A 72089-nucleotide genomic window follows, 5' to 3' on the forward strand; every position below is an offset into this window, starting at 1 on the left:
AATTCGAAATTTAAAACAATCGTTAATTTCAATAGTTGAAATTCAATTTCCTGGATTAGATTATCGGCATATAGCATTTCATTCACTAAAATAACGATTTCAGCATTCAATTTTATAATTCACATTGCTTGTCTCATTCCACATTCAATAATAACATTCAACAACACATATTAGATGATAACAATTGATTTGCAACATTCAATAGTCGTTTTAAAAATGCAAGTAATGATTTTCATCACCTAAATTCGATATTTTAGTTATCATTGGTTTCTCAACATGTGACATTTCATTTAAGCTTCCTTAGTTTTAACCAGATGAGCATTTTGTGCCATTGAAATTTTTGTATCTGTAAAGAAATTTAGGACTGTTGCTTGTCTCTTCGTCTTTAGTCAATGCATGCTGTTATTTGCCTTTTTTAACTAATGGTTTTCGTAGCTGCTAAAGATTACTTGAACGTATCTATCCAAACGAATTTGAAATAAAGGATACAATAGATACAGTTAAGTCTTGCTCATATCTTGACTTTAATCTAGAAGTTGACAATGAGCGTCAATTGAGGACAAACTTTACGACTGAAGAGATGAATTTAGCTTCCCAATTGTGAATTTTCCTTTTCTATGTAGCAACATTTCAGCAGCGCCTGCATATGGAGTATATATTTACCCACCCGTTGATACGATATTCCTGGGCTTGCATTTCCTTTCTTGCTTTCCTTGAAAGAGGGTTAAGTTTTTACGGACGCCATCACGAGTAGGTTGACCGTTATGGAATATCTGACAGATGATGACAGCTACGTTAACATAATCCCTTCCTCCTTTCCTCTGATTGTGACCTATTAAACTAGACTTTTCACCGAGTTTGTACTTAAATGAGAAACACGACGGGTGCCACACTTGGAGCAGTATCTGCCTGCCCTTCCAGGGGGGTTATTTATATCACCCGATGTTTTGGTGTGGTTCGTTTTCCTCAGTTTTTAGTTTTCAATGTTATTGTTTGTGTGCTGTCGTTTGTCTTCTGGTCTTCTAGATCCACAGTTCAGCAATAACTTAATTTCTGTGATTTTAATAAGACATTTTTTATTTCTATATCAATTTATGATAATTCATGTAACTCATTCGGATAACAAGTACATATATAGGATAACTAGTACGGGTATTCAGTTATATATATACAATGGATAAGCGTGGATTCTTGAAAAAGAAACCCTGAGCCCGGAGGGCGAATTGTTTGTTTTTCATGAATCTACGCTTATCCATTGTATCTATAACTTAAACTATTGTGTTAATTTCTTTTCAAAATTAAAGCCTTTTCTTAATTAAAAGGTATTGTAAGTGTCCAACGATACATTGATAATTCTCAGATCACAATTAATTGGTTAACAAAATACAAATATAACACTTCTACCTTTAAAGATCTTTATATTATCAGACATCTGAATATTATCTGTTTTTACAAAATAAGACATATTCGAACTTATTTCTAATAAAATTGAGAATGGAAATGGGGAATGTGTCAAAGAGACAACAACCCGACCAAAGAGCATATATAAAGTATATATAATAAGTATGTTACCGAAATTTCTAGCACTCTAGACACATCACGATTTTCTAGCATAGGAATTTGCGAACAAATATTTGTAAAATAATGTAGTAAAACAGATGAAATCATACTATATTTATACAACAAAAATTGACAAATAGAAAGTAATCATTTTTGTTTCAAACATGTGAAATAGCAAATAATAATCAAAAAAATAAACGGTGAAACACGCTATTATTAGAAAAAATATCCACTATAACATGCAACATTAGAAAAAAAAACCAGAATTGGGACAACAGAGATAATACAGCGATTCGAACCTAAACCGACAAATTCCTATCTTTTAACTCGTTGATTTTAAGCATGCTAACCTCGCAGCTACCAACTTATACTATACGATTGCCTATTGTGTATATATAAAGGTACAACCCCTGTGTGTCCGATGTTCATTTATATATATATAAAATAGACATCTAAGTTCTAACCCATTGGTAGCCGAGATGTTTCGTCGATGTGTTGATGTCAGTCATTCATAACAGATTTCAAGGAAGGGTTCGATTCCCAGTGAAGGCATATACAAATTACAAAAAATTAATGGTAAGTTTTTAAATTAATTCTATTAGTGTACAGAAATCAGTAAATTAGCCAATTCAAACTTAATGAAATTAGACACACAAAGGAAACAATTGAATATAATTTGGTGAGTCCATTTCAGCGGCAGATTTAGGACGCGTTGATTCTAGAAAAAGAATCCACGGTAAATGAATAGGCTGACGTCACCACAATGGTTTAACTGGTTACACTTTATATCAAGTTAAGTTTTATCAGGAATTTGACGGAGTTACGATTTAAACCATGATTTATGAGAGAAATAAATACGCCAATAGAAGGAATCTGTTATCCTAATCGATTTCATGAGTATGTTTTCACCAAAAACGAATATTGATACTATTAATCTAAATTGATGCTTAGTCAATTTCTCTGCGTGCACAATAAGTTTATTTATGTTTGTTAAATACTGTTACAAGAACAAATGAATAAACCACGACAAATATTGTAAAAGCTAACCTTTTCTTTTCGAAGAAGAAAAAAGGATCACCTTAGACTTCTAAGAAATTTTTAAAACATACATTTTACCTCTTCTTTCAATAAAGGTCAACTTCAATATTTCTGAGCAGTAATATTACACTCCCATGCCTTACGTTTACATATCTCAATGTATACGTTACTCTCGGATCTTTTGACACTTTACACTCTTCATCATCAATGATGTGTTCCTTACACAACAACTGTTCTAACAGAGTAGTAACAAATCAGTAAGAAAGAATGACTGAAAGTTTTACGCTCCCATTACGATTTGTCTGACAGAATCGATATGTCTGTATCACAACTCATTATCGACAGTCTTAGATATGTCGATACCAGAAAATTCGTCTTATCTGTAAGTCTACAGATTCTGATCTGTAAGTCTACAGATTTTGTCCTATTCCCGATTGTGACCTTTTGACTTAATATGGATTTGCCTTGCGGGTGATGCATGCATATCAGGAGACGATTAACCTGTCGACGCACTCGTTCCCGCTCTTTTTGAGTGCATGTGATTCTCTCAGTATTTGTTTGTTACCTTGATTTGTCTCCTTAATCCATATTTTGGGATTTGAATATCAGGAAACTACTGTTGCCTTAATTTACATAATTCTTGTCATAGTAGTTGATAAAGAGTGTCTTTATTGTTGTAAATCCTCAAGTCAGAAGAAAAATTGAAATATTCATAGCTGACTATTTTGTTTGGGGCAACACGTATAAAAATAAGGAGATGAGGTATGATTGCCAATGAGACAATTATCCACCAAAGTTCAAATAAAGTGGATGTAAGCAACCGTACGGCCTTCGACAATGAGAAAAACTCATACCGTAAAGTCGGCTATAAAAGGTCCCGACATGAAAATTATGAAACAATTCAATTGGGAAAACTAACGGCCTAATTTAGAACTAAGCAATTAACTAAAAACAAATATGACAGACATGAACCAACGACAGACTCCAGACTTGGGACATGCACATAAAGAATGTGGCAGGGTTAAGCATGTTTTTGAGCTCTCAACCCTCCCTGATACTGTATCACACTTGTTTTAAATATTATGTAATTACTAATTGGGATTTGACCCAGTTTACATAATAATTGATTTCTACCATTGTTTTTAAATAAAAATAAAAAATCATCACGTGTTAAATTAGAACGATGTTTATTTCGTTGATTGCAGTTAATGCATTTGCCATGAGACCTATGATTGCGTTGTCTTTTGTCAATAACAGTCATGATATCAATAAAGGAATTTTTAGATATGTTCCCATTGCCCATGATATTGTCATTTAGACCTAGCGGATACGCTGTCTACGGTCTTTTAATCCAAGACAGTTCGCAAAGTTTACGGGAATCTTCAAACTATTTGTGTGACTGTCCTGGTTGTTTCTTGACGGTTTGAAGTGGTTGGAATTTTATAAATTTAATATTGTGTTTTTGTTTTTCTAAGTGTTGGTAAATTAAACTTTTGAATTTCTTAGGTCTGCGGAAGCGGTATAGATGTTCTTGTGTTCGTTTGAAAATTTCACGTCAAGTTTGCCCTACGTATTGAATACTATATTTCGATTTTGTTCATGTTACAAGATATATAATCTGTTCTTTTTTATAAAATGTAAATAAAGGCAACAGTAGTATACCGCTGTTCAATAGTCATAAATCGATTAAGCAAAAACAAATCCGGGTCACATACCAAAACCGAGGGAAACACATGAACTATAAGAGGAAAACAACGGAACAACAAAAACACTGAACTGCAACAAAAACAAACACCAACATACATAAAAACTGAATATTTGAGAACAACTGCCGTATTCCTGAGCTGGTACAGGACATTTTAAGAAAAAATGGTGCATTGAACCTGGTTTTATGGCTAGCCACACCTCCCGCTTAAATGACAATTTTAAAAATACCGCTAAAATGACAACATCACGTAACAGGAATACAGTACAAATAAACGCAAGCACACTCAGGACAGACAAACACATAAATATATAATATAATAGTACATTACAACATGTAAACCAAAGAAGCATCACTGTGACAAATGATATTCGTCGAACTAGATATTATAGTGTATAAAGGTTTTTGTGTAAGCTTATATTGATTAAAGGGTAATGTTTATTCAATTAATTAGGAAAACGAAATTGATCTATCTCTCTGAACTCATTTAAAATGTGCTGAATTATTAACAAGGAAAAACTTAGTTTAAAGTCAGTTCAAAATCCCATTAAAAATTATCGTTTAAAGGAGCACGTTCGAAAAAGAGCAGGATAGTAATTTGATACATTCTACTGAACAGATATGAAAGAATATATTATATTGATAATTTTTCAGTACCTTGAAGGTAAGTTACAATTATTTTTATTAAAACGCTTAAAGACAACACTTATCTGATGAACTTAATGTATACTTATAGTTTATATACAATATATGTGTTGATCTGTGTAAGATACATAGGCATCACAACAAAATATGACTTATCCCTAACCAGCACACATGGCGTTTAACGATATTTGACTACCAAAACGTAACTAAAAATATACTTAGTGAGGCATTCCATAAAAAAGACGCTAATCGAAACCTGTTTATATATCATACAACAATTTACAATAATCATATTCATGCAAACATATACCTGTAATGCCTGTACCAAGTCAGGAATATGACAGTTGTTTTCCATTCGTTAGATTTCTTTGAGCTTTTGATTTTGCCATTTTATAAAGGACTTTTCGTAATGAATTTCCCTTGGAGTTCGGTATTTTTGTTATTTTACTTTATTCATAATCCCGTTTTTACTAAATATGTGATATTACTCTCTTAAAGTATTTTTTCATGTTTTTGTTGTAACTTTTCCTTATTCTAAAATATAGTTGGCTTAATCAGTCAGTACAATGATTTATTGGCAAATCCAGTATTTTCTAAATATAGTACATACGTCTCAAATACATTTCTGATAGAGTACGGTCACATTTCTATTATTAGATGATAAAATCAAATCAGCGTTAAGACGGATAAATCGGCATGACTTGTGCAATACTGATAACGTCAGCCAGTTTATATTTCTCATGGGTGAATACAGTTTGTAAACTCAGAACAATACAGAAAAAATACTGTATTGACAAAATGGCTAAACAGGATTTTTATTTCCGATGTAGAATTATGTACAACATGTTGGACATTAATTGATGCATAAGATATGATTTTTTATTAAGAATGGAGTTTTAATTATCCTCCGTTTATTTGTTACGATTCGAATCGGAAAAACATCATCAGCTTTTCCGAGTAAATTTATTTTCAATTAACATAAAAAACAAACGTTAATGCAGACTTAAGGAATGGGAATAGTTAACTGTTCTCATTTTTTCTTCCTGGATATTTAATATTTTCTTAATAAAATGAACACTGTTACAAAATATTAAATGCTTCGACTGAAAAATTAAAAAAAAAACACCATCAATATTGACAAAAACTTGACAGTAAGATGTGAAAAGATAAGTTTCTTATCTAACTCGAAGAGTAAGGTCCTTTAATAAAAGTGTTATAAAATGGCTGTTTCTGTTGGCCCTGATATAGCTTTTCGATGACCTTGAATACAATACAGCTATGGTAAAATATATACAAGGGGCAATACAGAAACAGCCAGTTGATACAGTCTATGATTTGTTCGACATTTTGCCTGCAGTGTGATATCTATATCGTCTTTCCATATTTTGATTAGAAGAATTCTATTTTTTTTTTCAAACGATTTTATCTTTAAATTAAACACAAAGGCTTATCACCCTTTTAAATAATTATCATATCCTATTTCATTGGATTTAATTTTGCGAAAGAAATTATTATTGAAAAGTTTTTATTTTATCATTTGAGTTGCGAAGATCCTGAATTCTTCTTAACATAAGTTGATATGTTCAGAAATTTCAACTAATTTTACTCTAAATAATGTCATATGTAATAACATATTTGTATCTATGAAGTTAGCCTGACTTTAAAGGAACTACAAGCATACTGTTATATGCTATACGTTTAAATCATTCAAAATATGTCTCATTTTCGTTTTCTACGGACGCACTAAATTCATGAAGTGTTTTATGTTTTATTTTCATAACTGTTTTCGTTCTTTGAAATAATCATTGTCCTTTACCAAAAGTCAGGAATAAAATTGATATCTTTGGTTTTCTATATTAAGTCGTATTTGTTTAACCCATTTACATCATTGGAATATTCGAAGTCCTTGTATCATGTAGTTTGCAATACGTCATAATGACCCCATTTGTACGGTGGCATTTATAGGTACGAATGTATTTGATCACATGATTTTGGTAAGTTGAAGGATCCTCGTTTACTGTACATGTTCTTACATTTATGATTGATATGATTAAGGAGATAGTCGATATAACGTTGATGAGTGCTTATATCAAAATACGCGTACATGAAAAAAAAATCACTATATATTACTATATATTCTTCCATTATATAGCCTTTCAAACGATAATCTATTAGGTGATATTGATAGATTATGAATATATTAATTGAAAGAAAATCTAATTCTTGCATCTGTTATATAGATATATCTGCAGCTTCAGTGAGTGAAGTATGGGTTCATACACTGAATACAGGGAATGGTGTGTATTGGGTTCCAAATGCTCCTGAACTCAGTCATTCTTTAAACCAGTACGGATATAATGCCTCACAAAACTATTCAATAAACTTTGACCTCAAAGTTTGCAGCGATGCATTTGTATATTTATCCGCCTCTCCAATGATGGATAAACATGCAGCATTGTATGAAATTTGTATAGGAGGAGATGGAGGGAAAAGGGTTTTGCTGCGCCGACAGGACGCTACATTTGAAGATGTTGTCAGTAACGAACTCGGAGACGGAAGCACACAATGTGGATCATTTCAACCATTTTGGATTTCATGGCAAAATGGAAATATCAAGATAGGTAAAGGGTTGTCTGTAGACAACCAAGTAATAGTTGATTGGAGTGATCCCAATCCCTTCATTATCCATGGTGTAGGTGTAAGAACAGGCGTTGGACAATCAGGACAATGGACTATTTATATGGAAGGTAAATATGCATAAATGATAAAATATGAATAAGTTACTTTGGTCGGAATCTATGGTAACATTTTGATATCATTCGTACATTGTTTTTTTATGTTTATATTATAGTGTTAATATATGGGTGTTTTCATAATAGTCCTGTATTATGTCCAAGTTCACTCGTATTGATTCGAGGGTTAGTTATAAGCGCGAGGTGTACCACGTTAAGAGATTGTTATATCATTTGTTTTTACTTATAACAAAGCAAACAGCAATAGTGAAATGGTTGTTATCGCATGAACTCTGAACCAAAATCTATGCCGAACTACTGGGAAACTAAAAAAAGTGCAAGTCCATAAAAAATGACAACATCTAACGTTATCAACAAATGGAACGAGTGAAAAAAAACAACTTTCATATTCCTGACTTGGTACAGGCATTGTCCAAAGAAAATTGTGGGTTTTAATCTGGTTGTATAGCTAGCTAATCCTCCCACTTGTATGATAGTTGTTGATAGTTCCAATATATTAACGAAATTGGATAAGCAACCTAAACAGACAGAATATATTAAGAGGCAATAATAGGGATCAAGTAGCCTAAACTGTGTGAATATACATCACGGACATACAACACAACTAGCAGAAAAGTTCAGAAAACAAATGAATAAATCTAACAACGACGCAAACCAAAACGTTGCTGTAGTTTATAGTAAATGTAAAAAAGATGCAAACAAAAACGTTTTTGTAAATAATGGTACATTAAAAAAGACGCAGATAAAAAGTTTTTGCAGTTTATAGTTCCTACCGTATATAGTATAAACTTTCCTGATAAAGTACAAATTAATAAAATATTAATACAATGTAAACAACGGGTTGCATAAATATCGAGTCATATCAAAAGTCATACGACAAAACAAAAACGATAATAGGAGAAAATTGTATAGTAAATAAAAAGAGACACAACTTCAACACATATAATCTTAAAGTCGGGACCATCTTGTATTATTATTAGACACTGAAATTTTGTCTACATGGTCTCGTCATTTTCCAAAGAACTTTTTTGAGAAAAAAAGACGAGACGTTCTTTGACAAACCTTGTTTCGTTAATCTTTGTTCAGACACCGATAACGTTTTACAAAATCTGATAAGCAGCTGCAAGCTCTTGAAGCTCTTGTCACGAAACGGATCTACAAAAGAACTGAGAGTATGCTATGGGACGAATAGAATAGTTTAACATTGATAGCATTTATATGTGCTATAGCTAAGTATTTTTAAGAATTGGCTATTGTATTATTCTGATTGAAACATTTCTAATTATGAGATTAATATTAAACGTGATTTATGAATATCATATATAAAAATTGAAATATTTACACCCTATTTTTTTCCTATTTAATGTTTATGACCCCTTCTGTAGCATTGTGTAGTACGAAATTTTCAAAATGTACTGATATCAAAACACAAAAACGATGAATAAAAGTAACAAAGCAGGTGGTACATATACCGAAGGGAAATCTCGTTCACAGAAATGATGTTTATTGTCTTCTTGCATTTAGTAGAAAAATGTGATTGTGTGTCAACTAACGTTAAATGTTTTAAAGAAAATCCACAAACTTTTAACAGAGACTTTCGTTATAATATTAAAACATATTAGATTACTCACTAGTTTATCCATGGTGTGCTAGCTTTCATGTTTACAAAAGTCCTAAGAGACCTGTAAAATTTAAAAGAAAACCTCGTGCTACGTCATTAAAGTCGAGCGCACCCTAGAACGTGTACTTGAATTTGTCCATATTTGTATTGTTTTAACTGATATCTTTAAACTTGTGTTAGTAAAATCAATGCGAGCACTGCATACATTAATTTTTCTCTATTGGTACATACTTGTCAAATTGAATTAAAGCGTACACGTGAAAAGACTGTGAATTCATGGAATTGTTTATGTTGTTTTTATAAATTTCCATATGTTTAGTATTGAAACAACAAAAGGGTACATAATTGATAAGTATGGTCATAATATACAGCTTGAAAAAAGAAATTTGTCGATTTACGTAGATTTACTATTCAAGAACATCTGCTAGTTCTGGTAACTCATTTTGTAGTACTAATCATGGAAGAGTGTATGAAGATGCTTTCCTCTCAGTCAAAAGAGATAGATTACAACGTGTCAAACATGTCAAAAGTTTAATTTCCTTTTTTCATATTTAATAAGCATCAAGTAAAACCTTTCAGGAAAATCTTTTAAGAAATTTGTCTTACTGTTCAATAAAGGAAATTAATAAGTACCACTTGCAAAACTAAAAACATTAAAAAGTAATAGAATAACGAAATATGCATATTTTGCAACTGCCGTCATCATTGTCATGATCATGGTTATACTTTCATGTCCATATGTTTTTTCACATGTTTTTAAACTCCGTTTTACATCGACGTGTCTCACTATTTACTTTTTGCATACACATCATGCACATATAGTGTTACATATTTTAACTGGATCAATAACCATAACTAAAGACTTCATTGATGAGTTTAACCCAAAACACATGTTAGTAGATGGATTGGTCTTTGATAAAAGAACCTGTTAAACCCCGCCCAGTCAAGTGAAATAACTCAAGTAACACGATGGAACTAGTTCACGTTAGCGACGGAATATAGTTGTCCTCATATGTGCCATGGAATCCAACACTGCGTTGAATTCAATTTTAACTTACATACAAGTGTATTTGGATTAATATCGACTGAAGAACCAATTCTAACAGTAATGGACTCAGGTTAGACATTTGGTACAAAATGTTTCCAGGGAAATGTTTTGCTTGTATGTAGTACAATACTGAAGACGTATTTCGTTATGTATAATTTATTGGTGTTATTACAACATATCTTTTATTATGCAGAATTGTAGTACATGCTATGTATTGGGTAACGAATGTACCCGGTTAGTTACAAATCTTTTCATAACAAGTATACAAATTATCAATTTCATTGTAAAGAAATCCGTCTTGTGAAGATAACTTGTTTATGATTATCACTATATACAATTGCTTACGATTGACTATCTGCCTACTTTACCAAGGACTGAATCTATTTTCATATATGACAGATTGCCATTGTATCAACTTGATATGTTCACATTTCTATTAAACATGGTAAAGGATCAAAAGCATTTATTTAATTAAAGAACTGTCAATGAATCAAATTCTCACACAATAACCTCACCAACGCAAACAAAGTATAATTATCTGTTTTAACAAAAGAAGAGGTAACCATACAATTTATGTGTTTTTACAGATTTAATGCTTGCAGTTAATGATATGAAAACATTTCCAAACCTATAATCAATTTCAGCTAATTATGATACTATCTTTGATTTTAATAATGTGTCTTTTTCGGATGATTTCTAAACAATTTATCAATATTTGTTTAAATTTATAGTGCATGATCAAAATTTATTAGGGATTTTGACGTTTTTTACCCCACGGTCACCTTTGTATGACAATACCACTAATGTTATCGGAATGATTATTTTGCTGTGTATTCGTTTATTATTTGTCTACAGGTTATAGTTTAAATACGGTGTTTTTGCTATATTAAAATCAATATAATTTTAACTTTTTAAATACAAATTTTTTACTGCATTAAATACGCAAATTAGAAACTAGAAAACAAAGCTAAGACATTTAGATTTTGTCTTAATACTGGCAAACAGTTTGGTTGATAATTATTCTAACAGTAACAAGAAGAATTCCTCGAAAATCTGCAATTTTGCTCTTCCTTATTTATCTTTTACACTTATTCTGATATAGACTGGCTATTTTTATAGAAATGTGCACCAATTCAAATATAATTGCTTCTCTTCGTTGTTTTTTTGTACGTGTAATATGTCAAAACGTTTATGTAACAAGTATTGCTTGAAAAAAATGGAGTGGAAACTCTTGAGTTTAAAATATGTTTAGGGAAATACAAAATTACGATTGCGTGTCAATTTCAGCCTTTAAAATTTAGTTATAACGTGTTGTGGCTTGTTCCTGATTGTCATATATGTGTTTTTTAAGTATATTGTTTGGTTAAGACTTAAGCCAATTGGTTTCTCGTTTGGGTTGTTTTCCTGTGGGGGCCTTTAATAGCCAGCTATACGCAATGGGTTTCTGTTATTGTGGAAGGCCGTACGGGGGGTCATATAATTGCTTACTATCACTTCATTTTTATCTCTGATGGATAGTTGTCTCATTGGCAATCATACCACATACATCTACAATCTCGAATTAAAGATTATGTTGTATAATATGTGATGTAGACACTGACTATCTATCAAATTAGGTCTTGGTATTTTCCATGAACTTTGCGACAGAAAAGACAAAACTTACTTTTACAAAATACTGTTTTCGTCAGACATCGATGATGTTTAACAAATTCTGAATAGCAGCTGCAAACTCTTAAATATCATATGAGAGGAGAAATGTATACTTCATACCCAGGAGATGTGGTATATGCTCCTAAGGTAAGATAAAATTATAATTTCAAAATTGAAATTGTCTCGATTGTCAAAGATTCTGGTATTGAGATCACGGGTGAAAGGTGACAGATGCAAGTTCCCTTTTTTCACTCATAATCAAGAGCAGGTATACAGTACCTGCAACCTATGGCGTGACTGTGTGAAGTGAACTTGACTGATCGGTAAATGATCTGTGACGTAAACTTGACCGATCGGTAAATGATCTGTGACGAGAACTTTACTAATCGGTGAATGATTGATGATCAATACAATGAAGCTTATTTTACCTATCTGACAAATTATATTTGACAGTTACCCTGACATCTGTCAGCGATCGATCACTCAATTAATCATATGTATGGACCGAACGGTTACATATATAATTAAAATTAAACGAACTCCGTAGTTTTACATCCGAAAAACGCGGACGTCAACAAAGACTCCTCTCCCGATAATTTGTATTCAACTTGGTCATAATGACATATAAAAAAAATATATAAATTACAGTTAACGCAATATGTGACTATTTAACTTTTGTTACTTTTATTTGAGTATTTTTTAACATCATATACCGTCTTTTTTTTAGTACTTTTTGTACATCATGATGGGTAGCTTTTTATAAGATATGATGATAATATGTGATAAGTTACTTAACAAATTTGCAAAGTTATAAAATGCCAATATTTCTTCTTTCCATAAAAACTAATGCACTTTTATTTGCAATCAGTCATTTTAGAGTGCAGCATGTGTATTTTGTCATTTAAAATGCCTATGGGTAAGTTATTTTTAACAGCATGTGAATAATACAAGGATAATGATGCATAAACATTAATTTTGGTTGTGTTGAATACGAATGCAATTACTTTTTTATTTAGATAGAAGTCATGAACCCTCTTTGTTTGTTATTACTTTTTGAACATCAGGATGGGTTGTTTTTCATAAAATACGATAGATATATAAATATATGAGATAAGTAACATGAATGTTGTTCCCATTGTTTATGAAATCATACACCGTCTTTGATTTTTAGTACTTGTCTTTGGATGTAAATTAGGATGGGTCTTTCATGAAATATAATAAACATATAAGATAAGTTTCAAAAATTATGTTAGCATTGTTTAAAAAACACATATTTCTTTGTCTTTGAATCAATTCACTTTTATTTGCGATCAGTCATTTCAGAGAGTATTATATGTCTCTGGTCATTTAAAATGTCCCTGGCTAACTTATTTTTCATCAAATGTCAATAATATAATAATAAATATACTTAAACGTTTTTGTGTTGAATAATAGTGCGGAATCGGGAATGGGTTGTTTTCCATAAAATATGATGAATTTAAGAAAAAAATATATAATTTACATTTAGTTTGCAGTTTTTAAGAAGGGTCAATATTTCTTTATTTCATTGAAAATAATGAACAGAAATTTGCAATATTCGATTGTTTGATTGATAAAAGAATTTTCGGTAAAATAAATAGATTTTAGCAATCGAAAGAAACATCGTCTTTAGCCTTCATCGGGTTTGATAAAAAAAAAAAAAAGGCGAATACATTTACGACAATCGTAATTCTTAGCTAAGATTTAAATTTGAGTGTATCTGCAAATTTCACTTCTCTTTTAACAAACGTAAAATTTCGATTAGTGAAAACTTCAATGAATGATATAAAGTAACGTGTCAAAAAAGACAGGCAAAATAAACCAAAGGGACTATAAAACTCATAAGTCGAAAATAAACTGACAATGTCATGGCAAAAAAGAAAAATATCAAAAGACAAACAACATTATACAAAACACAACCTAGAAAACAAAAGATCAGCAACATGACACCGACCAGAAACCCGGGGTGATATCAGGTGCTCCAGAAGGATAAGCAGATTCTGCTTCACATGTGGTACTCGTTGCTTATGTAAGTAGAAACCTAGTGATGCGGGAAAAGAATGACGGGACTGTTGTTACGACGATTGGTACATATCCGTCTTCGTCTGTGAAACAGATCTTCTATAACGGCCATCCAATTCAAGATAGCGTCCGTTACATTTTCGAAGGTATGATTTCTACTTCACCACATGGAAGTCTTGGTTAAATAGCTTCCTTGTGAGCAGCAACCCTTTGTCAAGGAAATATTGACAGGAAACGCAACCTTAGTAATATCGTATGAACTCGGAAATATATACTCCATATGCAGGCGCTGCTGCGATGTTGCTACATATACATGGGAAATTTACAGTTGGGAAGCTGAAATCATCTCTATAATCAGGGAAAAAGGTATTTTTACGCCGCAAGGATGGGAATAATGTTGCTGAGAACCCACTGGGAACGGGTAAATTTTTGTTATCAACGAATCGAACCAATTTTTGATATCAAGTATTCCTTGACTAACATGTAAAAATGTGTCGTCTTTTGGGCTAACTACTGTAAAATCGTGGTAGTTTGAGAGCTTCGCTTCACTCAATTCTGCCCATCATAAATAACAAGCATACGATTGATATAGAGTACACGTGTCCCTATATTTTTGTTTTTATTCATATAAACATATTCATGATTAAAAAAATTGTCAGATGTAAATGCATATGAAGAATTTCAGTTTTCGCCCAAAAATGCCAGATATCTGTTCCATTTCGAATTCTTGCAACACGTATGTAGTAAAATGAAAGACCAATCACTTAAAAACGTGTTTGCAATTTCATAATGCTTAAATATTTTGTGTATTATTTGTATTATCTGTCCACCGCAATACTACTTGCCTAAATGTGTATTTTTAGCTGACAGTCTTAATTCACAAGACTGCTTTATTGGTCTCATTGCAGCTAGTTTGCTTCGAACGAGTGCGAATGAATCAAGAAATTGAGAAGAAAATAGTAAAAGAAATTTTATATTACTATATTGATCAAGACCGTTTGAAAAAAAATACAGATCATTAAGAAACCAATAAAAATTGACCTCATATGAATTTGGCTATTCTTTTTATGAAACGTTTGTCATTTACCTTGTTACGCTGCATACATTCATGGCTCGTAAATGATAAGGTGTAAACTTTCATGATGAAGGTAAATCCAGAAATCTGTTCTAACGCACGAAATTATTAAAGGATTATTTTAATTTCGAAGGAAGAAGAACATTAACAGAAGTAAAAGGAGTAAACACTTTTTTTTTTCTTTTTTTTTTTTTTAGCTTCCGGAGAATTTTGTTTGACCCAAGGTACACGTGTAACAATGGACCTACTGACGACTGATATAGTACGGGAGTATGAGTGCCCTTTAATGTGTCTTCGAGTCCAGAATTGCATGGGGTTCAACTTTAACAAGCTCACGGAAACCTGCGAATTGATTTCAGGGGGTAAAGAGATGACAACGGTATCAGATTCAGACTGGATCTTTGGAACAAAATGTTTTCAAGATAAATGTCTAGCTTGTTTATTAGAAAAAGGTTGATTTCATTATTTTTATAAAGTGCAACTAACAATTCTGGTTTATCAAACAAAAACAGCTACAAACATGACCAACGAGAACCTTCTTTGAAAAACGATTTTGTTTTATTTCTTTCTCAAAATGTTATTGAATGCTTTTGAAAGAGAGCTGTGATTCAGCGTCAAACGCTATTGCAATTGTCACAAAATCCTCATTTTACAGAATTGAACAATTGATTTGAATAAAATTTATTTGTTTTCCCAAGTAAATTTGTGTTTATTGAGGCAAAACAATCGACTAACGACTTTGTTGAAAAATCTTTTTTATACTAATTAATAATGTTCAAAGCGGAAATCATTGGAAAAAAACAGGGAGATGAACACTGTTGGTTTCTATAGGAATGCTGACAAATCCCTCAAAAATAACTTCTGGAAAAATCAAATGATTTTAAACTATTGCATCATGAATGAGACTTGATGTAATGTTTTCTTACATATGATTTGATTTTTTTATGTATCCTTGTCTTATTGATACTGCCCATAGAGCATGAATTATCTCAATAACTCTGAAGTTCGCTGTTATTGATTGCTAATTAGATAGATGTTAATTATTTTGAAAAATAGGATTCGTGGATTATTTTGCACACTCAGAATTTAAAGTTGCTTGTGAGGACACTTCTGTATCTAGGTATCAAGTAAATAAAAAAAAAACATCCATCTTTTTTTAATCAAATAAATATACAAACCTATAATTTTCAAGTTTCCTCTTCGTCGTTGTGCTATATGTTGGGTTGATTGGTAAATAATTAATGTTTTTACCAAGCAGTTTTCGGTATCAACAAACATACACGATTGTGTTGAGGACTTTGTCTGCAGATATTTGAAAATAAATGTATAATGAATGTTTATAGACCGATTGAGATTTTAATTCTGATTTGTTTTGAAGATATAATAACGTTAACTTATTCGTTAAAAGTGAATCACAATCTTTTTCATTATAAACAATTTGTCTGATATTAATCTTCGACTGAATCCGCCAGTAGTTTAGAATTGTGTTTTTAGTTTATGGATTTTCGATCAAGGTATCCGTTCCTTCGGTTAAGTATATCTTAAAAAGAAGGGTTTTTGACAATGTTCATGTAATCAGTACATTGTATTAACGTGGAAAGCACGATCATATGTAATTGGTTTCCTTTCGGTGTGCAATCATATATGTTTATACCTGAAGTCGTCCGTTTTAGGATCCTACCAACGTGATCGTTGTTGGGAAAGATTCAGCTAACCATTTAACCAGGTTTAATCCAACATTTTCTACATAAATAAATGCCTGTACAGTTGTTTTCCGTTCGTTTGATGTGTTTCAGTTTTTAATTTTGCCATTTGATTAGGGATTTTCCGTTTTGAATTTTCCTTGGAGTTCAATATTTTTTTTATTTTATTTTTTAATAGCAATATATTAAGTAAAAGTTTATGATATTATAAAAAAATAACCAGACATATCTGTAGAATAAGGACACATTTTTAAATGCAGTGTTTAATGATGTAGTATATTGACTAAATTGAGAAAGAAAAAATAGAAAGAAAAGAAGTTAGCAGTATCCTTTAACTTTACTTTCAGCTATAAAGATGATGTTCTTTCACTAAATAATTCAAAATTTGGTGACTATGTTGAACGCATCTATCCCATCTAACTGATAAAGGATACAACAGATACAGTTAGGTCTGCCTAATATCTTGACTTACATCTAGAAATTGACAATAAGGGTCGGTTGAAAAACAAAACTTTACGACAAAAGAGATGATTTCAGCTTCCATATTGTCAACTTTTCATTTTTATGTAGCAACATTCCAGTAGCGTCTGCATATGGAGTATATATCTCCCAGTTAATACGATATTCCCGGGCTTGTTTTTCCTATCATGATTTCCTTGGTAGAGGATTGTTCATCACAAGGAAGCTATTAAACCAAGATTTCCAAGTGGTGAAGTTGAAATCATTCCTTCGTAAGTTTTACGGACGCCATCACAAGTTGGTTGACCGCGCAGGTAGGTTAATGCCGGATTTTATTAACTTTCTAGGCATCCCCCCCTTTTTTATTTATTTTTTATTTTGAAAGAAAATTAACTGATTCCAGAATTGTTTATGTGGTACACACTGGTGATACGTCTACCAAGAAAATATTTTTTGCTTTCACACGTGGTGTCTAAGTCGTCACGTGATTTTACGATTTGACTAATTTCCCATATGATTTAGCCTGTAGAACAAGTTCCCATACTAAAAATGTCGACATGAAATTTCAATGTATGGTAAAAGATACCTTTTACTCCATAAAAACTGCTGATCGCTCACTGATAAATGTTTCCCTTTATTTTAACAACATTAAAACCAGGAATTCACGTCCGTTGTTGTCAGTTTTATCATAAAAAATACCTTTATTTTCAATTTAACCAAAAATTTATACAAGCGTTCAGCAATTTTCAATAAGCTGACTAATTCTTCTATAAACAACTCAAAGGATTTGAAATAATATTGCCGTTGGTAACTTGTTCTACTCGTTTGTTTGTTGTCCGCATATACCGTCTGAAATGACGCCCATTGCATAAACGCTTTACTGATCGCGGAAGGGAGGTAATCGAGGTAAAACATTCCAAAATTGCGTTTACGGGAATTTCAAAAATGAAAGATAAAATCATGCGTGCGCTGTTGTTTCTGATTATATCATGCACGCATATTTAGAAAATCACGCATATATGGCAATCAATAACATTCGTTAATTATTAAAAAATACCATGCCATTAAATAATTACGTTTTGAAAAAAAGGGAGTGGGTGTTTCATCTTCAATATTTCACACACAATGTGAGCAGTCTTTCTTGAATATACAATTTAAGGGATTTGTATGGGTTATGCATAGTTTTAAATTTGTGTCATACTGTTGAGATACCATTCTGATGTGTTTTATAGTTTAAAATGACAAAAAGTATTAAAGTCTATATGTAGAAGGTGCTGATCAATTCCTTTCTTACTGACTTAAAAAAAGAAGCTATTTCAAGGGTCCTCAATTATCAATTTCCTGGTGAAGTCTTAAAATTTATAACAATAATAATAAATATTGTGCACATTATGAATGAATTTCCTTGTTAAAACCCAGTCATTCTACAAATGAAGGGTTAATAGTCATTATAATACATGATATTTCTCTCTTAAAATGTGTAAGTTGACCTCAAGAAATCAAATCTGCTGTGTGAAATATGTACCATTCATTATCCCCTGTAACTGCTGAATAAGAGACAGTGGTAAAGCCCAGAAAATATTAAAAATTTTATTTCTTTAACTGCTGAATCCATTTGTCCAAGTTTAAAACTTACTTAACTTCTAACACTAAATAAAAAAAGTACATCAAGTACTTGTAGTTAGCCCAAAAATTTAAGAAGGATGATAAAAGAAAACAAATAGCATACAATATTAAAGAGAATTTCTAAAACATTTATTTATCTTTATATACATGTACATAAATGTGTACTTGGTGGCCTTCGGCTGTTGTCTGCTCTATGGTGGGGTTGTTGTCTCTTTGACACATTCCCCATTTCCATTCACAATTTTATTTCACTAAAAACTTGCATGTTTCATAATACTATTCATTGTATTATGATGTTTATGTATCTTGCCAGACAAGGGTAAATAAATGATGTCTATACAATGGTTTGTAATAAAGCTTTTGATTTTTCAATTCATAATAAAGTATAAATGAATGGTAAAAAAGTAAATGTCTATTTAAATGTTTTATAAAGATGTCTGTCATGAATCTTCATATATTTCTGATCTAAATAATGCCTCACACTTTATTTTGAAAATATCAAATCCTGCTACACTAATTTTTTTCATTCAATAAATCCAAATCACATTCAAACCTTTAAAATGTCTCTGTCTTACATGTTCCAGAATCAAATTAGTTGTTGGTTCCTTGTTTGATATCCATTTTTTGTAATACTAAACAGTGTTTGCCTTCAATGTTTTTCAACTGGTTTATTTTAAATTCACCTTTTTGTATGCCACAAATCAGCTTTACACATAGTTATTTAAAGCTATCAGTCTGTTTTGACATCTTAGTAATAAATGTCAAAAATAGTCATAAACATTTCATTTCTCACAGATTTTAAATCATCACAATATTATAACATGTTTTATCTGACAATTTCCTTTTGTATGTAAATCCCCACAAGAAACAAGTACACAGTATTTTCCTCTGATTATATTTTTATTTCTCTGTCTTCTATGTTCCAGAAACACTATTGTTCAACTTATTGATATGCATTTGTTGTCATACTGAAAATTGCATTATTCCTCAATTTTCCTTTAATTCACATGTAACATGTCATATATTATCTTATACACAGCTCAGTAATCAGTCTTCTTTGATATATATTAAAAACTAATTCTCACATATATATTTTCTATCATTTCTCTTTTCATGCATAGATCCAGAATCATCTATGTAGAATTTATATGATACACAATTTCCTTTTGCTGCATTTTCAAAATAAAGGAAGTGCAGTCTCTTTCTCTCTCAATTTCATTGTGTGGTATAATACCATTGCTTACAAGTCACCAAAGTGCTGAAAATAGAATTGTAAACAATATTTGGATAAAATATACTTGATATATGAGGGTGTGGAGTTTACAGAATAGAGAATAATGGACCAAAACATTTATAATAAGAATAGAGAATAATGAGGTGCTAAAATATAAAGAATAGAGAATAATGGGCAAAATGTATAAAGATTAGAGAAAAATGGCCTAAAAAATTAAAGAATACAGAAATGAAGGACCCCCATCCAGACCCTCATATATGATCTGATACAAAATAGTAAGTTTAATTCTATCTTCCTATAAAGTAGCATAACAGTTAACTTGGATGTAACCTTTTAGTTAAAAATACATTTCCAAATTAAAAAATTTCTTTAAAATAACAATGTATATTATATAGTTTAAACTACATAATACTAAAAATGATACTTTCTGAGACATAATCACTGATTAACCAATATGCTTATTTATATTACTTCATCTGCACTGACTGAATGAAACTGAGGGAAGCATAACAGTTATGTACACACAAAACAATATAATAATATCAATGCTTACATTTTGGAGACCTCTTGTTTGGCATTGTGGAAACTATGTTTTCTCTGGGTATTAGAAATTTCATTCTAATGTATAGTGATAATCTTTCTACAAAAGAGGAAGATAACTTTACCATCATAACTGGAATATTTCAAGCCCATAACACTCCAAATAGTTGAAAAGTGTCTTTTGATAAACAAAAGTGTCCTCCTAATCTGTACTAGACATCATAGTTACAACAGACAGAACTCATGTCAATTTTGATAGTTAATCAATATAATAATAATATGTTTATATCACTTTTTAAAGTGCAATAAATCAATAAATCAAATTTGCTCTATGTATGAACACAAAAAGTGATGAAATAAAATGTTAATATGAGATTTTAAAACATGAATGAAATTAATATTGTGTTTGAAAAATGGTCACATCATACTAAATAATTATAAAAGCTAGTTATTTTTATATATCAAATTCCTACTAATTACTCTTATAATGATAATTTACTAAATTTAGACAAGCTATTGGCATGACTGCACACACTGTGCCATGATGCAGTTAAAAAATGCATATTTTTTACTACCTCTCTTTTTCTTTCTTTGACCCCCTTCTTTGTGTTTGTAATATGTAAATGATTATACAAATCAAATACCTAAGAGAAAATGGGACATAATCATGATGCTTAAAGAGTAATTTGAAGATGTATGCTCAAAATATATGGAAGTGTTTTCCTCCATAATAATATGATCTAATATGACCATGGCATGTCAGTCTGACAGCACTTTTTCATAAGCACCCACATTATTTTAACACTAGTAAAGTAATTTTGACTTGCCTCAAATTATACTTTCTATAAACACTGCCTTTCGTCCTTGCCGTTTTTTAAATAGCCAGAAAAACGCCAAATGTGAAAATTAACACCCCTTTTTAAAGAAAGGTTCATTTTGATCTAGATGTATAATCTTCCTTCAATGAAATGAAATATACGGCCTTTGGCAGTAAAAGAATATGATAATTTGAAACAAACTTACCTCAAAATAATAGCAATATCCATCTTTGAAACGTGTGTTTACGTGATAAGACACTCATGACAAGGTGCCCGATCAGCTGATGATCACGAAGTATGACGTGATGTGCAAGCCCAACCTTGACGTTGATGGAACGATCTAGCCAATCAGATTCCGCGTAGTTTGGTAAATGACGTTAGATTTAGATTTCGATGCAAACACCGATATTCAGTGACAGTTTATTTTTTAAAGTACATTAACCTACCTGCGCGTTTATGGAATATCCGTTTCACAAATTATAGCGGATATGTTCATAATGTCGCAACTTCAATCCCGTGCCCATTTTCCCGAATGTGGAATTCAAAACAGCATTACAGACACGTGCATAGCGAACGAGCTGTGATATGTAAACATCATAAGAATGAACATCACCGTCCAAAACAGGAGAATTTTTACTTAGTTCTTGTCATAGTAGTTGATAACGAGTGTCTTTATTGTTGTAATAGCTCAAGTCAAAAGAAGAATTTAAATATGTATAGCTGACCATTATGTTTGATGCAAAATAATATTTTCTTTTTATAAAATATAACAAATGCATCACTGTGACAAATGATATTCGTCGAACTGGATATTATAATGTATAACAGGTTTTTGTGAAAGCTTATATTGATTGAAAGGTACTGTTTTTAATTAATGGAAAACGAAATTGATTTATCTCTCTGAACTCATTTAAAATGTACTGAACCATTGATAATGAAAAAAACATTTAGTTTAAAATTTAATTAAAAACAAATTGAAATTTCTCGTTTAATGAAGCATGTTTAAAAAAGAAGCGGATTGTAATTAGATACATTCTACTGACCAGTTATGAAGCATTGCAATAATGAAAGAATATATCATATTGATAATTTTTCAGTACTTTGAAGGTAAGTTGCAATTGTTTTATTAAAACGCTTAAAGACAACACTTATCTGATGAACACATTGTATACTAGTTTTATGGTTTATGAAGAAGATCTGTTTTGATCTGTGTCAACTCATTGGATATGAATCAAAATATATGCAGATACATATGTATTACAACAAATATAACTTCATATTAAACCAGCACACATAGAGTTTAACAATATTTGATCAGCATAGTGAACCGAAAATATACTCAGCTGGGCATTCCATCAAATTTTGACGCCAATAGAAACCTGTTTAAATATCATACATTAATATGTAATAATCATATGCATGGAACCATATACTAAATCCCGCTTTAAGTAAATATATAATGCTACTCTTTTAAATATTTGTCATGGTTTCAAACTTTTCCTTAGTCTGAAACACATTTGGCTGAAACGGTGACTAAATATTTTTTTATCAAATCACTTCTTAATAAAATACATACATCTCAAATACATTTCTGACAGAGTACGAACACATTCCTATTATTAACCAACACGGGAACCAACTGTGCCCCCCTTCTTGCCGATTTGTTCTTTTATTCATATGAGGCTGACTTCATACAGGACTTATCACCGGGTGTGTACCTACATGAGCAACACGAAGGGTGCCACATGTGGAGCAGGATCTGCTTACTCCTCCGGAGCACCTGAGATCACCCCTAGTTGTTGGTTGGGTTCGTGTTACTCAGTCTATAGTTTTGTATGTTATGTTTTGTACTGCTGTTTTTCTTTTTTAGCCATGACGTTGTCAGTTTTATTTTCGCCTCTCTATTAAATGATATGATCATTTTTCATTGCATTTTATTTAGCAAAATAAATCATGATTGATATTTTTTTTTATTTGAGTAGCGAACATCCTGAATTCTTTTCAACATAAACTGTTATATTCAGAAATTTCAATTATTTATGCTCTGAATAATGCCAGATGTAATAACCTTTTCTTCTTTATGAAGTTGGCCTTAGTTTTAAATGAATTTCGAGCATGGTCTTATATAATATACGTTTTAATCATTCATGTCGCATTTTTATTCTCTACGGACTCACCACATTTATGTAAGGTTTTATCTCTTGTTTTTATTCTCTTAACTGTTTTCGTCCCTTGAAATCATCATTCATTATACATAACCAAAAGTCAGGAATCAAATTGATGTTTTTGGTGTCATAACCTTTTTACGGATTTAGAAGTTTCCTATCTTTAGTCGAATTTGTTGATCCATTTACATCCTTTTTATACTCAAAGTCCTTATTGTGTAAGGTGACCGAGTGGTCTAAGTTGTCGAACTACTGTATCACTAGCCAGTCAACTCTGAGTTCGAATCCTGCACGTGGCAGGAACACTCGACTCCAATCTCAATTGACCAGAATTTTCAGTTTTCCTACCGAAAGTCCGGGCACTCCGGCTTCATCCACCAATAACAACTGACCGCCACAAAATAGAACAATAGTGTTGAAAGTGGCGTTAAACACCAATCAATCAATACGTTGAAGTATCCTTGTTTACTGTACATGTTCCTAACATTTATAAATTTGTAAATGATATGATTAAGGAGATAATTGATATGATTAAGGAGATAATCTATATAACGTTGACGAGTGCTCATATCAAATACATGAAAAAACAGAATCACAATTTTACTATATATTCTTCATTGTTCTTCATAGCCGTTCAATAAAAATCTATCAGGTGACAGTGATAGAATGTGAATTGAATAAACATCTATTTTTTCATTTGTTATATAGATATGTCTGCATCTTTAGTTAGTGAAATATTGGTTCATACACCAAATACAGGGAATGGTGTGTATTGGGTTCCTAATGCTCCTGAACTCAGTCACCCTTTGAACCAGTATGGATATGACGCCTCACAAAACTATACAATAAGCTTTGACCTCAAAGTTTGCAGTGATGCATTTGTATATTTATCCGCCTCTCCCATAATGGATAAAAATGCAGCATTGTATGAAATTTGTATAGGAGGAGGTGGAGGGAAAAAGGTTTTTTTGCGCCGAAAGGATGCTACATTTGAAAATGTTGCCAGTAACGTGCTTGGAGACGGAAGCACACAATGTGGATCATTTCAACCATTTTGGATTTCATGGCAAAATGGAAATATTAAGATAGGCAAAGGGTTGTCTATAGACAACGAAGTAGTGATTGATTGGAATGATCCCAATCCTTTCATTATCTATGGTATAGGTGTGAGAACAGGCGTTGGACAATCAGGACAATGGACTATTCATATGGAAGGTAAATATGCATTAATAACCTCACATGAATAAGTAACTTTGGTTGAAATCTATGGTAACGTTTTGTACGATGTGTCTGTGTCTGAACTAACTAACGACATTTTTACCACGTCTTAGATGGTGGTATACCATCTACGTCGTCTGGTCTGCTAAGTACCGAATATGACCTATTCCTTAATATGACTGTTTTGGCGTGTGTGAATTCGCATTGCTATTAGACATGTCTGTTGGATACTGTGTTATCTCTTATCGTTTGTGGTTTGAATTCTATTTTTATTTTTATTTTCTATACTTATATAAAAGTTAAGATAATTAATCAGCTAGTTCATTTATATGATTTTTAGTTTAAAGCAGCTATATACACAGGATTTATTTGTTTTACACAGTTTTGATTTCGAAGAAAAACCGACATGGTTAGAAAAAACAAATAATTACACAATTACTAACAAAATTCTACTGTTGCCTTTATTTGATGTCAGTCATTTATTGTTTATTCTATATTATTATCATAGTGTTATTAAATGGACGTTTTATATTGATCCAGTAGTATGTCCAAGTATACTCGTATTGGTTCGAGGTTTGCTGTATTGATTCTAGTTGTACCGAATTTAGAGAGTGATATATAATTTTCATTGACCTATGACGAAACAAACATCAGTATTGAAATGGTCGTTATTGCATGAACACTGAACAAACAAAAATGCATTACAGGAATGCCGAGCTCCAAAGTAAATTGAAAAAGGGCTAAAATATCACAATTTCTGTACCTGTCATTATATAAACCTCTTAAAAAAATCCGAACATTTATGAAAAATTTGGATTTATTTTTACCTATGTTCCATGAATTAACATATTTTTGTGGTTTACCAATATACACGTAATGCTAGATAATTGGTATCAAAGAGTTTAACAAAAATTACGAACTTCAAGGTAAATTCAAAAAGGGAAGTCCATAAAACTGAAATATCAAACGTTGTAAAAGAAAAAAAAAACCGGAACGAGTGAAAAAAACAATTGTCATATCCCTGACTTGGTACAGGCATTGACCAAAGAAATGGTGGGTTCAACAAGATTGTATAGCTAGCTAAACCTCCCACTTGTATGATAGTTGTTTATAGTTCCGTTGAATTGACGCAATTGGATGAGCAATACAAACAGACATAATAGGCTAATATAAAAATAATTGTGACCAAGCCACCAAAACTGTGTAAAACATACATCACAGACCTACAACACAACTGCCTAAAAATTTCAAAAACATTTTAATAAATCTAACAGAGACGCAAACAACACGTTGCTGTAGTTGATAGTAAAATCAAGAAAGACGCCAACACAAAAGTACAAATTAAGTGAAATATAAATACTATGAAACAGAGTGAAATTAACACTTTAAAATTTCCTGCATTCAAAAAGAAAAATTACAAAAGTACTGAACTCTAAGAAAAATTCAAAAACGAAAGTCCCTAATCAAATGGCAAAATCAAAAGCTCAAACACATCAAACTAATGAATAACAACTGTCACACCTCAAAACCAACTTGCACCAGGAAAGTAAAAAGATTGCGAGTTGCGTAAATACCGAAAAATAGAAATAAGACATATAGCACAAAGACAAATAAAGAGAAAATTGTAAAGTAGATAAAAAGATACACAACTTCAACACCTAGAATCAATAAGTCGAGACCATCTTGTATCATTTGTGAAGTCAACACTGAATATTTGTCTATATGGTCTTGGTACTTTCCGCTGAGCTTTTTGAGAAAAAAGACGAGAAGTTCTTTGACAAAACCCTGGTTTGTTAATTTTTGCTGAGACACCGATGACGTTTTATAAATCTGAGTAACAACTGAAAGCTCTTGAAAATTATATGAATTGAGAAATGTATACTCCATGCTCGGTCGAATTTGGTATATTGCTGCTAAGGTGAGGAAAATTTACAATTTCAAAATTGCAATCGTCCCTTCTGTCATAGAATCTGGTACTGAAACGACCGTTGTTGTCTAGAAATGAGGCGGAGGAAGCTGTATTTGTGGTTTTCTTAATCTCTAGCTGAGAGGGGATATATAAGTGGAACCTTAACAGAAAGTTTGGATTGTTAATGGAAAGAATATCATTAATAAACCTGTATGTGAAATTAAATGATCAAGCTTCTTTGATGTTCTTATTTTAACTAGGGTCTGAAGGCACTCCGACTCATATGAAAATTAGAAAAGGTCGGCCGTAAGGGGTACACAGATGGTTCCCATAGGAATGCCGACAACCAGCAGGAAAATTCTACCTCCAAATAAAACAGATATATAGTCAATGAAAAACTCTAGCATACTTATCACTTGTTTTTCGGTGTAGCAAGTTATATTTTGGGGCCCATTTTTAACAAAATATGAAGAATTATGTTCCAAAAACAATACATTTATAACGTATAATACCATTTTATGGAGGAATGCATTGTAGACTATTCATTTAGGCCGGATTTTTTTTTTTCATGTGGTATGGAGGTTTAAAGGGTGGAAAAATCTATTTTTATTGTCCGTTGAGCAATAATTGCAAAAAAATAGTGTTCGTTTAAAGGTGCACTTGCTGCATTTACATGATACTATAAACGATGTTTTAATTAAATTAGAATCTTAATTACACTAAATAAAAATTCAACGTTGCAAATAAGTGGAAACTATTAAATAAAAGTTTCCATTAGAGACGTAAAATATATGAAATACTTAAACATTTACCTTAAAGTTATCTGTTCTATTATTTCAGCTCTTGGTTACTTTTGTTTACACACAGAAACCCGGGGTACAATGGAACTGGTCAAGACCACTTTAGCGACGGAATATATTTGTACTTACTTATGCCACGGAATCCATAACTGCATGGGATTCAATTTCAATGTACATTCAAGTGTATGTGAATTGATATCGACTGGAGAACCACTGCTAACAGTAACGGAGTCAGGTTGGACATTTGGTACAAAATGTTTCCAGGGGAAATGTTATGCTTGTATATAGTACAATGCTGATGACGTGTTTCGTTTTGCATAACTTATTACTTTTTATTTTTGGCCATGGCGTTGTCAGTTTGTTTTCGATCTATGAGTTTGACTGTCCCTCTGGTATCTTTCGTCCCTCTTTTATTGGTTCTATTAAAATATATCTTTCATAGTGTAGAATTGTAATAGATTTATATATTGGATAATGGATGTATCTGGTTATTAACAAACCTTTTCATAACACGTATGCCAATTATAAATCACATTGTAAAGAAATCCGTTGTGTAAAAATAACTTGTTTATGATTATTACTATATAGAATTGCCTATGATTTATTATCTACCTACCTTTACCAATGACTGTATCTATTTTCATATGTGACAGTATTTTGAATAGACATGATTTACTCGTTCTGTATCTAGTGGTAACCACTAAATGCACATCCAGTAGTAAGAATATACCTTTGAAGACGTTTTTCATGTTAAAAAGTACAATAGATTGAAGTCAGAGAAATGGAATAAGAGATAATATTGCTGTTTTTTTGTGTTTCAATTTATATACGCATATTAACGATATTCGAATATTACAATTTGAAAATGATTTAGAAATTAATTGTAGAATTTATAATAAAATATATGAACATTGAGGTTATTCATTATATTTATATACGAGAATTTCAACGAAGAATAATCCCGAGAAAAGTGTATGGAGTCGGATGTTTATTTCCGGTTATGTTATGCAGTTCATGTATAGTGTTGACTAGCGATAAAAATTGTAACATAACACGTGTTTTTATTGAAAGAAGATACAAGTATTTTGATTAAATCAATAATAAATATATCGAATATCAGTGATAATTTACTTTTTAAAATTGATTAAAACTGTTCATGGAAAATAACTGCAAATTGTTAATTACCGTGTCATAGTTTGGTTTACTGGTGATTAAAAATCAATAGGATTAAGTACGGGGATATTGCCCGTAGGTAATATTGTTTATGACAGGAACATTTATTTTCACACCTTTTACTTATATGACTGTTTATTATATCGTGATTAGGGAAATGAGCTTTCAATCATAGAGTTTTGAATGTCTTATAAAATTCCGACAAGAATTTATAAATTGTAAAACAAAAAAATAGTTAGTTGTCTCTGTCCATTATTGTAATAGAAGTTTTCAATGAACACTTTAACCTAGAATGACCAAGCGAGGATTTTGACAATTCAAAACTTTTTCAATGAATTCGTTTTATTATTGATCAAACTAAGGAGGTTATATGATCTCCTAAATCAAACAGAAACCCACGAATTACGAATCTGAATTTATGTTTTTTTGTGATCAGCGATCCACGAATTTACGTATACCACGAAACGTCTTTTTTTTTCTCTATCCACGAAAATTGATACCCACGAAAATTAATGAATCCACAGTATACATACTGGAAATGTGTTGAGATGAATTAACCTGTACATTTATTTTGGGACACCATCTTTGAAAGTTTTTGCAATAACGTTTATCAACCGGTTGAAAGTATTCCAATGGACTCTAGTTCCATCCCTTTAATAGCAGACTTGTTCCTGTATTGTTATGAATCACCACAGTTTATAGCCAAAATCAGTATATATCCGTCTTTATTTCATTGAATGGAAAAATAATCACTAATCGTTACCTTGGATATTTTTTTGCTTAAACGAATGAACTAACTTTTGATAAATATAATATTAACAACAATGGATGTCGCTTTTAAGGTATAAAATTCCTGTTTTATAAGGGAACTATATAGTCAAACCCACAAGAGAAGAGATGATTGCTCGTTCCCTATTGTTGATTTCCTTTTTTGGACTATGACTTTCCTTTGGCTCCTGCTTATTCTGGGTATGTTTTCAAACTCGTTCGCTCTGCCTGCGTCTGTATTGATGTTTTTAATTCCAATGAACGTAATCATGAATTACCTATAAATTATTAAGTCAGGAATTTCGTAGCCCTAATTTACCTAAAACCTTCATTAACTTTTTTTTGTTGACGCAAGAATTTTGTTTGGACATTTGACTTGGTTTCTGAAGGAATCGGATAACAAACGGGATTTCTTTTACAATGATGTTGATTGCATGATTTATGGGCATTTTCAATCTATATGTTTATTATTCCTTAAGTTATTAATTAAGCATTGTAGTAAGATCTTAAAAATGTCTTTGTCGATACTAACATTGATTTGATTCTTAAAGATCAATACATAACTAATCATGACTGTGTTGTTATCCAATTATTTCTTATAGGCCAACGTTCAGTCGATTCTTAAATTTTTGCATTGCACAATGTCTTTTTTTTTTACTTTGTTTCGATCTACAGTGTCAAGCCCGTTCCAACTGATATATTTTTTTGTTTGTTAATGTTGTGCTGTTACAACACCATTGTTCCAAGTTAGTAGAGGAATGAGCAATCACAAACATTTTAATCCCCGCTTAATTCATCATGTGCATATAATAAGCCAAAAATACTGATATCCAGTTTTGGTTTTGGTTGGCATCTGTCATATTGTGTTTTGTTCATTACTGTAGAAATGGCTTTAAATTTTGTATGATTTATTGGAGGCTATACGGTGATATATTAGTTATTTTCCTATTTGGCATTTTGAATTGATGAATAATTGCCTCATCAGCTATCACACTGCGTCTCCTGATTTTAATATTAACGACATAGCATTTCCAGTTGACATGAGGAATAGTTATTCCTAATAAAAACTTACAACAAAACAACATTTATTGTAAGTACGGCTAGTGAGTTAATATTTAAATAAATTTTAATATTCGCTTTTGAACACATTATGTTTCTATATTTTTCACATTAAATGCGTATTCTTTGCAAATTGCCATTGTATCAACATGATAAAAAGGATCAAAGCATTCATTTCGTTGTTGAAGAGAACTTTCAATTAATCAAATTCTCTCACAATAAATTCAGCTATGCAAACAAGGCATGATTCTTTGTTTAAACAAAACAGTGGTAACCATGCGATTTACGTTTTTTTTTCTTCAGATTTGATGTTTACCGTTACAATATTGAAATAACATTTTAAAACCTAGAATCAATTCTAGCTAATTATGGTACTATCTTTGATTAAAAAAAAACGTTTTTTTTCTAATTGATTTCTTAGCAATATTTGTTTTAGCTTATAGTGCATCATCAAATTTTTGAGGGATGTTTTTTACTCCACGGGTCACTTTTTATGATAATACCGCTGAAGTTATTATGATGATTTTGCTATGTTTTCGTGTATTATTTGTTAACAGATTATAGTTTAAATACGGCAATTTTGATGTATGAAATCAATATTGTCGTCTTTAATACTAACTTTTTACTGCATTAAATACGCAAATAAGAGACCAGAAAACAAGGCTAAGACATTTAAATTTTAATATTGGCAAACAGTTTGGTTGATAGTTATCCTGTCTGTAACAAGAAGTGGTCCTTGAAAATCTGTCATTTTGCTCTTCCTTATTTATCCCTCACACTTTTTTTTTTATATAAATTGGCTATTGTTATTGAAAAATGCACCAATTCAAATACATTTGCTTCATCTTTTTTTTTGGATTTTGTAAAGCGTGTTTTATGTCAAAACTTTTATGCAACAATTATTGCTTGAAAAAATCCAGAAGTGAAAACTCTTGAGATAAAAATGTATTCAGAAAAAACAAAAAAGGCCGCACGGTGGACCACTTCAAAATACTGATGGATTCAGTCAAGGATTATGCCAGGCAATGGGCTAAACGCGAGAAAGAAGACGTAGATACTCTTTCCGAATGTATTACGTTTTTTAGGTCGTTGATACAAATCAGAAACGAGAAACTAAATGGGTCTATCAATACCCAACCAAAGATGAAGAGCTGGACCTTCCATCACTGTATTGGATACCTAAACTACAAGTGACCTTACAAACAACGGTATATTGCTGGGTCTTCCAAGTTCTCCACGAAACCTCTTTCTAAATTATTAACATCTATTTTATCAGCAATCAAAGCCTGGCCTCAAAGTTATTGTGAAACTGCCTATTCGAGAGGTGGCGTTAATCAGACGTGGATACTAAAAAATTCCAAAGATCTTTAAGAGTACATACAATCTAAGACACTCTCATCTTGCAAAAGTATTAACACATTTGACTTTTCTACACTTTACACAAGTATTCCCCATTCCAAATTAAAAGGCAAATTGAAAAAATTTGTATTGCTTTCTTTCATAAAAAAGAATGGCGGACGTAGATACAAGTATCTTGTCTTGGAGAGGGATAAATCCTACTTTGTAAAGAATCACTCTGATTCAAACAAAAAATTCTCTGAAACTAACATTATCAAGATTCTTGATTTCTTGATTGACAACATATTTGTTACGTTTGGAGGACGTGTTTTTCAACAGACTGTCGGCATTCAAATGGGAACCAATTGTGCCCCTCTTCTTGCCGACTTGTTTCTTTATAACTATGAGGCTGACTTCGTAGGAGGAAAGATAAGAAGTTAGCAATATCCTTCAACTTTACGTTCCGCTATATAGATGATGTTCTCTCACTAAATAATTCAACAATTGGTGACTATGTTGAACGAATCTATCCCATCGAACTAGAGATGAAGGATACTACAGATACAGTTAAGTCTGCCTCATATCTTGACTTACATCTAGAAATTGACAATGACGGTTGGTTGAAAACAAAAATTTACGACAAAAGAGATGATTTCAGCTTCCCAATTGTGAACTTTCCATTTCTATGTAGCAACATTCCAGCAGCGCCTGCATACGGAGTATATATCTCCCAGTTGATTTAATCTATCTCCTCAGATTAATTTTAGAGAACAACATTTTTGATTTTAATGGACAGCTTTATAAGGAAAAAATAGGCGCAGCGATAGGAGCAGTGCCAAGCCCGGAAATCTGTGATATACTCATGTATAAAATTATGAAAGAAATTTTTTCTAAGTTTGAACATAGAAAAAATATCTTTTTCTATGGAAGGTATCGTGATGATATTATATTAATATATCACGGCGACTGGAAGGAAATAAAGGATATATGATAGCAAGATATGATTCTTTCTAAATTAAATAAACGTTTTATTATCTATAGTAGCTAGAGACAAATTTAGCTTCAATTCTGTCAACGTCAGATTACTTTTCTTGTCCATAATCACAATTTAATAGTTTCATTCTCAGGTGTCGTTTGTAAATCTTGAATAGTCGGGATTTCTGTCAGAAGAATGAATACTTTATGGGGAATATTGATCACCACAAGACTAGGTGATTTGTTTGTTTGCTTCATATAACATAATTGCAAACGTAATCATGATATCTTTTTATATGAACGGGACACAGTATACTTTGTCTACATGTGCAAAATCAGATTCCAACAAAAAACAAAACAAAAATATAAAATGACACGTTTTGTTATCCTTAATTAACATATCTATTTTGCAGATAGTCGCATTACTACGGGAAGCAAAAGCGTAAATCATCTGTTCGACTTGTTTTTTTATTCATATGAGTCAGATCTATTATTGATTCTTCAAATCGATCTCCCATATAGAGTATGCTCTCTTATAATTGATTTAAAGTTATCCCTTTTGATTTTCTTCCTCAGGAATAAATTATCTTAACTGTATTTGAAAACACTTTCGCAAATTTTTACCCTCGATGCTGTTCATTTTACGTACGATTTTTTACCTATTAACTGTTTTGATTCGAGCGTCATTGATGAGTCTTTTGTAGACGGAACGCGCGTCTGTAGTACAAAATTATTAGCTTTGTATCTCTGATGACCTCTTCTTCTCCAAAACCGAACATATATATTACAAAGCACACTGAAGGTTTTAGCCTTGATTTTTGTGGAATTGTTTGCTCATCAAGCACATGTATTTTTATGTACGTTTTATTAATTAACAGAAACTGCGTCATAAACAAACAGATATAACTAGCGCTAGACTCTCTTATAATGAAGACAGAATACCTTCCTAAGACTTCAAAAGAAATTTCAGCACACAAACAGTACCTTGTCCAACTACCCATTATTTATATAATGTCGATTAATCTGTTTTAACTCGCTTTGTATGAACTGAATCATTAATGATAACGAAGCTGTTATTTGAATGGATTGACAATAATGAGATGTGGTGTAAATGCCAATGAGAGAACTTTCCATCAGAGACCAACGGGCAACTACTGATCACCGTATAGGCGCCTTTAATAATGAGCAATACTCATTAGAATAGTAAACTATAAAAGGCCCTCGAGATAACACAAGGTTAGTATTAAATATCTCCATTATAAGATCACATTTAGAACTGAGGAAAATAATGTAGTAACTGGATACATTTTTAAACCAAACTGGAATTATTTAAAAGTGAAACAATGACATATCATATTAAGTGTTTTTCTTCAATTGTTAGGTAAGTTGCAAATTGCTGTATGCAATTTAGACAACAACAAAAAACAAAACGACTGATGTACACATATTGTATCTTGTCATTTGGCGCATTGGATTCACAAATTAATGTTAAGTTTTACAAATTGTGAGCTGTTATATTATTTCTCAAACGAAAAGATTTCCATATGACTTTGTACTCGGTTTTTGGATCTTAGAGCGTTCCTTCATCTCGTATTGTCTTCAATGTTAGAAAAAGATAATGTAAAGAAACATTAAAAAAAAAATGGCTTCACCCAAAACAGTGTAAATTCGTATAACAATATTTGATTAAAAATATTTTATTTATAAAATAAAGGTAGCATAGCAGTTATCAAATACTTAATGTTACTCTATTGGGGGAAATTATTTTTAAATTTATTTAATTTTGTAAATCATGCTTTCTTCCAGGCAATATAAAGCTGAGTAATCCTAGTATATCTCCATATACTTTAAAAGTGCCTCCACAAACACTCCCAACTATGTCAATTTTACACATAGACCTAATATTTGTTCTCCGTAATTGTGATGATTGAAACATTTTTTTTGGCAAAAGTGTTAATCAATAAAAATATGGTATTTTATTTTCAGCATCGAGCATCCTCGATTTAAATATTCATCTCATTATAATATTATACTTTTTTTAAATCCTCAAAATGATAACTGTTATGCACTTTTGCAAAATGATTAAACTTGCCTAATGCATTGTGCAAGGTTTCAGAAACTCGGTGCATTCTTTGATATGCAATCATATGGTTTCCATATAACTATCATTTCTTTCTGTGTAATAATCATGAATAGTCTTTGTTTTGAATTTAAAATCATGTTCATTTATATCAATTGTTTCGCCAAATGGTAGGAATTTGATACGTATTTTTGCTCTCATTTATCCATATATATTTTATGATGTAATATTATCAAACAAAGACCGAAAGTACAAAGTAAAAATATACACAGTCACATAACTTAAATATATGCATTTTTTAAACGTCTTTGTTCTGACTTTCAAATCCAGTATCGTAGGAATTTGCTTTATTTCATTGAGGATCAAATGCATAGTGGTAGCAACACAAAACAAAGTACTTAAGAAATATCTACTTACTCAGGCTTGTTATTAAAGATTATGAAGAAATGAACACTTTATTTGAGGAAAGAGTAATTCGTGTGTCACTTCAAATATTCATTAATTACGCTGGCTCATGATACATTTTGTAATATAAGATACAACAGAAACCATAATTTGCATATTTTTTCTATTTTTGAATACTATTGATTCATCTATTTTCGTGGGTACCAATTTTCGTGGATTGAAGAAAACTTGTATTTTCTTGGATATTTGATTTTGTGATTTTTCAAAAATCTGCATATAATCATACAGCAAATTTGTAATTCGTTGAACGTTTAAATTCGTGGTTTCCCTTTACCTACGAAATCCATGAAAATTGGTATCCAATGAATATTAATGAATCCACAGTAAAATGTGTTACGTCGAACAGGTGATTTTTTTTTACATAGATCGAATAAGAGATTAATTACTTTGTTTTTTATACAGGTATCTCTGCTCCAGTAAGAAGTGAAATATGGATACATATTCCAAATATTGGAAAAGGTGTGGCCGGAGTTCCCACTGCTCCTGAACTAAGTCACCCTTTAAACCAGTATGGATTTGATGCGTCCAGAAAATATTCAATGCACTTTGATCTCAAAGTTTGCAGTGATGCATTTGTATATTTATCCGCATCTCCCATAATGGATTCACATGAAGCAATGTATGAAATTTGCATAGGAGGAGCTGCAGGGACAAACGTTGTACTGTGCTGTTAAGATTCTGTCTTTCAAAGCATAGCCAAAAACAGACTCGGAGGCGGAAGAACATATTGTGGATCATTTCAATCATTTTTGATTTCATTGAAAAATAGAAATATTAAGATAGATATAGGGTTGTATGTAGACAGTGAAGTAATTACTGATTGGAATGATACAAATCCTTTCACCATTTATGGCTTTGGTGTACGGACAGCTGGCTGTTGGACAACCGGGACAATGGATAATATATACATAAGTAAGCTATCAATGATGACTTATTTTGTTTGGAAATCCATCATGTGTAGCAAACGCTTAGGAAAAATGTACGGATGTTAACGATATAGTAGTTTACCTATGTTCGAATCTGGTAAATCGATGTGGAAGTGACGAATCAAGGTAGCCAACAGTAACTTAAGAATGGTATCACGTGTACTAGAGATATCCAATAAAATGGCATTATTCAAATGAACCAACCGGTATGAACTATTTCGTCTTGTTGTATTGAAGAATGACGAAAGGGGAGCATAGACTGCTTGAATTATTTTCACATCTAATTCACATGATTTGTTGGACTAGACTATTTTCCATTTTTTCAGCACTGGTTCGATACCTCTGCTGGTTGACTATCAGTACCCGAGGGTATTATCAGCTTAGTGGTCATTACTTCGGTACTGACATGATCTATAACAAACCTTTTTTAAAGTTGTCTGTTAATAAATTTTGAAATTGTTAGAAAATAAGGTTTCAACTTCCTCAGGCAAAGTTGACCTTAGATAGGTTTAGCTATATTTTAGACCCTTTTTGATTATATACCTCTTCCACTGTTTAGGTTCTTATACATCATTGGGTTTCAAATATTCAGCTTTGAGCGTTCCTGATGAAGGTAGCTCCAGAAAAGCGCTTCGAACGCATGAAATTTATAATATGCTGTTTTAATTTTTTTTTAAATTAACAAAATCTGATATTTAAAACTTAACATATTTTTTACCAAATGCTGGATTATTTCATTGACAGCAACCCTTTTTTATTTGTTTTTATAAGTTATCAGGTTCAAAAGTAGATTCAGACACACTCGAATATATAAGGTGTACATGACTTACTTCCTCAGCTGATATTTCAAGTTCCTTTTGTCTTGGGTATACATTCAAATCATAGATCCATTTTTCTTAGAGTACTTTTTCATCTTTTTGTAGTATTTTATAAAAAAGGATGAGTCTTTTTGTGTACTTTAATACCATTGCTCACATATCATTTCTATGAATTCAAATATTTGACGTTTGACTAAGAATAATACGTCTACAAACAACCCACCCTGTATCATTCAGTGGAGGTTTGATGGTTCACAAACATGTTTAACCCCGCAATTTTCTGTACGTGTCTAATAGTTTAAAATACTTCTTCTCTTATAAAGAATTGAAAATAAGTAATGTTTAATAAAACGTTTTTGTTTTTAAGAAACGATAAAAGAAAAAAAAACACATTTTGGTGATTTGCATAAGCATCCCCTTTTCAGCAGATAGGGGAAATACCAAAACCTGAGTTAACATACGAAGACACCAGGAGGAAACAACACGGCATTAACGGGTATCCAAATGACCACGCTATATGGTTAGCTGTGAATCAAAAACGTAATAAACACATTCAACAAGCAAACATAGGTTAATTTCGTTCACGTGAATTTCACGCAATTTAGATTTATGTTCAACTCACGTGCAATTCATGTAAATTTCACCTTAAACGAAAAGTATATGATTTTTTTCATATACAATTCACGTGAATTTTCATAATAAAGTTATTCAAATAACATCTAAATTTTCAAATTTATTTAAAATCTTGAAAAATACCATTTTTTCTTCTTGAAAAGATGACATGAACATTCACGTGAGCTTTATGTAAATCTCAATTCAGGTGAAATTCACGTGAAAATTGTAAAGTGAGTTTCACGTAACAACTCGTTTCAGGTGAAATTCATGTGAAGAAATCACGTGAGCAAAATTTGCCTGTGTATATGTTACAAAGTTTTCAATTAAAAAAAACACGAATTATTCAGATATCCATGCCTTTGTTGCATGTAAAATTTCAGAACAAATCCTTGAGATTGCCATTTTATATCTCTGTTACCTTTGCCAGACAGCAGCAGTAATATCTTGAGTAAAGTCATGATTGCAATTTTCTTTGTAAAATGTAGTTTTACTTGAAAAAGGCATGGTCAGTTCATAGGTATATAATGCTTTACAATTTTAAAAAAGTACAAGGTCTTCTCCTTTTTAATCGTTTTACCGGTAAAATGTCATAGTTTAACTCAACACATTCTTTCTTCTTTTAAAATCATTAACGTTTATTTAAATGTACATCCCTTTATTCGTATATATAAGCCTTTACAAATATCACTAGGGGAATAATATCATTCAAGGGAATCGAGACTTATAAAACTAGATGTTTTTATTTAATACAATTTTAGGAATTCCAGTTCGAAATTATACTTTATAAAAATGAGACCCAATCTGAATTTTCATCTTTTATTCAGAGATATTCTGACAAAGTCTCTGATTTAGATATGTTTGCAATTTTTAGAAAATGTACCTCACCACCCTTTCTACCCAATTTAAATGAATAGATAAGACAAATGAAAAAGAAATAAATTAACCATATTGAATATAAAACATTGGAACATTTATATGTAAAGTATACATTGAAAAAAATTGTCATTGTCAAAGGTCGAAATTTTGGCGGGAAATTGTAGAATCACGTGATGAATAGAACACATTATTTTTAATCATTTTCATAACCTAAAAAAACTCAATTTGGACGAACATTTCAATGTACGGTTTTGACAATCATGAAATACCTAGTTGAACCTTGAGAGCAGTATTAAACAGCACTAACGGGTTGCCAATAAACGGTCCCTTACTTCGTACGTCCAGTTACGTACGAATGTCTTTTTATTGGAAATGTTTATGTAAGATTAAAACTTAAAGTGAGACCAATATTAAACATGTTACCGGACATTTACAATCCAAAATCTGTAGCGTCATCAGAAAAAGAGGGGCGGCAGACAAACAGATAACAAAAACGACGGAAAGAAAAACAACAAAACACAGCATAAAAAACTTGACTGAAAAACACAAATCCATTAAAAATAACTGGAGACATTTAAGGTGCTCTGGAAGAGTAGTCAGATCCTCCTCTACATTTGTGCTCTGTCGTGTTGCTCATATTATTAAAAATTCGGTGATAAGTTTCATTCGGTGATGTCTCATTCGATAAAAAGAGGGCAGAATTGTGAAAATGTCACAATCGGAATGCAATTGTTTATAAATCGTTAGTTGTTCAATCTGTTAATACATCTACTATAGAGATATGAAATTAAACGATTTTGGAAAAAAGTTTATTTATGCTTGACTCATTGCGCAACTAAATTTGTCAACAGAACGGAACTCTAAACAACTCTTATACAATTATAATTCTGATAAACTCTGCAGATACAATGGTACCCTGAAGAACAAAGACACTAGACTATAATAAAAATACTGTGTATAAAATAAGGATTACGATTACAGTGACAATAACATGAACGGACGTTTACATTAACAAATATTGCAGTAAAAATGGTCGACACCGCAAAACATTCATTTCCATATTGCCGTCTCTGTCACATTGCTCAATTAAACTCTACTTTCGGGTCTTTTTCGGTTGTTTTGACGTTTGTTCAAGATCTAGGAATGTTTTACACTAGATCATAGAGGATGAGATATAACTGTTAATTCAAAATGGTCGTGATATTCATAAGCGACTAGCTATATATCACATAACTTAGAATACACTATTTAAATTCTAATAGTTTTCTATGCATGTATGTTTCCGGAAATGCATTAATTAATAATTCGTGTTTCACCATTGAACAAGAAATGAAAAAATACATTTAAATTACAATAATCTTTAAAATAAATTTTACCGGTTAAGAATTTTTTATGAAAATATATTTAAATTAGATAAACATGGCATATGACACATATGTAGATTTTTTTTTGAAAATTTAACCTAACCAAAAAATATATAATTATATGAACTGATAAATGACTGATATTTAATTTATCTTTTCACATATTTCAGCTCTCGGATACTTTTGTCTCTACACAGAAGTACGGGGATGTATGGATGTATTTATGACAACTTTAGCGACGTTATTTGCTTGTCCTCTCATGTGTCATCAACACAAGAACTACATGGGTTTCAACTTTAACATAAAGTGTACATGTATGTGAATTGATATCGACTGGAACACCAATGGCACCAGACACATACCCAGGTTGGAAATTTGGTACAAAATGCTTCCAGGAGAAGAAATCTTTGGCTCATTTATAAATGAAATTTAGGATCCTTTCTTCACGACAAATATGTGTGTTACTCCAGCAGACAAAGCTTCAAACAATATAGTTTTCATATGCAAAAATGATAATATGGAATGCCTCACTCAAGAACTTGGAAGTTTACGGCAAACCTTGGCATTCCACATACTTGTACATATACCTCAATTATTCACGAAATATGATATTTTCGAAAATCCGAAATCCATCATTTTTTTTTTTGGTATTAACATAAAAATAGACGATGAAAATCTCGCTTTTTTAAATTGGATACCCAAACTTCACCAAAAAAAAAGTCTGGACTTCAAAATGTTCGACTTTACATTTTTCTGAATTTTTACCATCATTCTGACTGTAGTAAGAGACTATCCACAGAAATATTATGATGAGGAGTATTTTAACAATGGTGTCAATCAGATGCGGAATTGTACAAATTTTAAGTTCTACATCAAAATCTTCAAGTGCACTTTTTTTTATTATTTAACCGGTTTTTTCGAACGGAAAATCCGGTTATCAAAATATTGAACTTTATCGGCTGGGCGATTAGCAGCTGCCAACAGTTTCCCAGTAATCACTTTTGAACCGTTCAAAAAAATGCCTTTTTAATTATATTTTATTTTGTTCCTGGTGACAAAATTGGAGGTCAAGTTCTTTATTAACTATTTTCACTTACCATGTTTACCGTTCATTAGTTATGGTCCTCGATAGATTAGAAAATAGCATTTTATGTTTTTTCCGTGCAATAACTTATGAACATAACAATAAATGAATTTCAAACTTTAATGTATTGTTACTGATTTGAAAATGTTTTCACTTTTAATATAAAACAGGCTATTATTTCAACTTGGAGTTATTTTTAATTATGGAATTTGCATAATTTCTTGTGCTTGAAAATTTTAATAAATTCCATGTTTATTCTGTATTTTAATGTTCTGTGCGGCGCACAACACTTTCTATTACAAAGAAGAATGCACATTTTCAATAGAATGTACTGTGCGGCGCACAACACTATCTATACAAAATACATTGTATGGAAAGTATTATGCACCGCTCAAAACATTATAATACAGAATAAACATGGAATTTATTAAAAATTTCAAGCACAAGAAATTATGCAAATTCCATAATTAAAAATAATTCCAAGTTGAAATAATAGCCTGTTATTAACGATTTTAACTTTGGCCGCTCATGAGGTATGTTTTTGTTTGTAGAAAACTACACTTTATGTCGTTACTTTAATTCGTATTATCTGCCCTCTCAAGTTCAACAATGGCTACCTACAAAATACAGATCACTCGTTGAATATATCTGTTTTAAATGAAAACACCTGAAATGTTTTGCAACAGTCATATACATGGTGTACGGGATACATGTATAACTCTTGATATTTGTCTGATAGGAAAACATTGGTTTCAAACATTAAAATTGTTTCACTGGGTTGAACAGAAAACAGATTTAAGAACATGTCCATTTTATCACAATGTTTTCATAAACATTTAAGCGTTGTGTTTTACATACTTGCAACATTATTCGAAAATTAACATTTAATGCATATCACACATATCAGATTATGACTATTGATTAGCAACAATCAACAGTCGTTTTAAAAATGCAATTTTTGATTTACATCACTTGAATTCGACATTTAAGTTTTCATTGGTCTTTCAGCATGTGACAATTCATTTGATATTCCTTAGTCTCAATCACTGAAATTAAATGAATATGGAATTATAACTTCGAATGTTTAGTGTTAGCAATCTAGTAATACTTAGTAAACGGAATTGAATAATTAGAAATATCCAATCACATCAACCGTGGAAATGTCACTGTATCAGTTGAGCATTTTGTGCTATAAATTAATTTCAGAATTCTGCAAGGAAGTTCAGGACTTACTCTTCGTCTTGAGTCTATGCATGTTGTTGTTTGGCTTTATTAAGTAATGGTTTTCGTAGCTGCTAAAGCTTTGTTGAACGTTTCCATCAAAACGAATTTGAAATAAAGGATACAATCGATACAATTAAGTCTGTTTCATATCTTGACTTAAAACTATAAATTGACAATGAGCGTCAATTGAGAACAAAACTTTACGACTAAAGAGATTATTATAGCTTCCCAGTTGTGAATTTTCCTTTTCTATGTAACTACATTTCAGCAGCGCCTGCATAAGAAGTATATATCTATCAGTTGATACGATATTCCTTGCCTTGCGTTTTCTATCTTGATTTCCATTATAAAGGGTTGCTGCATACAAGGAAACTACTAAACCAAGAGTTTCAAGTGGGGGAGTTGATGTCATCCCTTTGAAATTTTTACTGACGCCATCACGAGTTGGTTGACCGTTATAGAATATCTGACAAATGGCGACAGATACGTAAACACAATCCCGTCCCCCTTTCCTCCGAATTTGACCTATAGAATTCGACTTATCATCAAGTTTGTACTTGCATGAGCAATACGACGGGTGCCATATGTAAAGCAGTATGTGCTTCCCCTTCCGGGAGTAACTTAGATCACTCCGGTTTTTGTTGGGGTTTGTTTTCCTCAGTTTTTAGATTTCTATGTTATTTTTTGTGTGCTGTCATTTGTCCTCTGGTCTTCTAGAAACACAGTTCAGCAATAAGTTTCTATAATTTTGATAGCATATGTTTCATTTCTATATCAATATATGATCATTCATGTAACTCATTCGGATAACTAGTACATCGGATAACTAGTACGGGTATTTACTGGTAACAATTTTTCTCTAATTCTTCGTCAATTTATCACTTTCTGCACCCATTGTATAAAAAAATTTTAATCAACGTGTGGTTCGTTTGATCTCAGTTCTTCATTGGTTAAAATCAGATTATGACGTCAAATTTTCTTGCTTTTCTCTGAAATTCCTATTGTGACGGCATGAAAAAAGGCGACCATGGCTGATGACGTCATATAGAAAGAACACATTTTTTTACAGATCATTTAAAAAGAAGGAATAAGTTTGCCTGCATATTGTTTGAAAATCATTAGAGAAACAGATTACACCACCAAATCTCGTGTAATACGATGTTAATCCACCATCGACAGTTAAATATTAAATATTTAAAACGCTCGGCAAGCCTTGCGTTTTAAATTAGAAAATTTATCTGTCTCGAGTGGATAAATATCGTATCACACTCGATTCAGTGGTAGAATCTATATATATCAAGTTTTGTTTAATCAGGAATTCAATGGAGATACGATTTAAACTTTGATTTATGAGAGGAATAAATACGTCAATAGAAGGAATCAGTTATCCTAGTCGATTTTATATTATGAGTATGTTTTTCCAAAAAACGAACATTGATATTATTAATCTAAATTGATGCTTGGTCAATATCTCTGGGTGCCCAATAAGTTTATTCATGTGTATTGTATACCGTTACAAGAACAAATGAATAAACCAAGACAAAAAGTGTAAAGCTAAAATTTTCGAAGAAGGACAAACTGTCACCTAAGACTTCCAAGAATTATTAAAAGTTAAAACATGGATTATACCTCTTCTTTCAATAAAGGTCAACTTCCATTTTCTGAGTAACATTACTCTCCCATGCCATACGTTTGCATATCTCAATTTATACTTTACTCTCGTATATCGTCACACTTTACGCACTTCATCATCATTGGTGTGCTCCTTACAATGCACATGTTCTAATAGAGTAGTAACAAATGAATGAGGAAGAACGACTTAAATCGACAGTAAGTAAGATTTACGCTCACCATTACGATATGGCTGACAGAATCGATATGTTTGTATCACTTCTCATTATCGACAGTCTTAGATATGTTGAAACCAGAAAAGTCGTCTTATCTGTTAGATATAAATCTACAGATTTTGTCCAATTCCCGATTGTTACCTTTTGACTTTATGTGGATTTGCGTTGCGGGTGATGCATGCATATCAGGAGACGATTACCTTGTCGACGCACTCGTTCCCGCTCCTTTTTTGAGTGCATGTGATTCTCTCAGTATTTGTTTGTTACCTTGATTTGTCTCCTTAATCCATATTTTTGGATTTGAACATCGGGAAACTACTGTTGCCTTAATTTACATAATTTTTGTCATAATTGTTGATAAAGAATGTCTATATTGTTGTAAATGCTCAAGTCAGAAGAAGAATTGAAATATTTATAGCTGACTATTTTGTTTGGTGCAACATAAACTTTATTTTCCTATTATAAAATGTAAAAATTGCATCACTGTGACAAATGATATTCGTTGAATTGGATATTATGTTTTTTTTTTCTCAAAGCTTATATTGATTGAAAGGTTCTGTTTTTAATTAATCGTGAAAACGAAATTGATTTATCTCTTTGAACTCATTTAAATGTATTACATCATTAACAATGAAAAACCTTTAGTTTAAAGTTAAAATTTCTCGTTTAAAAGTCCACGTTTGAAAAAGAGGCGGATAGTTATTAAATACATTCTACTGATATGAAAATTGCAGTAATGAAAGAATATATCATATTGATAATTTTTCAATACTTTGAAGGTAAGTTGTAATTGTTTTATATATTAAAACGCTTAAAGACAACACTTATCTATAAACACAATGTATACTTATGGTTTATAAAGAAGATTGTTTTGATCTGTGTCGACTCATTGGATATGAATCAAAATCTGTGCAGATACATGGGTAAAACAACAAAACATGACTTCATATTAAACCAGCACACATAGAGTTTAACAATATTTGATCAACATAGCGTAACCAAAAATATACTCAGCTGGGCATTCCATCAAATTTTGACGCCAATCGAAACCTGTTTACATATCAAACAACAATATGTAATAATCATATTCATGCAAGCATATACTAAAAGAGGGACGAAAGATACCAGAGGGACAGTCAAACTCATAGATCGAAAACAAACTGACAACGCCATGGCCAAAAATAAAAAGACAAACAGACAAATAATAGTACAGATGACACAACATAGAAAACTAAAGACTAAGCAACACGAACCCCACCAAAATCTCGCTTTCAGTAAATATATAATATTACTCTCTTAAATATGTTTTCATGGTTTTTAACTTTTCCTTATTCTGAAAAACATTTGGCTAAACGGTGACTGAAATATTGTATCAGCATTTCTTAGTATTGTACATACGTCTAAAATAAATTTCTGACAGAGTACGTTCACATTCCTATTATCAATGATATGATCAAATCAGCATTAATACCGATAAATAAGCATGTGCAATACTCATGACGTAAACCTGTTTATATTCATCATGGATGAATACAGTTTTAAAGTTCCGGACGATAAGGAAAAAAACCTATTGACCAAAGGGCTAATACAGGATTTTCAATTCCAGTTCAGAATTATTTAACACGTATTGGACATATTTTTTTTAATAAGATTAATTTTTATCATATTGTTTTTAATTTAAAAGAAAAGAGTTTTAATTATGATCCGTGTTTTGTTACGATTTGAATTGGAAAAAAAATCACTAGCTTTTCAAAGTAAAGTTTTCAGTTTACATAAAAAACAAACATTAACGCAGACTTAAGGAACAAGAATGATCAACTGTTCTAATTCATTCTTCCCGGATATTTTATATTTGATTAATAGAATGAATTGTCTTACACTGTTAAAAAATATTAAGTTCTTTGACTGGAAACTAGAAAATATCGTCAATATGTAGAAAAATTGTGACAGTGAAATGTGAAAAGATAAGTTTCGTAGTTAACTCGAAGAGTAAGAATCATTGAATAAAAGTGTTATAAACTATCTCTGATACAGATTTTCGATCAGCTGTGTTGGCTATCAACTCTTTAAAGCTCGGATCCAATACAGCTATGCTCGAATCGATACAAGGGACAATAAAGAAAAAGCCAGTTGATACAATATATGATTTTGTACGACATTTTGCATGCAGTGTAATATCTAATATATATATTTTTTCTCATATATTTCTTTCGAAACGATTCTAACATTAAAGTAAACACATGGGCCTATCTCACATTTACATAATTTTCATATCCTTTTTCATTGCATTTTAATTTGCAAAAGAAATCATGATTGATAGTTTTTGTTATTATTTGAGTAGCGAACATCCTGAATTTTTCTCAACATAAATTTATATGTTCAGAAATTCCAATTAACTATGCTCTGAATAATGTCCGATGTAATAACCTTTTATTATTTAAGAAGTTGGCCTTAGTTTTAAGGAAGTTCGAGCATGGTCTTATATGCTATACGTTTGAACCATTCATGTCTTATTTTCATTCCCTACGGACTCACCACAATTATGAAGTGTTTCATCTTTTGTTTTAATTTTCTATACTGTTTTCGTCCTTTGAAATCATCACGTGTTTAGCAAACGTCAGGAATCAAATTGATATTTTGGGGTCATTAACCCATTTACAGATTTAGAAGTTTCCTATCTTTAGTCTTATTTGTTAAACCCATTTACATTATTTGTATACTCAAAATCCTTATTATGTAGTTTTCCATTCATCATAATAAACCCATTCGTAAGGTGACATTTAGAGATACGTATGAATTTTATCAAATACTCTTGGTCGGTTGAAGTATCCTTGTTTTTCTGTACATGTTCTTAACATTTATAATTGATATGATTAAGGAGATAATAGATATAACGTTGACGGGTGCTCCGTCAAATACATGAAGAAAAAAGACAGAAGCACAATAATTATTATACTTTATATTCTTCAATAAATAAGCCGTTCAAACGATAATCTATCAGGTGACAGTGATAGACTATGAATTGAATGAATTATTTATCCGCCTCTCCAATAATGGATAAACATGCAGCGTTGTATGAAATTTGTATAGGAGGAGGTGGAGGGAAAAAGGTTTTTTTGCGCCGACAGGACGCTACATTTGAAGATGTTGTCAGTAACGTACTTGGAGACGGAAGCACACAATGTAAATCATTTCAACCATTTTGGATTTCATGGCAAACTGGAAATATTAAGATAGGCAAAGGATTATCTATAGACAACGAAGTAGTGGTTGATTGGAGTGATCCTAATACCTTCATTATCCAGGGTTTAGGTGTGAGAACAGGCATTGGACAATCAGGACAATGGACTATTTATATGAAAGGTAAACATGCATTAATAACCTCACATGAATCAGTTACTTTGGTTGAACTCTATTGTAACGTTTTGATATCAGTCATTCATTTCAAAATTTAGAGAGTGTTATATATGTTTTTCATTGACCTATTACGAAACAAACATCAGTATTGAAATGGTCGTTTTTGCATGAACACTTAACAAACAAAAATGCATATCAAAAATACCGAACTCCAAAGTAAATTAAAAAAGGGCTAAAATATCACAATTTCTGTGCCTGGCATCATATAAACCTCTTTAAAAATCCTAACATTTATGAAAGAGTTGGGTTTATTTTTACCTATGATCCATGGATTTACCTATGTTTGTTGTTTACCAATATACATGAAAAATCAAGATAATTGGTATAAAAGAGTATAACAAATATTACGAACTTCAACGTAAATTCAAAAAGAGGAGTTCATAAAACTGAAACATCAAACGTTATATAAAAAAAGGAACGAGTGAAAAACAACTGTCATATCCCTGACTTGGTACAGGCATTGACCGATGTTGGGTTCAACAAGATTGTATATCTAGCTAAACCTCCCACTTGTATGATAGTTGTTTTTATTGTTCCGTTAAATTGACGAAATTGGATGAGCAATACGAAAATAATTAGGACCACCAAGCAGCTGAAACTGTGTAAACATACATCACAGACGTACAACACAACGAAAAAACAAGTAAAAAAATTTCTAACAGAGCCGCATACAAAACGTTGCTGTAATTGATTGTAAATTCAAGAAAGACGCCGACACAAAAGTATTTGTAGTTTATAATACATACCGTATATAGTATACACTTCCCGATACAGTACAAACTAAGTAAAATAAAAATACAATGAAACATAGTGGAGTTAACACTTTAAAATTCCCTGCATTCAAATTGTACCTCAGAACCAACTTGCACCAGGAAAGTAAAACAAAAAACAGATTGCGGATTGGATAAATACAGAGTCATTTCAAAAGGCATACGACCAAAATAAAACATAATAGCACGAAGGCAAATAAGGAGAAAATTAAATAAAAAGATACACAACTTCAACACGTAGAATCTATAACTCAAGACCATCTTGTATTATTTGTGAAGTTGACACTGAATAGTTGTTTATATGGTCTTGGTACTTTCCGATGAGCTTTTTGAGAAAAAGGACGAGAAGTTCTTTGACAAAACCCTGTTTCGTTAATTTTTCCTCAAACACCAATGACGTTTTACAAAGTCTGAGTAGCATTTGAAAGCTCTTGGATATTGTTTGAATTAAGAAATGAATACTCCATGCGCGGTCGAAGTTTGTATATTACTGCTTAGGTAAGGAAAATTTATAATTTCAAAATTGAAATCGTCTCTTTTGTCATAGAATTTGGTACTGAGATGACCGTTGTGGTCTAGAAATGAGACAGAGGAAGCTGTATCTGTGGTTCCGCAATCTCTAGTTTATGGGGATATATTAGTGGGACCCAATCAGAAAAGTTTGGATTGTTGATGGAGAGAATATCATTAATAAACCTGTATGTGAAATTAAATAAAACTTCTTTGATGTTCTTATTTTTACTAGTGTCTGAAAGCAATCCGACTCAAATGAAAACTAGAAAGGTCGTAAGGGGTGTTCAGTTGGTTCCCATAGGAATGCCAACAACCTGTAGGAAAATTCTATCTCCAAATAAAACAGATATATTGTCAATGAAAAACTCTAGCATACTTATCACTTGTTCTTCGATGTAGCATGTTATATTTTTGGGCTTATTTTTAACAAAATATGCAGAATTATATTCCAAAAACACTACATATATAGCGTATTGTACCATTTTATGGAGGAATGTATTGTGGACTATTTATTTAGGACTGATTTTAAATTTTTCATGTGGTATGGAGGGATAAAGGGTGGAAAATCTATTTTTATTACGAAAATTGCAAGAAAAACGATGTTCGTTTAAACGTGCACTTGCTGCATTTACATGGTACCATTTAAGATAAATTTTAAATTAGAATCTTAATTGACACTCAATAAAAATTCAACGTTGCAAATACGTGGAAACTATTAAATATAAGTTTCCATTAAAGAAGTAAAGTATATGAAATGCTTAAACATTTACTTTAAAGTTATCTGTTCTATTATTTCAGCTCTTGGTTACTTTTGTTTACACACAGAAACCCGGGGTACAATGGAACTAGTCAAGACCACTTTAGCGACGGAATATACTTGTCCTTACTTATGCCATGGAAACCATAACTGCATGGGATTCAATTTTAATGTACATACAAGTGTATGTGAATTGATATCGACTGGAGAGCCAATGCTAACAGTAACGGACTCAGGTTGGACATTTGGTACAAAATGTTTCCAGGGGAAATGTTTTGCTTGTATATAGTACAATACAGATGACGTGTTTCGTTTTGCATAATTTATTGGTGTTATTAAAATATATCCTTCATAATGAAGAATTGTAATACATTCTATGTATTGAATAATGGATGTATCCGGTTAATAACAAACCTTTTCAAAGCATATAAGCCAATTATAAATTACATTGTGAAGAAATCCGTCGTGTGAAAATAACTTGTTTACGATTATCACTTTATACAATTGCTTACGATTGATTATCTACCAACCTATACCATTGACTGTTTCTATATTCATAAATGACAGTATTTTGAATAGACATGATTGACAACTCTAACTTGCTATGTATCTAGTGGTAAACACTAAATGAAAATCCAGTAGTAAGAATTTACATTTAAAGATGTTTTTCATGTTAAAAAGACAACAACAAAAAACTGAAATCAAAGGAATGGAATAAGAGCTAACGATGCCGGTCTAGTGTGTTTCAATTAGTATATGCATATTGTAGGTATTCGAATATTATAGTTCGAAAATAATTTAAGATATCAATTGTAGAATTTTATAATTAAATAGATAAACAATAAGGTTAATGATTATTTAAATTAAAAAAAAAAGGTTTGAATGTTTCCAACCTGTTGACAGTTTCGAATTTTCGACTTTCTACATTGCAATTCCATACACTCTGATCAAGGAGAAATCTGTATGTTTAATCAAATAGACATTCGAAACAATACGAATTTTAATTTATATCTTGTGACTCATAAATATTATACAAATCGTTTCTTCTGTACTCAGAAAGATATTATATGAAAGCACATGTATTCGTAATGTAATGAAATGATTCATTCTGTACATGTTCTTTTGGACACCATCTTTGAACGTTTTTGTAATGATGTTTATCCACATGTTGAAGGTATTTCTATGGACTACAGTTTAATCACTTTAATAGCAGACTTGTTCTTGCATTGCTTTAAATCACAGTTTATGACCAAATTTATTGTTTAGGGTCAACTGAAGCCTGCCTCTTGGTGCGGGATGTTTTGGCTGCGTTGAATACCCATTAGTTTGGACTGTTTTCTGCTCTTTGCTTGGGTTGTCGTCTCTTTGACAGATACCCCGTTTCCGTTCTCCGTCTCAATTTCATTAAATAGAAAAAAATCACTTATCGCTACCTTGGTTAAATTTTTGCTTACACTAATCAAGAGTTTTCAGGTTATATGGAAGAAAATTACATCCAAAGAATTAGCTTTTGATATATATAATATCAACAATAATAACTGACCCTGTTTAATTATGATAATTTCGATTCAACATGGGAACTATATCCTTAACCGTACAACTGATGAAATGATTGCTTGTTCTCTATTGTTGCTTTTCTTTTTTTGGACGATAATGTCCCTTCGGCTCCTGATTGCGGGTAGGTATTCCCTTTACCCTCAGGCGTCAAACGGTCATTTGCGGTTACCGTTAGCGTCATATTAGTCAAAACTTTATCGTGATTTGTCAAAACATCCTTATCGTGATTCGTCAGAGATCCAAATTATTATCCGTTATTATTTTTTTTGGAAAGAATTTAACGTGATTCGTCAAAATCAGTCGATTTTCTATCGTCATAAAGAAAATGCACATTGATCGTCATGTACCAAAAATTACCGTTAACGTCATTTGGCAAGATATTTTCACCGTTAACGTCATTTGGCAAGATATTTTTACCGTTATTCGTCATGAAGGTACCCACATTACGACCCTCCTGATTATGCTAGGCAAATTTCTTTAACTCGTTTGCTCTGCCAGCATCTGTATTGATGGTGCAGATTTCAACGAGCTGGTTGGCCGTTATGGAATAACCGTTTTACAGATGATATCGGATATGTTCCTTATGTCGTAACTACAATACCTTCCCTTTTCACGAATGTGACTTACCGAATTAGACTATTTACCGGATTTGTAATAACATAATCAACACGATGGGTGCCACATGTGGAGCTTGATCTGCTTACCCTTCCTGAGCACCTGAGATCACCCCCAGTTTTTGGTGGGGTTCGTGTTGTTTAGTCTTTAGTTTTCTATGTTGTGTCATCTGTACTATTATTTGTCTGTTTGTCTTTTTATTTTTGGCCATGGCGTTGTCAGTTTGTTTTCGATCTATGAGTTTGACTGTCCCTCTGGTATCTTTCGTCCCTCTTTTTCAATGAACGATATTATGACTAACCAATAAATTATCGTCAGGAACTTCGTTACTCTTATTTACATACAACCTTCAAGAAAGCTTTGTCTTGAGTCTGAAGGAAGCGTATGACAAACGGGATTTACAACGATGTTGTTTACATGGTTTATTGAAATTAACAAATTAATTGTTTATTATTCCTTTGGAATAAACTAAGTCTTAATAGTTATAAGTTTGGCATTTTTGAAGTAAGATCTTAACAAATGTCATTGTCGATGTTACATTGATTTGATCCTCATACATATTTTAGATTAATACATAAGTGTGTATTGTTATACGGGTATTAACACATGTGACCAAACATTCCGTCGATTCTTATATTTTGGCATAGCACAAATCGTCTTTCTTTTTTCTACTTCCTCTTTATCTAAAGAGTCAATATAAAAATCAAGAAATATTGTATGATTTGCAATAAAACAAGTATCTACCAAATTCAAATGAAGTGAATATAAGTTATTATAGGCAGCTGTACGGTCTTCAACAATAAGAAAAAACCATACTGTATAGTCGGCTATAATAGGTCCCGACATAAAAAATATGAAAGAATTCAATGGAGAAAACTAACGGCCTAATATTAATTTATGTATAACATAAACATTTTTAGAGTACACAAATATGACAGACATGAACCAAGGAAAACCACTCAGCTTTAGCTCCTGGCTTGCGACAGGAACATAAAAAATGTGGCGGGGTTTAACGTGTTTGAAGGAGCCAACCTTCCCGTAACCTGGAACAGTGGTGTTACAGTACAACATAACAAAAAACTATAAAAATCAGTTGAAAAGGACTCACTTCATCAGATCGATACAACGCAGAAAAAAATATTGAACAAAAACACAGACCGGACGTGGCAGAGTATTTGTTCATCACTCACAACAAAAAAGTCACGAAGTACAGATCTACGAGTACGCACAGTTAATGACACCTAGTAAAAAGCCCGTTCCAACTCATATATGTTTTGTTTGATAATGTTGTGCTGATACTACAATATCTCTGTTCTAGGAAAGTAGAGCATTGAACAATCACAGGCATTTAAAACCCCGCCTAATTTATTGTGTGCATGTAATAAGCCAAAATTGATATGTTATCCAGTGGTTGGTTGGTGTCTGTCATATTGTCTTTTGGTCATTGATGTAGTATTAGTCAGCCATTTGGTTTTTCACTTTAAACTTGATTAACATTTTGACATACCCGCTTAATTTATTGTGTGCATGTAATAAACCACAATTGAAATGTTATCCAGTTGTTGGTTGGTGTCTGTCATATTGTCTTTTGGTCATTGATGTAGTATTAGTCAGCCATTTAGTTTTTCACTTTAAAACAGATTAATATTTTGACATACCCAGACGTGAATAGCTTTTTATATGGTATGATGTTTACTCATTGTTAAGTTGCTCTCTGGTTACATATAAGTTATTTTCATAATAGGCTCTTAATATTAATGAATAATTTTTTCATCAGTTATCATACTGCATCTCCTGGTTTTTATATTTACCAAATAGCATTTTCAGTTGATATGAAAATTGGTGTTCCCCAAAGAAAGTATAGCAATACATTTATAATATAATATGCATTATAAATGAGTTAATCAATGAATGCATTTTAACATCTTATGTTTCTACAATGGTATATATTTTTGACATTATATGCGTATTCTTTATAAATTGTCATTGTATCAACTTAATATATTCACATTTCAATAAAAGTATCAAAATCTTTTATTTCGCTGTTGAAAAAAACTTTCAATGAATCAAATTCTTACACAATAACCTCACCTATGCAACCAAAGTATAATTACTTGTTTCAACTAAAGAAGTGGTAACCGTGCTTTTTATGATTTGTTTACAGATTAAATGTTTGTAGTTAATACTATAAAACATTTTCAAACCTATAATCAATTTCAGCTAAAAATGATACTTTCTTTGATTAAAAAAATATTTTTCCAAAAGATTTCTAAACAATTTTTTAAAAAGTAATATAACAAAACTATACAGGTAAAATATTTACGGACGTATCACGGACGTTATAAAAAACGTCCGTAAAACATCTGTATCACGGACGTTGTATGTAAAAATAGTACCACGTCAGTAAAACGGATGTTCAGTATAACAGACGTTCTAAAACATCCATTTACGGACGTTCTTCAAACATCCATATTATGGCTGTAAAAGCACATGTTGTGTTGTCATGAAAAAAAAACTTTGTATAACATTTTTTTGTATTACTGGTTTGCTGTTTCATAGTAAAGGTGCCATTATATTTGGGGCATGGACCACCTTTTTTGGCTGCAATGTAAAAAAAAAACAACTTTATATTTCGATACAATTTGTTACCGTTTCTACTATCCACATGAACCACTAAGCTTTTTGTTCACAAGGGGTTCGTGTGGATAGTAGAAACGGTGTTTTAATCGGATAATTATGGATTTTTGAGACGTTGTATTTGTCTACACATTGAAGAAAAATGTAAATATGGAAAAATAGATAGATTTTTTTTATTATATCTCCAGCAAAGAATATTTAATGAGAAATTAGAACATGCTTTACATTGGTAATGTAGGAAGATCTTGTTGGTAGACCTTGTTGAATACGAATTGCCAAGTATATTTTAGTTTATTTCAAATTTTAGAATTATAGTCCTTTGTTTGTTAAATGCATATGTTGACATTGGCTACATATATAAAAAAAATCGAATAAATATACACGGTTTTAAGGTAACACTATATGCTGAGTTACTAAATTTTCGATTTTCAATTAAATGCAAAACAAAAGGATATTTCTTAAAGTTTATCATCTCTTTACAAAAATGACTTTTTATGACAATTTTGCACCAGGAAACAATTTGGAAAGTAGCTATACCTATACATTTTTTGTTTGAAATCCAAACACAAAAAGACTTTTCTCCAAATTTGAGATTTTTTCAAAGCAAGCTGGACCGCATGTGTGCCTTAAAAGCATTTGTGTTTCAGTCTTGTTAGGTTGTTAGCGTTTCAACTAATTCCGTGCTAAAGGTCAAACATTCTTACTCTGTAATACCTATCGACCTCCCGAATTGACAGACGGTCATTATTGGACACGCTTAAATCATGCAATAGGATTGGCTTATCGATTAAATGAAAATATCGTAATTACGGGTGACCTGAACAGTGATTTATTCAAGACGCAGAACAACAAACTAATAGAAATTCTAAATATATTTAATTTACGAAATGTAATTGATAAACCAACTCGAATGACAAATCATAGTAGCACACTACTCGATCCAATTATTTTAAGTGACACTATGTCGTACTATATCTCAGATGTTATACCAACGACTGCTAATACAAGCGACCACGATGCACCAATCATTTTTCTCGAGTGTCCGACAACTGTTACACGTTCGTGTAAAAGAGAAGTGTGGATTTATGAAAAAGTTGATACAGTTAATTTCTCTGAAAAAATGGACGACGTTGATTGGAATGCACTGCTTCCTGATAGTAAAGATGTGGATGACCTATCTGGAATCTTTACTGAAACATTCTTAAATATCGCGAGGGAGTGCATTCCAACTAAATTAGTTACTATACGTAGTTCTGATTAACCATGGTGAACTAAAAAGAGAAATTCGAAAACGAGACCGTTTTAAAAAAAATGCCCTGAAATATAAAAGGGAATCGGATGTTGCGAAGTACAAGAAACAGATAAACAAAGTTAAAATTTTAAAAAGATCGCTAAGGAAAGATTTGAAACTAATTTAGATAATATTATATTGAGTAATGTTCCAAATTCAAAAAAATATTGGAAAATAATGAAAATGTTAATTAAGTCGAACAAGAGTTCAAATAATATTCCTCCTCTTCAAAACATAATAAACGATAAGGATTTCGATCAATGACATAGTTTATGAGGATAGTGAGAAGTGCGACCTGTTGAACAAATATTTTGGTTTGATATCCAAACTCGAGGAAGAAAATATTCCTGTTCCAGAATTTAAAGTAAAAACTAATACTAATATTCAAGATATATACATAAATCAAACTGAAATAATTGATATTATCAAAACTATTGATCCGAATAAGGCATCGGGACCAGATTTGATTAGTCACAGAATGCTGAAAATTTGCCCTTAGAAAGTGTCGGTTCCTTTACAAATAATATTAAATAAATCTTTTCAACAATGTAAGTATCCTTCTAGCTGGAAGGTTGCAAATGTTTTTGCTATTTTTAAAAAAGGTGATTCGTCATTACCTTCAAACTATAGGCCAATCTCTTTAATAAGCTGTGTAGGTAAAATCATGGAACGAATTGTTTTTAAACATGTATATAATCATCTACATATGAATAAGCTAATTTATGAATATCAGTCTGGATTTTTGCCAAAAAACTCAACTGTACATCAGCCACTAGAAATGTATAATTGTATTCTTCACTAGAAAAGAAGGAAATAAATTGATTTGTCTTTTGCGATTTTTCTAGAGCTTTTGACAAGGTATGGCATAGAGGGCTCTTACATAAAATAAAGGCTTACGGAATACATGGTAATTTACTTAACTGGTTTGAGAGTTATCTTTGTGATAGGAAACAAAAAGTTGTGATTAATAAATCATCATCCTCATTTTGCAGTCTTTCAGCTGGAGTACCTCAAGGATCAGTCCTTGGTCCCTTATTATTTATAATATATATATAAATGACATTGCAGAGAAACTCACATCCCTGACCAGACTCTATGCGGATGACACTTCGTTTGATTACTCCGGGCACGACGAAGAACATATAAAAAATGTTATTGGTCGTGACCTCGAGGAGTTGAACGAATGGTCAAGAAGGTGGCTTATGTCTTTTAATCCAGATAAAACAGAAATAATGATTTGTTCAAATAATGACGCTCCAGATCTAAAATTCTGCTTAAATAACAAAGAAATTCCTATTACAAAATGTCACAAACACCTTGGGGTAACGTTTTGCCCTGATGCTCGGTGGAAAAGCCATATAGACAATCTGATTATTAGTGTAACGAAACATTTAAATATACTGAGAAAACTCAAGTATCAACTTTGTAGGAAAAACTTAGAAAAACTCTATATAGTTTTTATAAGACCAATTTTTGAATATGCAACTGAGGTTTGGGATAATTGTGGGATAGGATATGCTAATAAACTTGAAAGTCTGCAGCTAGAAGCTGCTAGAATAGTTACTGGTTTGCCTATATTTACAAAATCTGAAAATCTGTATGAGGAAGTTGTTTAGCTGACAGGAGGAAAAAACGAAAATTACAAATGTTTTATAGCATTCAATATAAACATGCTCCAGATTGTCTATGTAATCTAGTTCCACCCAGTGTACAGAGCACAACTGTATATCCCTTGCGAAATGGCAATGATATCATTGTTCCTTTTCGTAGATTATCCCTTACTAGAGAATCTTTTATACCATCAACTATTAGACTATGGAATCATACCGATTTGTCCCTTCGAAAATCAGACTCTATCTCAAAATTTAAAATCCAATTAAAAAGGCTAAATACTATAAATAAAGATGTACCGAAGCACTATTTATATGGACCGAGGAAACTAAATATAATTCTAACACAATTCAGATTCTATTCATCTTTCTTGAACTATGACTTGTTTAGAGTCAATATAATTGCTGACCCATCTTGTTTTTGTGAATGCAACATTGAGACTGTACACCATTTCCTGTTCGACTGTTCTTTATATACACATCAGAGAGAAATTCTGATGAACAATCTAAGATGGCTCCCTGGCGACCTTATATTAAATGTTAAGTTACTAACATCTGGTAATCCGAACCTTTCGTATGAACAAAACGTCAATATATTTAAACATGTATTCGAGTTTATTAAAAGGTCTGAGAGATTTCTTGTTATATGATACTAATAGTGAATTTACGGTACATTCACGTCATCATCTTCATCATCATTACCAATGTTTCCGTTATTATTGTTTTATCTTTTTTTTTCAATAGATAGACTCTTATAGTATTGTATATTCTGAATTATTGCATGCTCACATTAATATTGTATTGTAATTTATTGTTATTCGGAGCGGACTTCATAAGTATGGTTTACTTGTGTCCAATCCATTTTACTTTGAGTAAATAAAATATGTTTAAACTAATTAAATCCCAACGAGGGCAGTGAGTCTTAACGTTATGAAGTCGAAGTGTAAACGTTCTGCCTAAATTTGAACACAATAATTGATTTATTTGATCATTGTAAAGCCGAATTCATCAATGTACAAAATCAAGTTATAGACTATAGAGTTAGTTAATTATTTTCTTGCATCATTTTTCTCTCTCCAACGAATCTTTTTTTTTATTTATACATAAATTACCTGTTAGTTTTATGTTATGAATCGCATCACAGTGTTCGTTTCATATACATAAAAAGAACAGACGTAAATACAAGAATATGTAACATATTCTCAAATGAACTGTAACACTGGTATATTAATTGAATCACAGGAGCAGCTGGCATTGGGAACAGCTTAATCTTGCAAGTAATTGATAACATACATTTCCCATTGATGAATTAGGAATTAAACATTGTATATAAAAAAACTTATATTCAAATCATCCAAGGTAAAGTTGACCTAATTTGTTGGTTGACTTTTCTATATAGGTTTCTGTTCGACTAGTATTTATACATCCTTTGATTTCATATTTATGAATTTGACCATTCCTAGTTAAGGTCATTTCTAAAAGCGCTTCGGACGCACCCAATGTATTAAGAATTATTTACAACTTTTAAAAGTATTTTCAAAGTATATATATCTCATGTATATATGTATGATACACTACGAAGGTTTTTCAGACCTAGCAGTTGTTTTTAGAATAAAAGCATATAAAGTCTATATATCAAACAAAATATGATGTCACTATTTCTGTTGTGACTTTTGAGTTATTATATATGAGTTAAAGTGTATGTGGACATGCGTCAAAAGAGACAGGCAAAATATATCAAAGGGACATTCAAATTCTTAAGTCGAACATCAACTGACAATGCCATGGCAAAAAAGAAAAAGATCAAAGGAAAAACAACATTATACAAAACACAACCTTGAAAACTAAAGATTTTGCATTATGACACTCACCAGATACCCGGGGTGATCTCATCTGCTCTGAAAGGGTAAGCAGATCCTGCTCCATATGTGGCACCCGTCGTGTTGGTTGTAAGTAGAAACCTGGTGATTTGATCGGTCACCTTTGGGGGAAAAGAAGGACGGGATTGTAGTTACGACGATTGGAACATATCCGGTTTCATCTGTGAAACAGATCTTCCATTACGGTCATCCAACTCATGAGGACGTCCGTAAAATTTTGAAGGAGTGAGTTCAACTTCACCGCTTGGATGTCTTGGTTTAAAAGCTTCCTTGTGAGCAGCAATCCTTTTTGTCAAGAAAACGCAAGCCTAGGAATATCGTTTCAACTCGGAAATATATCCTCCTTATGCAGGCGCTGCTGCAATGTTGCTACATAGAAATGGGAAGTTCACAATTGGTAAGCTGAAATCATCTCTTTTGCGTTAAAGTTTTGTTCTCAACCGACCCTCATTGTCATTTTCTATCTGTTGTAGCCTTTATATCAAGTTTGATGGGATAGATGTGTTTAAAAGGCGGCAAGAAGAGGAGCGCAGTTAGTTCCCATTAGAGAGAAAAGTTAAACTTTCACGGAAGCAACCACATTTGATTTTCGATGGGCGTTACAAAGTTTAAGAAACAGAAAGGCAAAAGATACCAAAGGTATATTCAAATTTGAAATTCGAAAACAAACGGACAATGCCATGTCCAAAAAAAAGGAATAAAGACGAAAAGACAAACAAGAGAACACAAACCACAACACAGAAAATATAAAAAAGCTGAGTATCACGTTACAGAAATTACAGATCACTGGTCTACAAAAGATCTGTAATCTACATCGACACATCGTTTCGGCCGACAAACTAGAAACTACATCATAACTCTGTTGGAGCAGTTTTGTGTAAAAGTTGTATTTTCCTTTTCAATGAAGTACGTGAAATGCAAGAGCATAATGTTACAATTAGGATATGTAATCATTATTCACTAGATGAGTCGATATAATAGTGCAAATAAATAGGATGTTAATATTTTGAAAGATGAAATCATCATGTTTGTCATATCTTCTAGTTTGAGATCGCCCATCTGTATAATTATCGAGGAAAATATAAAGATTTGAAGCAAACCCCTCAATTCAACAATATCTCTACTTTTAGGGTCACTGCGATATATGAGATGCAAGTATTTTACTGAAATGTGGCTTGTTGAGTGACAGGACTTCATTTATATATCTGAAAATGAAATTAAAGAATTTTGCAATGCTTTTTCGTTTTGTCTTTTTTTATGAATTCTGCATCATATGTGTACAAAACAGTCGGGCAGTAGGAATGCACTATTAGTACCGTTAGATAAAATGTGTGGTAAAATATCAATCCGTCAAACTGAACCAATAGATTATTAAAAAAAATTCTAGCACTTTGATAATAACTTCTTCGTTGTACTCATTTTGAAATTAGTGCGGTTTTCACAAAGTAAGATTTGTCATGACCTAAAACAAGAAATCTGTATCTACGATTCTCATTTTTATAGAAAAAGCTACTTACATGATATACCCTCAATTGAGTTATATTGGTCGACATGGAATGATTTTTTATTTCTTTAAAACTGACCGATTTAGTTGTGATTCCATCGGTTCATGCTATAATCATTTTCATCGTTTCGAGTTATCGAGATGATCAGGGACAATTATATATACTTTTAAGAAAGTTGAATGCTTATAAAAAATCCCCCACGATGTATGGAAAATAAACTTTACTCTCTCCATCAATTAGGGGAATAAAGATAGACAATTGCAACGTGCACATCATGATTGTATGACCTGACTGATGCAATTTTGAAACTTTGGGGGCCATAAACAATTATTGAAAAGGTATAATCTATCAGACTTTTAAAAAACGAATAAGTTACGGGACATTGTTTTCCTTCTGTTCAAGCGATAAATAATCATCACCATCTCTGTTAATATCGGTTTTGTTTCTTGTATAAAAACTACGGATATCAGCTTTTGATAAATTTCAAATCGAGTAATCGTTTATGTTTACACCTCGGAAAAAATTCTAGACAATAGGAACACAGTAAAATGCATTTTATGTTTTGTGAGTCGTTTTCTTATTGAAGTTAAATTTATGTATGTGTCTGTCGAAAGCGGGATACTGTAATTCAGTAGCCGTTGCTGGTTGTTGGTTGCTGTCTGTCACGGTTTTTTTTTATTGTGTTGTCAAACAATAAGCCGAAGGTCTTTCGCGTTTCCATTGTTCACATTTCATATTGGAGCCTTTAATAGGTGACTGTACGGTATGGGTTTTGCTAATTGTTCAGGCAGTACGACATGTTCATATTTAATTTTATATAACAGGACGAACCCCTCAAGCATAGGCATATCTATTAGACATATATAAAATAAAATTGTTATCACCTTTATTATAGGTTAATAATATGACTTTAAATTGAAGATTTAAACGTTCATTAAAATCATTCCATTTCAAACGTAATGACAATTGTACAAATGGTTCCCGTGGGACAGCTAAAATAAATAAATTCAATACTGCTTTGATGAATTAATTTCACAGTCGAGAAATGTGATTGAATTTTAATGATAAAGTTTGTGTAGAACATAGAAGAACATCGTTTTTCATATTACAATTTACATAAATAATGGTTAGACAAAAACAATTTTGAAATTAGTGAACAATTGTATGCCTTCGAGTTTCTATAATATAGTTTGAAATAATAAAGTTAAGAATTAATTATTTTTCATATGAATTTTAAACCATTACTTTCTATTGGCATTTTAGCTGTCATTAGTTGATTTTCGCTAGGAAAAGATTACCTTGGCTGTATTTTGCAAAACCTTTCGGATTTTGGCTCCTCAATGATTTTCAACTTCGTACTTTATTTGGCCTTTTTATCTTTTTTTAATTGAGCGTCACTGATAAGTCTTTTGTAGACAAAACGTGCGTCTAGCGTTAACAAATTTACTCCTAGTATCTATGATTATGATGATAAATTTATTTAGATCAGGAATCTACATGTTTATATTGGTATTCCATTTACTTTCTCCAATGCTTTGATACTTCACTTATAGCAAGATACGTTTCGTTTTAAATTAAATAAACGGTTTATTATCTATGTAAGTTAGAGACAAATCTGGCTTCAATTCTGTCAAATTCAGATAACTTTTCTTGTTAATAATGACAATTTAACAGTTTCATTCTATAAGTGCTTAAGATGTCATTTGTTTGGAGGAAGCCGGAGAACCACATACCTTTGGTAGTACAACTGACAATCCTAGTCAATTTAGCTTTGACAATGTTTGAGTCTAGCACACCTGCCATGTCTAGGATTCAAACTCACAACCTCAGTGTTGACAGCCTAGTGATACAGTAGTTGGACTACTTAGACTACTTGGCCACCGAGGTCCCTATTAAACTGGAAGTAGGGTGTGCATTATTGAGACAAAAAGATACGACACAAGAACAAAAAATGAAATTAAGAGGAAAAGTCCGGTCTTCAACAATAAACAAGTAGCTTTACTCAATAATAAGCTCTAAATTGCACGAAGTCTTGACAAAACAGAGTCAGAAGATACAAAGGATACATTTAAACCTCATTCGTCGAGAGAAACTAACAATCACATTTCAAAACACGAAAGACGACACAAAAGTTAAAAAAAACACTACATAGAAACGATATCATGTGCTCCGGAATGGTAAGTAGATTTTAAATATACTTTACTGAACTTAGTTCCATTTAACATACATGCAAACGTTTTCATGATATCTTCTTTTAGGAAAGAGACACAATAAACTTTGTATAAATGTACAAAAGTACTTATATTCCAACAAATGTTTTTTATAAAATGACATTTTTTGTTAACCTTAATTAACATTTCTATTCGCAGATAGTCGCATTAGTACGGGAGCAATAGCGTACATCATCTTTCGGACTTGTTTCTTTATTCATATCAGTCAGATCTATTATTGATTCTTCAATCAAATCAACCAATCCGCCATATAAAGTATTTCCTCTTATAATTGATTTTATGTCATTCCTATTGATGTTCTTCCCCAGGAATAAATTACGTTAGCTTTATTTGGCAAACACTTTCGCAAATTTTTTACCCTCGATGCTTTTCATCTGTGTAATACATTTGGCCTTTTAACTGTTTTGATTTGAGCGTCACTGGTGAGTCTTTTGTAGACAAAAAAGTGCGTCTGGCGTACACAATTATAACCGTATATCCTTGATGAGTTCTTTTTCTCCAACATCGAACATAGATATAACAAATCACACTGAAAGTTTTCGCCTTGCTTTGCTCATCAAACAAGTGTACTTTTTTTTGTACGTTTTATTAATAAACAGAAACTGCTTCATCATCAACAGAAATGAGTAACACTAGACTCTCTTATAATGAATGAAAAATACCTTTCTAAGACTTCAAAAGAAATTCCAGCACAAATGAAATACTTTGTCCAGCTACACATTATCTATATAATGTTGATTTATCTGTTTTAACTCGCTGTGTATGAACTGAATCATTAATAATTACGAAGCTGGTATTTAAATGCATTAACAATAATATGAGATGTAGTGTAAATGCCAATGAGAGAACCTTCCATCAGAGACCAAAGGGCAACTACAGTTCACAATATAGCCCTGAACAATGAGCAATACCATTAGAATAGTAAACTATAAAAGGCCCTCTGGATAACACAGGGTTGGTATTAAATATCTTCATTATAAGATCACATTTAGAACTGTGGAAAATATTGTAGTAACTGGATACATTTTTAAACTTACCTGGAATTATTTAAAAGTGAAACAATGGAATAATATATAATACATACGCAATTTAAAATAAAATACCAACTGGTGTACGCAAAATGTATCCTGTCATTTTGCGCATTGGATTTTGATACCAGAATTGTATTCAAAATTTATTATTCATAAATTGTTAAGTTCTACAAATGAGAGCTGTTATTTCCTTTTCACAAACGAAACGATTTCCACAGGACAGTGTACACGGTTTCTGGATCTTAAAACATTCCTTAAAATGCTTTCATCTCGTATTGTCTTCAATATATGAAAAACAATGTATATAGCCATTTACAAAAACATGGCATCACTCCAAACAGTGTAGATTCGTATACCAATATTTGATAAACAAAATATGTTTATGCATGACATATAGATAGTATATCAGTAATTAAATACATGATGTTACTCTATGCGGGGAAAACATTTTTTACTTTTATTCAGTTTTTGAAATCTTGCTTTCCTGCAGACAGTATTAGCTAAGTAATACTTGTATTTCTCAATACAATTTAAAAGTGCATCCACAAACACTCCCGACTATGTCAGTTTTACACATAGACCTATAATTTTTTCAATAATTGTGATGATTAAAACATTTTGTATTAAAGTCTTGATCCATAAAAATATGTTACTATATTTTTAGCAGCCAACATCCTCAACTTAATTACTCATCTCATTATAATTTTAAATATTTATTAAATCCTCAAAATGACACATGTAATGCCCTTTTCAAAAATGATTGCACTTGCTTAGTACATTGTGCACGGTTTCAGAAACTTAGAGCATTCTTTGATGTGCAATCATATTGTATGGTTTTATATATAACTATCATTTCTTTCTGTGTAATAATGATAAAAGTCTTTGTTTCAAATAAAAAATATGTTAAGTTATTATGTTACTTACCAAATGATAGGAATTTGTTTCGTGTTTTTTCTCTCATTTATCCAATTTAAGATTTTACTATCATTTTTTGTTTTTGCTGAATTCATCTAAATTTTACACTACACGCAACTTGCTGTTTATCTTAAACAGGTGGCATTCAGACGTACATTCTAAATGCAAATACGATTCGACTCGTAGTCAGAAAACTTTTCTTATCAGGGTAGTATTTGATCTTAAAAATCAATTGATTAATCATTCAATTAATCACGCATGGTGTTATTGATGCTTTGACCTAGTTGCAAATACGATGAATCTCAACGATTGTAGTGGAGTGTTTTTACCATCCCATATATATTTTATGATGTAGGATTATCAAACAAAGACCGAAAGTACTATATAAAAATATAATTAGTCAAATGACTTCAATAAATGCATTTTTTAAACGTCTTCGTTCTGACTTTCAAATGCATTATCGTAGGCATTTGCTTTGTTTCATTGTGGATCAAATGTATAGTAGATGGTAACACAAAACAAAGTACTTAAGAAATATTCACTTACGCAGGCTTGCCATTAAAGACTATGAAGAAATGAACACTTTAATTGAGGAGGGAGTATTTCTAGCGTAACTTCAAATATATTTTAATTACGCTGACTCATGACACTGTAACATAAGATACAACAGAACCCATTATTCGCATTATTTTTTATATTTCTGAACAAATTGCCCTACGTCGATCAGGTGATTTTTTTTTACATAATAATCGATTAATTATTGTGCTTTTATACATGTATCTCTGCCTCTGCAATAAGTGAAATATGGATACATAATCCGAATAGGAGAAAAAGATGTGGTCTGGTTTCCCACTGCTCCTGAACTCAGTCACCCTTTAAACCAGTATGGATTTGATGCGTCACGAAAATATTCAATAAACTTTGAGATGCATTAGTAAATAGTCTATTTCACAGTTACCTATAACACAGCGCGCGCTGGCGGAGTTCCGGTAAAATGTAAACAAGGCGGCAAAAATGTAAAAATGTACAACAAATGTATGATATAATATGCGAGATGGCTTCTATCAACAACAAAAAATTGTAACAACATTAATACAACCTCTTCCTGTAACACCTCAAACAAACAAAGATGTAAAGAATTTATATTTAAGGGACTTAAAACGCCTCTGTACTGATACAAACATCAAAACAGGTGCCAGATATCGATATTGACATTTCTATGGTAAAGAAGTACCTCCTAAACTGTCAAGTGTCGAAATATAGTAAAGCAACATTAAGGCAGTATAAACTAACCAGAGCTTATCAGCACCTTGATTCCTAACATCTTTGCAATGTCTCATATAACCCAATTATCAACAGTGAAACATTTTGTGGTGTAAAAGCCAGCTGTGCCATCCCAGAGTTTTGGAGAAGCGAAAACGAAATACCTCCACATAATCTTAGACCAACACACGTCAGAACCATATAATACATTTTAACTTGCACAGTTGGTAAAAATTATTCTGGTAACATGGTTAACTAACTTCATGTACAAGTAGCATACATGTACCTTCTAACCTTTACTCATTATTTACTTTACCAAAACAAAGTATGAGAACGATTTGCTACTATAAATATGAGGTGATGTCTGTCCATGAATTTATTTGATGGACATCACCTACTAGTACATGACATATTTAGATTACTAAATATAATCTTGATGTACTGTTTTATCATTTAATGTTAAAAAAAAGACATGATGTAAATTATAACTATCAACCGAATAAGCATGATCATTACTACAAAAATCCTGAGTCTGATACATTACCTATTTTTCCCAGCAAAGTTGAAATGGTTCCTGCTTTTATTGTATAATCATTTATTTGAATTGTTTAAATTTTATAGAAAATAAGGAGAATAATAAAAAACTATTGCAGATGAGACACCAATTCAACCTTCCTGTATAAAAAAACCCATGCAATGTAATCATCCATAATAGGCACAGACATGCATTGAAATGTCAAAATGTGAAACACAAAAAAAACCAGTCTGATTAATAACATAAAGCACAGAAATAAACTAACATAAATATAATAAAACACCAAGCACTTATCAAACCAAATCAAAGTTCAAAGGAAATAACATTTGTTAAATAAATTATGTTCTCCAAGTCTAATTCTAATGCCATTATTAATAAAGTGTAATTTTAAAGATATAAGCAGATGAAAATACAGTTGAACAGGATGCATATTTATAAATTTTGATTAATTAAAAACTAAATTAATGTTAGTACATGTACTGATAAAATATTATTAAAGATCTTACTGTGGTGTTAAATTGTTTTTTTAATCATTAGTAAAATTGATATCCACATCATGAGTAAAAAATCTTCTATTTAATATGTTCTTTAGTTTTTCAGACTGCCTCAAGCATGTTCCCATTTTGAGCCACTTCTGTTTTTAATTGGCAGAAGTAGTTTCAAAAGGGGGGAGAATTTACCAGAATATACAGCTGTTGCAGAAAATTTATGCAGTTGGACAAATCCAAAAGGTTTTATTATGAGTTCTAAAGACATTGACATTATTCCTATATCATTTCATTCTGACTGTTTGAAAAGATGCATGACGTTTTTGTTTCTGTTTATTTTCAGTTTTGAATTTTTTTAAATATTGTTTTTCATGAAAAGGTCCTCATGATGGTTGGGTTTTTAAACAGACATGCACTTGTGCAGTTGTTTCACCCAGATGTACCATATACTCTCGCTGGCAATTTTTCATGAAGCTCATTTATGTATTACGGGACGAAAAAATATTAAAAATTTCTTCATTAACTTTAACTTCATGCATCTCCATGATCTCTTTTACGCAGCTAAAAGTACATTAGACCTTGCATTGTTCATTTGCCCATAAAATTGATTTTAAACAGAAATCTATCTTCCTTTTGATATCCAGATTTATCATGGTTATTTCTTTTTCCATCAAAACATTTCTCTTTTTTTTAATGATGTCAATGTCTGTTGCATTCATTATAAAGCTAGCAGTTCCAACTTTCCACACTGAGCAACAGGTTTATAGCTCAAACTTATGAAAAATATCATAAATTTACTTTCTATACTTACAGCTTTGATAACAGCTCAGTCTATAGCTAGAGCATGTAAATGCACATTCACATGTTGTGAAGTGGTGATTGAATGTAGTGTACAAATCAGTATATTTCAGAAAGCTTTGATATTGATTCCTTTTTTTTATTGTTATTAACAAGCAGACATGCACTATTGCAATGTTTAACCTTGATCACCCAGAGTGATTAGTTTTAACAATTTTTGCAATCACATAATGGTATATAGCTGCTTTTGTCTGTTTATAGCTCTTTGTTCATGTATCTGTTTTCCTGTTGAAATTTGATATAGTGTTAATTTGTTTTGATTTATGAGTATTCTGGTCAATTTCACTGTCTGCAAGTGTTTACTGCGTATAATTTCAGCACGTAAAGAAAAAAAAAATACACCTTGTAAATATTATTTCTGTTTATCTCTACTTAGTGAAAGGGAGACAACTCCTATTCAAATGATGGTTTTGAAATGGTGCATGGAATTTTTAAGGTGTTCATCATACTGTTTATAGTATACATCATTGTACATGTAGCAATAATGAGATGTGGTAAGATTTGCCAATGGGACAATTATCCATCAGAGTTCAAATGATTTTCATTTAGGCAACTGTAGGTCCCAAAACATGACAAATGTGAAACAATTCGAACAAAAAATTTAACAGCCATGTTTATAACAATACAAGAAATGAAAAAACAAATGACATACATGAACTAAGGACAACCCCAGATTTACAGGTTCCTGATTAGGAAAAAGGCATAAAAAGAATGCACGGTTAAACATGTTTGTGAGCACTCAACCCTCTCATAATTTGGAACAACTTTTGTGTCACAAAGCAATATAAGAAATAACTGTAAAAATCAGTTTCAAATGTGTCAACCCAATAAAAAGGTACAAGGCACAAAAAACTAACATAAAAACAATAGACAATAGACAGAATATACAAGTACTCACAGTTGCTTAGAGCTATTTATAATGAATAGACTTTATATTGCTAATTAGATTTCTATGGGTTTTTTGTTTTGTTTTTGGGTCTTTTTAACATATACCTCCACATCTTTGGTGTCTCCTTTTATTCGTGAATATATTTTACAAATATAAACATTGGGGATGAACATTGAGAAAGGTTAACAGCAAGGTAGATAAGGTGGTATGGGAGTATAAACTAAAAATGATAAAATTTTTACATACTTTGCCCAGATGAACTATGATATGTTCAAACATATAATAAAAGCGATAGGTCACCGAACAGTTGTGAAAAAATGACACATTTTGTATGTATTATCATAATGTAAATAGAAAGTAAACTAAATAATAGAATTTTGAAATAAAATATGATAAGATAGCTTGTAAAATGCTTTCAGAATTTAAAAAGAAAAAATGTGGTCACGGTGCGTTTTTTTTTTCTTGCTTTAACATAAAATAGAAAACTTTCCTTAAGATTCCTTCATAAATTATACTGTTCTAAATTAGTTCCCCTTAATAATAAAAGTTTAAAAAAAATTTAAATCAAGCACAAATATCATACATGTGTGTGTATTGTCGAAAATATTAGTAATTATAACTTCAGATCATATAAGTTTGATAATTAAAATGAGAATTATTAAAGTAAATTGTATTCCTGGATCGAAATTTGCTGACCTATTTAAAATTCTAGACCTATTGTGTTCGGTATTTTTCATTCCAAGATGGTGAAAGACATCCATACCACCATAACTATTCAATTCGTCCCTTTTCCATGGAGTCTTCATAGAGAAAATTCAAATTTAGCACATTTTACAAATTTTATTTCCATAATACATGTATATATATATTTATAATTCTAAATACATTTTCGGGACTTGGGTTTATCATTAATGACAGTACTATTTATATGAAGGAACATAAAAAGGTGAATGAATTGATATCAGGAACCAACATTCCAGTATAAAAACTTATATAAACGACATTGCACCGACACTATCTAAAAAGAGGCAATACCAAAGAACTCTTCAACTGCTATATGACGTCAGGAATGCTTATTCAAAAGATTCTATGCCTCCAATCGTCAACATTGTTGACTTAGCAAGATTTAGTCCTGTAAAACAACAAGATGTTAAAGGACCAGAGTCTCTGCCAGAAACATGTAATGAATTTCATCATGACATTTACTACGCGGAAAGTAACAATGTGGAAACAACACCACCCTCATTAACAGAAATACCACATCAAAAATCTTCAGACTTCTTGGCTTCAGAACTTTTCAACTGTGCTCTTTCTGTACCCTTGAAAGATGGCATGTGCAGCTTAACACCCAAGTCATTCAATATACTACTTATCAAAAACCCCTATCAGCCATTACTGAACTTTTATTGATTTCTAAATTATGAAGTAGGTCAACTGAGTCACATGTGATAAATTTATCCGATGCTCGACCACAGTACATCCTGCTTACATAAGTTATCCCAATCTGTAAACTAACACCAAACACAAATTTAAATGTGTTGTGGTGCTTATGATTCGAGGAAACTTGTTTTCTTGCATCAAGTTTGCTAAGATTTTGTACAAATATTTCAATACAATCTATCATTACACGTACATCTTCAAAATCCTTCATAGCTTGTGATTTGATTTTCATTCAACACTTCTTTTGAAGGTAGTTCACACAGCTCCTTTAGGTCAACATACATTAAATTTAGAGTTGAAGATTTGTGAAACCCAACCAACAGAGATTGAAAACCTGATTGCCAAATCTTCAACCAATAAGCCAAATTTCAGACGCACCATAGTTAAGAGGAATTCATCAATTAAAGAAAGCTTTATCTCTGGACCTTTTTTTCTTATCAGAAAATGTATCAGGCATTCCTGCATCACCTTTCTAATATCTCATGTTTGTAGCCCTTCGTTCAAAATATTGAAATAAAGCAAAGAAAGTTTCATAATTTGAGAATCCTGTCCAAAAAAGCATGCGTTTTGGATTGTCCTTGATGTTTTGTAAGCTTAAAATCTGTTTAGCTTGGTTTTCATTATATTCTTTTTCAAGCGATCAAGTTCATTTATCTTTTCTTTAATTTCAGCTAAATATTCTTTGATTAACCAATAATTTCCTTTCTCAGTTTCTGTATCTATGTTACATGATTATCAACCTAAGGTATTATTGGTTCATATGGCTTTTTATCTAATGGACGCCCTACTTGATTATTGACAACTGTGATATCTTGAAATACTCTCTTTTTTCTCTGTCTGGTCTTCTTTTCTAACTGCCCTGTAGAACAAGATATATGTGTATTTGCTAATGTTATATTAAGGCATAGGATAAATAAGTGAAGATTACCATGTTTTCTGCACATCATTATTAGAAATATCAGATGTAAACTTTCTTTGGACAAGTGAAAACGGTAAACTAGCAAAAAAGAAAGCTTCACATTGTGTCCTATATTATCAACATTATTTACGACTGTTTTTCTATTTTGCTTAAGAATAATCGAGAAAAATTTACTTTCCAACTGCTAGAAATGTTTTAAAGAAGTTGGTTAAAAATCTGAGTTTTTGTTTTTTAACCTAAAATATTGAATGATTTCTTTACATTGGAGATCAACATCTGAGAAATATTGGAATTTTTCTACTGTAACTAATTATTGTTCGGATTATGCATCTTCCACATATTAAGTGCAACACTTTTTGCTCCCCTCACCCAAAGGCCAGATGAAGTTTTATTATCACTTGGTGTCAATGATGTTAATATTGTTTGAAATTTTTTTCATTTAATTGGATGTATGTCAAGTATACATTTCATCAATGTGCTTCACATTTTGTTTCTTTTGTCTTAAAATAGAAGGTCCAATAAAGACTTTTTTTATATTAACATGTAAACACTAGGTAATAAACCATAAAAATCAGGTCAACTGTGATTTTGATAGTTTTTGACAATTTGAACATTTACAGTTCAAGAGTTATGCCATTAGCTTAATTATTTTTAAATTCTAAAAAATGTCTGATTTTCGCAATGATTAATAGACCCTTTTGACGAAATCTTTTTAGATTTAAGCGCATAGATTATAAACCATATAATAC

The 72089-nt window shown here is 31.5% G+C and overlaps 2 long non-coding RNA genes across 2 annotated transcripts; both read left to right on the top strand.

Moving 5' to 3' along the window:
* Positions 1-22304: 22304 nt before the first annotated feature.
* Positions 22305-27943, top strand: LOC127716076 (uncharacterized). The gene is made up of 3 exons (XR_007988750.1): positions 22305-22622; positions 24389-24895; positions 27648-27943. It is a non-coding gene; the product is annotated as an uncharacterized LOC127716076 (long non-coding RNA).
* A 19324-nt stretch (positions 27944-47267) lies between these two features.
* Positions 47268-50522, top strand: LOC127716075 (uncharacterized). Its single transcript, XR_007988749.1, has 2 exons — positions 47268-47582; positions 49718-50522. It is a non-coding gene; the product is annotated as an uncharacterized LOC127716075 (long non-coding RNA).
* The last annotated feature ends 21567 nt before the right edge of the window (positions 50523-72089 follow it).

This window comes from Mytilus californianus, unplaced genomic scaffold (assembly GCF_021869535.1).
Source record: "Mytilus californianus isolate M0D057914Y unplaced genomic scaffold, xbMytCali1.0.p SCAF_9, whole genome shotgun sequence".
NCBI classification, from domain to species: domain Eukaryota; kingdom Metazoa; phylum Mollusca; class Bivalvia; order Mytilida; family Mytilidae; genus Mytilus; species Mytilus californianus.